Below are 71,183 nucleotides of genomic sequence, written 5' to 3' on the forward strand. Positions count from 1 at the left end.
TATCCTAAGAAATGTCTACATAGGAAATTATTGTAGAACAAGTTGAAAAAAGTTCCCAACTTTGACAAGAACTGTGAGGAGGATTTATCAATGCACGAACTTGGAGTCCTATTCTCATACGCTGTGATGAGATTTCATGATTTACCGTGAAATTGGTTGGCAATTTTATTTGTCCTTGTGGTCACGTTAAATGATTTTGGAGATATCAAGGAAACTGATGTGCCACTATTGTCCAATTTGCAAGGGCCAACTTTGCTGGAGTGTATTACAATGCTTAATGTTTGTATTGTTCGTGTTAGGTGGTAAAATTTTCCCAACAATGGAGTTGCTCTCTCAGGATAAAACGGAATAAGGGTCTTTCAACATTTTTCTTTCTACCCTCTTAGTCTTTCTTGTTTAAGGGAGAATAGAGAACATGCTTGATTGTATTATTAAGACGAAAGTAGAAGGAGAGAGTAGTGATACAGATAAAGATGCAACACCACCTCAAGAAACCAGTTCCACCAAACACTTCAATTCTTTAACAGAAATTTTGGCTCTCAGGGAGTCTCCCAACTCAGCTAACATGGGTTGGCATGTAGTTATTGTGATGAATGCACTCGAGGGTTTCTCTAGGGAGCCTCTCCAATGGGCACTTGATCATATCATTGGTTCTGGCTACACCATCACCCTTCTCGGAGTCATGCCGTATGTGCCTTTAGTCCGTAAGTAGTTATCATCGTCATCGTCATCTAAGCCTTAATTTCGATGATTTTGGTTTCTCTTTTCTTGTTCAATCCTTCTAAAGCTACACTTGCTCCTTTTTCTTTCCCCTGTTAGTATCATGCAAGCCCAAGGATGTGTGGACATATGATCTTGGGCATTTGGGTGCGATAAAAGATAGAAGTGAATGGAAAAATGACCACAAGTATCTCAAGATTCAAAAGATAATGGAACTTTGTGAACCAAAGGGGGTATATATCCATTAGTTATACTTTTTTATTATTATATACCTATTTTTATTGTATTATGTATGTATAGGTGGTTCCTCATATGAAAGTGGCAGTGGGGCATCCCTTGAGGCTAGTGATTCTAGAGCAAATCAGCAATCTTCATGCTAACTTTGTGGTGCTAAATAGGTACAAGTTCTAGCTTTTTTTTTTGGTCCAATTTTGAGTTATGTTATTACTCAAACTTTACAATTTGTGAAACTAAACCAACCCAAACTCTTTATGTACAAGTTCTGACTAGCCAAACTTCAATCCCTTAAATCCTAATCTATTGATTGTATCATGGTTACATGTATATAGATGCACATGATTTGGTGATCATATAGATTGTGTTGTGATAGGAGTCTTAGAAAGAACAGATCATTCTTTGCGGAGAGATTGCCAAGCAATGTAGTAATGATGAACAGCCAAGGAGGTGTTGACATGTTGAAATTGCAGTCCACAATTGAGCATGAAGGAGGTGATTCAATCAGCAACACCCCTCAAGAATCTCCGGCACTCTGTTGCCAACCTCATATTACTCTCTCTGAACAATTGTCTAATCACTATAAATGTCATGAAAAAGCAATGGATCTCGATGAAGATGCGACGGTATAGTTTCCATGGATGTTTCTGGATAACATTGATATTATCACACTTGGTTTGAAAATGAGAATGCAATACAATTCAGACTGTAAACATGAGTGCAAACAACACTTCTTACAATGTACAATCTTGTTTAAATTGAATAATCAATCTGTTGATTGTTGTTTTGGGCTCTATGAGAGAGACTTGAAGCTTTGTGTCTCTGACAATAAGGGTGGGGTGGCTACCAACTTGAGCTATTAAGGGTGTCAATCCCTAAGTATAAGGAACTTAATTTATATCAATAGTAGTCAAAACAAATAAGAACAAATTGAACTTAAGATTACTGACTCTTAATTTGCGACTTATTTAAGTGTTGGAAAGGATTTAAACATTGAGAATTTATGCAGAGTAAAAGACACGCAGTTATCTTGATAAAAGCAATAAATCATTCAAAAAAAAATAGCAATTAAATCATTAAGTTAATGGCACCTTGATTTAGGTAAAATAGAAATTCAAGATGGTCGATTTCAATACAATCCTAGAAAGTGGTTGAAATTGCGATTCAGCCAAAACTTTCCTATCGTGGATGTAAAATTCATGTATATTTTTGTTATACTTTGGATATATAAAGTATCTTGAATGAATTGTAGTTGAAGAATAGACAAATCAACAAGAAGAATTGGAGGTTGAAGAAGAAGAACCATTTTCCATTGATTCAAAAAGTAAGATACAACGGATACAAGAGCCAATTTAAATTTGTTTGTGATTTGACAGATCATTTACAACAATATTGAAATAATAAATAACAGTAAATAGTTATATGTTGGACCAATAGAAGATAAGCCCAATATTAAAACAATCAAAGTTGGAAAGTAATAATATAACCAAAGGCCCAATGTCTATGAGAAAGCCTTCAAGATAAAGACAACCCATAGAGCAAGGGCACGAAATCAATCGAGGCATAACCAAAGGCTTCACGAAGGAGGAGAAGACCCTCACGCTTTCAACCCCCTCCCCTCAAGTTTAACGTGTTGATCAAACAGGTTCACTTGCCTAGTAGATGTCTAAGTCGAGGAGCATAAAGAGTCTTGGTAAAAAGGTCACCTGGTTGGCCTTCTAACTTCAAGTATGTTAAGAAAATTGTGCCTGTTTGAGTCTTATTTTGATAAAACGGAGGTCAATTTTTGTGTTAAGTTCTTTCATGAAAAATTAGATTGTGTGCGATGTAGATAGCCACTTGACTATCACAAAATAATTTCATGGGATAATTGAGCTAAATCTTGATCAATGCTAAAAATCCATTGTAATTTACTTGTAGGAGATGCAATAGCTCTATATTATGCTTTAGCGGAAGACTTCGAAATTGTTGTCTGTTTCTTGGATTTCCAGGAAATAAGTGAATCTCCCAATTTTATGCAATAACCTGTGACAGATCTTCTGTTGTCTACACAAGATGTCTGGTCCACATCACATGAGGCATGAATCTGTAAATTTTTAGTGATAGAATAGAAAAGACCTTTGCAAGGAGTGCCTTTGAGATACCTAACAATTCTATGTGCTGCATGTAAGTGAGCATTTGTAAGGTTTTTCATAAATTGATTGAGGGTATTCACTGAGTAACTAATGTTAGGTCGAGTAATAGTTAGGTATATTAATCTACCAATGAGTCTTCAATATTGTAGAGGATCATCTAATGGGTTGCAATGCTTATAGACAACTTCGCATCAGTGTCACTAGGGGTATTGCTAATCTCAGCATGTACAAGATTAGTATCCATGGTTAAATCCATTGTATACTTTCTTTGGCTAAGGGATTCACCTTTCCTTGTAATTCTAGTCCCCAAGGATCCCATCAATCAAACATGGGAATCATTAACAAAAGGAAAATTTCTATTCTTGAAAAGTTGAATTCTACAAATCAAATGACACCTAGAAGTAGAATTTGAAATCGTATCTTACTTGATACATAAGAAAAAGATCACAACGGCTATAATTGGCCAAAATTGATATATTTAAATACTTTGTTGGAAAACTCAAATGTTACTTTGATGCGAAATGGTTTATTTAGTTCGTTAATAACTGATTTAATGCTTTAATTACTTGGTTACATGGCATTCGTAACAATTTTCTCAAAAATATCATATTAACTATCTTGTAACTCCTGAAAAATATCAAAATTTCCAGGAGTTCAATTTAATATTCGTAAACATACGGAGTCGAATTTAAAACTAAAACATCCTGGATTGGAGTGACAATCTCTAAGACTACAATCATATCAATTATCTACATAATGTTCGTGCTCTCACTCTCCAAGAACTATGAGAGATTTCGGGCTATATGGGACAAAATCCATCTTGGCCCATTCCATCAGGTATGGCCAAAGCTCAACAAATTACTTTGACAATCTCTAATGCTTTATGTTTGTAGGCAGGGATGCCGCCTCTATTGTCTATTATAATGGGAGACGATGTTGTTCATAGCATCAACATCACCCTAACCACAAACAAGATCCCCATAGAGGATATTCATTGTGACACCAAAGCCAGGAACATGCTTTGACAAAGTGTCATTCTTGGTGGGTTTCCAGTTACTAACAAAAATATCGTGAGCTAAAGGCTGTGATTCTTGATTGGGGTCATGCACCTCCAAATTGCAGCCGAAAAGGCTAGTGTACCATTCTACTATATGTATTTCGGATGCTTTAACAGCTTTGCCTTCAAAGCCTCCCCTGTTGCTCCATAGTTGTAGTTCCTGCGATGACATGACCAAGAAAACACATCAAGGGGTTTAATGGCATAACAAACTATCATCCAATAGTTAATTTGTATGGTATCTATTAAAATATATCCAAATTGATAAAAAGATAAATAAATTTTTGGTGGTATTAGTTAAAAGATGTTTCTCTTTTCCCACTCATAAAACAATTCTATTTAGTATAACCAAATCTATCTTATGGAAATCAACTAGGTAAAAGTGGCTTAAAGTGAGACAAAACTATAAAAACATGCAACAAAAAATTTATTAAGTAATATCACCATCAAATTTGCTTCTTCTTCACCAATCTCATGTTATAAAAATGATGTGAGACATGATAAGAAGCATAATAAACAAGGAAACTTGGATCGAAGAAAAGAAAATGCATACCAATAGATAGGCAAGGTGTAACGCCCCGACCCGGAATGCATTACTTTTGGTATCCTCTTAATCAATCTCCTAATTAATTCAATCATTAGATCACTCAAAAATTTGGACAGCACCTCCCCATAATAAGGAGGATGCCAACCTGGAGTAACACGCAGCAACTTCACAAATATATTCACAACCTAGGCAGAGCCTCCGACCATCTAACAATTCATATCATATTCAAATTCTCAATTCTAAGCAGGGCCTCAGGCCACCTAACAATCATAGCATCAATCAATTCTCACATCTAAACAGGGTCTCAGGCCACCTAACAGTCACATATAATTTCTCCACACAACAACATAGATATTCAACATCCAGCACAAATAGCAATCTAGCAAACATAAGAAGTCATCAGGACACAAAGTCCACAAACCCGGTTCAGGAGTCCCGATAGCACGGAGTACCCTCCCTACCGTCCATCCCACAGTCAAGAATGGGGATATCACACAACGTCTCAACTAAGAAATATAGATACGACCAAAATAGTAATAACATAAATAAAGTTTAGAACTATCTAGTCCTATCACTCTCCAAGGGTCCATCCATGTCACGCACCCTCCTCCTGATCCGTGACCCTGGTACCGGAACTAGACTCACCTGCGAGGAGGAAATAAGAGAAAGAAAAGGGTGAGCGAAAGGCCCAGTAGGGAATAATAAAGAGTAAGTGAATAATATAAAGCTGAAATATCAAAGAAATGCACAAATGTAACAATATGATAGCTAACATCAAGTACACCAAACACAAGTAGATAACCACACATACGAGATTCTAACTTGGCCCACCGACATCCCTACACATATCGGGACCCTGAACAGCCCAACGGCATCATCGCATGGTGTTTCAAGCGCATATGGAATCCTGATCCGGCCCACCAGCATTCCTGTAGTCATGGGAACCCTGAATAGCCCAACGACATTCCACATTTCACATCAATCACAACTAGGAGATATACGGGTCCATACCCGACATCTTCCATGCAATTACAATGCATGTCCAACATGGTTATGCAATAGGGTAAACCTACAACCTACATATATACATATACTACTACATGATGCATGTTCAAGAGTAATTCATGCTCAATGGAAGATTGAACACGTAAGGTATGCAATATAATTCAGATCATACAATAAAGATATCACAAAGTGGGGTTATTCTCCCTTAGGCACAAATTAAGGCGAGAACACATCATAATGAACAATGGGGAAGAATAAATGTTCTCAATAGGAAGACATATTCGAAGAGAATAACAAAGGGTAGATTTTCCCTACCTCGCACTCCAAAAATTAGCTATGTAAATCAATACTCAACCTTGATTTTTTTCCGGCCTCAACCAACCTATTATTCGATAAACCCATCCTCCAATCAATATACAAACAACTTCAATTGCACATATCTAACACACATTAATCCAATAAATCAATTACTCATTACCTTCTCTTACCCAAAACTTCCCAAATTCTTGAACTTCACCTACTCAAGCTTGCTACTCCAATCCACACTAGAATCTAGCAATACAACCATAAACAAGTCTAAATCAACCTATTAGATCACTAATTTCATCTAATTTAAAGAATCTCCCCCAAATCTACAAAACCCATAAAACCCTAGAATCCCAAATCACCCAATCTTTAAATACTAGCTTTTAGGTTTCAGAAAACTTACCAAGGTTGTAGAAACAAGTAGAGGGAAGAGATTCAAGCTTCCTTTAGGCCTCAAATGATGTAGGAACCCATGGATTTGAGTTTGGGTTCAAACCTTGAAAGATTAGAACAAAGAGAGGGATTTAAGAATATGTAAGCTAGAGAGAGAAGTTAGGAATCCAACTTGAAACAACTTGAAAGAGAGAAATCTTACCTTGGTTGATGATCTTAGATTGATGGGAGGAAATTTGAGAGAAAATGAGGTTTAGGGTTTGTTTTGGTCGGTTATTTTGAAAGAATCGCGAAAATGGGTGTTTAAAACAACTTCTCTGGTGAAAAATTTATGCTAAAATTTCACCTGTATCAATTTCTTCTATATCTGTCCGGACGGCTTTTAAAAGTTGTCTGGACAGCTACCCCTGTAGTCAAATTTTTGGGTTTTAAAACCACTCGTACACCCCTCAAATCATTCGGTATTAATTTCTAATGATTTTATATACATATACATACTCAACACGTGTTTGTCATACCTAATTTCTAAAAGAAATGAAATTCGGGGTATTACACAAGGCACCACAACCATAGTATTCAACACTAGGAGAGTATGGATAGGTGTATTTGTAAAAGTCATCACAGTAAGACTGGCTAGGACTCAATTCCCTATTATAGCAATGACTCCAAGCCAATGGTCCTCCAGTAGCAACTCCATAACCACCTAAACAATATCATCAACAACCATCACCACCACAATTAGTTTTTTACAAAAAAACTGCATCAAAACTTAGCCCCCAACAACACCTAATCAAATTCATCAATCTAAATTTCAAAATTCAAGTCTTTGTATACAAATCATATTTAAGCCACAACTTCAAATTCAATGCAATAAACAACACCCGGCACAAGACTATCGTAAAGGACAGGTTGAGAACATGCAAGATGACGTATACCGTAATCCAGGTTGTTTCTAGGAATTGAGATGGCATCTCTACAACTCTACCAGGAATTGACTTCAAATTCAAGGCAATGCAGTACCAAGTTCATTGAGTCATCCTATACCAATCATATTTACAAGAGATTTACTACCAACGTGACCGAGGAAGGCGAAGATCTCTTTCATCTACATCAGCTTTCCACCGGTTGTGCCGAAGCCGAGGGGTTCATAGATAGCGATGGCGGTGATGAAGGAAAAGTAGTCCTAGAAGCCGATGGCTTTAGCGATAGGGGAGTTACGCTTGGAGAAGAGGTTTTTGAATTGGTACGATTGGAAGTACTCTGAAATAGTGAGGTTACAGCAGTAAATTGAGCACTCCCTACACTCCTATCCCTTTATACACAACTTCGTCCCCTTAACTTTCTTTACCAGAAGCTTCGTAGGATCTGATGATCCTCCATTATCCATCTTCGCGATGTTCGATCCCAGCACCACCGCTATCACAGGATTGACAAAAATGCTCCTCATCGTATGGAGTCAATTGATACTCCACTGTCGGCAGTAATGAAAGGAAGGAATCAACTAATGTGTGCGAGAAGGAATCGCTAGAAGCAAAAAAGAGGAGTGTGGTTTATCGGTTCTGTAAATAAGTGGATGGCTTTGAATGTCGAACAGATTCGAGAAGAAGCCATAATTCATATGTATCGTTGCTCATGAGCGATGAATAATGTTGATCAATTGGAGTCACAAATTCCATATGAGGTTGTGCCCTTAACAAGAACTAGTAAAAGAAGCCATAATTTCTCAAATGATGATAATAAACTCATTGTGTCTACCTGGCTAAATACTAGTAAAGATTCAACTCAAGGGAATACTCAAAACTCTAACAGATATTGACAAAGAATTAATCAATTCTTCAACACCCATGGAGGTCCCCATATCCAAGCATCTCTAAAACAATGATGGAATGACATTAACAAGAAATGTCAAAAAATTTCTGAATATTTAAGTCAAAGTATAGGAAACATCCTAGCGGACAAACCGAGCAAAGAATAGTAATTTTTTCTACTTTACTATATGACTAACTTTGTATCATTGATGCTGAAATTTGAGTTTTTTATCTAAAATTTGAACATGTTTAAGTTTGTATGTTGATTTGCTGATTAGTGCTAGAAAATTTGTTCATTGTGCATATTTAAGATGAGATATTTGTGTATGTGAATTAAGAAACTATATAGTGTTGATATGCTTATCTGAAGGAACATGTGCTTCCTTCCTATGAACTTGTTTAAGTCATCCTTAAATTATTGCTTGATAGTGATTATTTTGTTATTTCTTATACAGCTAGATGATGCTAAAGGCATGTACGTTGACTTTAGAGTGTAAACCATATCTACTTGAGCATTGTTGGATTTTATTGAAGGATGAAGTCAAATGGCAAGAAACTCTCTCCAACAAGAGGCATAAGACTTCTAGTGTCTCCCTACATGACTCTCATGGGTCTCCCATTGGTGGAGATAATGATGACCTTTTCATTAATCAAGAGAGACCACTAGGCACAAAGGCCGCAATAAAAAACTTACTGCAAGTGGATCAAAGACCTCAATTTCGGATGAGATCTTGAAAGAGAAAATTGATGTCAAACATGCAAAATATGAACAGCGTGATAGAGCTCTAATGAAACAACAACAAGATCGAGAGTTATAAAAAAGGGAGATGGAGAAGAATTGGGAAATTAAAGTTATGTCCAAAGACCTTCGAGGCATGGATCCAATTTTGGTTGAGTATTGAAAGAATGCAAGGTTAGAGATATTGACCAAAAAAGGTTATAATATTTAATGTTTTCTTATTATGTGATATGATTGTCTAAGCTCTCTGTAAAGGACGCATTTGTTTTAGCTCTTTTTTATAGCTCTCTGTTACATGTTTATTGGACTAGTTGTGTTTATGTTTTATATAATGTTACATATTCCAACTATTGTGTACGTCTTTATTAAGGTTTATATTAGGTTATTGAGGTTTATGTTTTGTGTAAGGCATTGATCAATGTATAAACAACTCCTGTGAACTTATGTTTTGGCTTGATATAATGAGGTTGTGATATATGAGGTTCGGATATATTGAACTGATAGGAATAGTATGCTAAGGGCCAATATTTTATGTAATATTCAAACTCGATTTATTTATTTGAATAAAATATATTTAGCATTTAAAATGAGAAAAGACATACTGGCATCAGTGTCTTTCATTCTATATGGTATATGAATTGGTGTGTAGAGTCTGAGCTTGCACAAGGAAGATCAATTCATAAGTTCTTATCGAATATAAGTAAGCGATCACAACTAAGACGGAATTGGACAAACCGTCAGCTTGGTTGTGGTATAGTATTTTAGTATACATATCTTGATTACGGAGAGCGGCAAAGCTTGAACTTACTGTACTAGTACACTTGGAGTGTATTCATCAGGACTACTTGTAAGTCAATTTTCCCAGTCTGACTATATGGAAAATTGTACACTCACACAGACGTTATAGAATTGTTCATATTCTTAATTTATTAAAGACTATTAGTACATGTGCATTTAATATACGAGACTTTGATTTACTAAAGGGTGAGGTCTTTTTGTACAGGCCAACAAACCCTAAGTGAGTTGGGTCACCGCATTAATTGTACGATGGAAAATAATCTGTTAAAAAAATTCACGTCCAATTATGGATTGATGATACCCTCTTGAGAATGCTTATAGGATTTGAGATTGTGTCAAAACCCTACAGGTGGATTTTAATTAATCCGACACATTCAAATAAGTTAAGCGGTAAGATCAAGGAAATATTTAAAGTTGTCAATTAAATATTATATGTCAGTGGCATATTTAATTGACGGGTATCTGTAACTTAACGTGAGGAATTTATGAACAAGTATAACGAAAGGCTCAGATTTAATTTGAGATAAAACGGGGAGTACAATTATAATATTTTAGTGGAATATATTATAATTTATGAATTATAATTATGTCCATGGGTTTGGGCTGATAATTAAATTCATAGGAAACCCATGTTTTATTTTTCGTAGTTGGTCCCCACTGTAGCCCAGAAGCCCAATACTAGAAGATACAGGAAAACCAAAACGGATCAGAATTAGGAGAGGGAGAGGCTTAGGGGCTGGCCCACCTAGGGAGAAAACCCTAGGTGTGGCCAAACCCTATAAATACACACATAGTGTGTGTTTTGTTAATACAATTTTTGAGACGCTAGTTGGTCTCTCTACTCTCTAATCGTTTCCACTAGTTTTGGTTTGTGTTCTTCAGGTTCTTGGAGAAAAGAGACCACCCTCTCAATCCAAGTTTGGGAATTGGTGCATACAGTGGAAGATCCGCAGGTTTGAACTTAGTATCAAACTCGCTGACTCCATCCTTCATTTCTGATTATTAGAGATCAAATCAGAGATATCTCAAGGTATATAATCTTCTTGTAATTAATTTATATATGGTTTGTGCTATGGTGATTAGTATTTGATAAGAAATTTTTGAAACTTGTCTAGCTATCGTTTATGTCTATGAGGTCCTTATACGCTTCCGTGAGTTGCATGTTTCCAACAATTGGTATCGGAGCGGTCATAGATACGTAATCGATGCTAAACAAAATCAAAAATTTGTCAAATTTAATTTGTTAGCATAATCTATGTTTTTCGGTGTTATTGCTTACTTGTTTTTGTAGGCTGAAATTCTGGCTATCATGGTCTAGTTTTTTTTAATTCTGATTTTAGAATTGTTCACTCCGAATAAAGGAGTGAGAATTTTTGTAAATCGAATTTTTAGATTGTGAACTTCGGTTTGAAGGAGGCTAGGATTTTTTTTTTGTAAAAATAGATGAAGAAACGAAGAGACGAAGGGTACCGGCAACCTTGCTGTAGCTGCCGGCTACTGCTGCCAGCATAGGCAGCTGCTGCCAACGGCAGCAAACTGCTGCCAGCGCAGGCAGCAAGTGCTGGCAGCAGCTGCTTTGGCTGCAGCCAGCAGCTGCTGTAGCGCGTCCGACAGCCGGCGGTCACCACCGGAAGCTACCGGACAGATATGAGCGGCATGGGGTAGATCGGGCAGCGGGCCGGGCAGCAGTATTTCAAGCAGTTTCCAAACAGGGATTCCTAATCAAGTTGAGATTCGAGCTTGATTGAATTCCATGATAGCTAGGACTCTTGATTGATTTGGTTTCCTATTTTAACTATGTCTCTTATTTTAATTGCATGTATGATTGTAATTAAATGTCATGCTAGATTAGAATTCCTATTTATTTATGGATGTTATCTAAACATGGAAAATAAAATACTAATAACCCAAAAATAAAATATTAAGTGGGAGAAGGGTTACACATCACCCTACGGTCTCCATCATTGGTTTAAAGAAAAATATGTAATAATAAAATTCGGAAAGTTGAGAGATTAAATGTGACTACGGTATTATTTTGGGAAAATCCATTTTCAACTTAAGATTTTTTTCGGAACCAAGGTGTGCAATTCCGACCCATGCATTTAAGTATTCTAATTTATGATTAACAACGCAATGTCTAGAAAGTTCTGTCGAGGATTGAGGTTATTTAATTGCGCGCCATTTTTTTCGGAAAGCCCCCTTACCTGGGAACGACCTGGTTGCTAGATTTGTTAATTCGTTAAATTGAAAACCTATGGTGCTACGATAACGGTTTCACTTCATGGAGAAAATCCGTAACGAATCTCGGTTTTGGGCCGTGACACCAAAATGCGTAAATTCCGGTCAATGCATTTTTAAGATATCTCAATTCCAGGAGTTTTGGGATTACGGAAATATTTTCTAAGTTTGGATTATTGGCAAGAAAATATAATAGAGATGTAATTGAAAATATGTGTTGGCTTAGACCTTCCTCCCTATCGAAAATTTTCGATTACAGATATCTCAGATTATTAGTTTTCTTGATAGTCATAATGAGTAGTCATTTATTATAAAATTATTTCCCTATCGGAATAAATTTTATGAAGATGGTGAGATTATGATCAAGTGATGGTTATACACTTAACTATAAATTATGGAAATATTTCCCATCGAAATCAATACCATTATTTATAGGACCAAAGCAAGTTAACTAATTAAATTTACATTTGACACGGCGTGTTGTCTAGACAATGAAATTTAATGTGAACTAAATTGCATAGAATTTATTCTCCCATCGAGCTAGGAAATTTCATGCTAAAGTGTTTTGATTGTTAACGAATTATATGATTGATTTTGGGTGCAATCTTAGATAATTCGAATCATGTATGCCATAAATTAATTTCTGAATATGTCATTTTTCAGTTTTTCAAAATGTCTTCATTCAACCCATTATCTGTTATATTGAAAGACCATAAGTTGGATGGAACAAACTATGTCAACCGGAAAAGAAATTTGGATATTGTGCTCACCTCTGAAGAGTACAAAATTGTGTTGACTGAAGAATGCCCTGAATTACCTGAGGAGGGTGCCACTGATGAGCAAATCAGTGCTCACAAGAAGTGGAAGAAGCCTGATGAAATGGCTAGATGCTAGCATCAATGTCAGACGTGTTGCAAACACAACACCAGAATATGACAAGTGCCTATGACATCATTTATAGCCTAAAGGAGATGTTTGGTGATCAAGGCAGAGCCGTAAGGCAGACTGCCATGAAAACACACCTAAACACCCAGATGAAGGAAGGAGCCAATGTAAGTGAGCACACTCTTAAGATGATGAGTCTTTTGAATGAGCTCGAAATACTTGGTGCTGATATTGATGGTGAAAGCCAGATTGATATCGTACTTCAATCTCTTCCTAATAGCTATGAGAATTTTTGGCTGAACTATAACGTGAACAAAAGGCTTTATACCTTGCCGGAACTTCTCAATGAGCTTAAAGGAGCAGAAAAACTTCAACCTAGGCAAGCTAAGGTCAATCCGAATGAGAAGGGATCTTCTACCATACCGAAAGGTAAGAAGAAGAAAAAGACTCAAAAGAAGAATAAGTCAGTCGATTCCAAGGGCATTCAAGGTGGAGTGAAAAAGCCGAAAGGCAAATGTTTTCACTGTGGCCAGAAGGGACATCGAAAAAAGCAATGTCAGACATGGCTAAGCAAGAATACTCAAGGTAACTTTCTTTTATTTGTTGTCGAAACACAATTAGCGGTTGTGTCTACTGGATCTTGGTGTGTAGACACTGGAGCCACTAATCATGTTTGCAATTCGTTGCAGGGGTTCCAGGAAACTAGACGACCAAATAAAGAAAAGAGTTACGTGTTTTTGGGAGATGCGACAAAACTAAGAGTAGAAGTAGTAGACGTTTTTCATTTGAGTTTTAGTAGTGATAGGACTTTAATTTTGAACGATTGTCTTTACGTACCAGCTATAAGATGAAATTTTCTTTCAGTTCCATCTTTAGCTTTGAATGGATATTGTTTTGAGTTTGATAACTCTATTGTTATCAAGTACAACAAACGTTTTATCTGTTCTAGTACTTTGGTAGATAATCTTTACATTATAAGTCCAAGTTCTTTACAATATAAGTCCAAGTTCTGCTATATGTAATGAAATGAATAACTCAACAATTTTGCCATCTAAGAGAAAGGAACCTTCGAAACCAAATCAAACTTATCTTTGGCATCTACGCTTAGGTCATATAAATCTAAACAGGATTACTAGATTGGTACGAGATGGACCTTTGAGTTCATTAGAAGTTGAGGAACTTCCAGTCTGTGAATCATGTTTGGAAGGTAAGATGACTAAGAGGCCATTTTCGGCCAAGGGGTATAGAGCCAAAGAATGTTTGGAGTTGGTACATTCTGATGTGTGTGGTCCAATGACTATCCAAGTGAGAGGAGGTTATGAGTACTTCATCTTTTTCATAGACGATTACTCAAGGTATGGATACATTTTTCTAATGCACCGTAAGTCTGAAACTTTGAGATGTTCAAAAGCTATAAGACAGTTACGGAGAAGCGTTTAGGAAAGAGTATCAAAACACTACGATCTGATCATGGTGGTGAATACCTCTCGGGGGAGTTTATAGAATACTTAAACGCAGAGGAGATTTCATCCCAGCTGACTGCGCCAAGCACACCACAACAAAATGGTGTGGCAGAAAGGAGGAATAGGACTCTTATGGAAATGGTAAGATCGATGATGAGTTTTTCTGAGTTGCCTAATTTCTTATGGGGCTATGCCCTGGAAACAGCTGTCTACATTCTGAACTTAGTTCCTTCTAAGTCAGTACCAACTACTCCTACTGAATTATGGACAGGGCGAAAGCCCAGCTTGGCCCAAAAATGGATATGGGGTAGTCCGGCATATGTGCTGGTAGGGAACACTGAGAAGTTGGAATCAAGAACAGAAGTATGTTTTTTCATTGGATACCCTCGAGGTACCAAAGGTGGTTTGTTTTATAGTCCTAAGGATCAGAAGGTCATTGTCAGCACCAATGCCCGATTCTTAGAATAAGACTATATGATGAATCACAAACCCAAAAGTAAGATTGTTCTTGAAGAATTAAGAGGGGAAACACAATGAAACCAAACAACTCAAGAAACACCAGTTGAGGATAACGATGCAGTACCACATAACAGTAGGAGGATTATGGAATCCCAAATTGATTCTGTTCAAAGGGATTATCAGGAGATGTTGGGGAATCAACCATATCAGCGTGAAGATCTTGATACAAATCAAACAGAATCATCACACCAAAATACTCCAAAAGAACAAATAGAGCCTCATCGTAGTGTGAGGGTAACTAGATTACCTAGTCGGTATGCTCTATTGGGTGAAGTGTATGAAATGATCCCAACTGAACAAGATACTGATCCCAGTAACTACAAAGAAGCTCTCCAAGATAAAGATGCAATATCTTGGAAGAAAGCTCCTGATAAAAAAAAAAAAAAAATCTTGGAAGAAAGCTATGAAATTTGAGATGGAGTCCATGTACTCAAATCAAGTCTGGGAACTTGTAGAATCACCGAATGGTGTAAAACCCATTGGTTGCAAGTGGATCTACAAGAGAAAGAAGGGGGTGGATGGGAAGGTTGAAACCTTCAAAGCTAGGCTTGTTGTGAAAGGGTACACTTAGAAAGAAGGGATCGATTATGAGGAAACCTTTTCGCCGGTAGCAATGCTTAAATCTATCCGGATACTTTTATCCATTGCAGCATATTATGATTATGAAATATGACAAATGGATGTCAAGACAGCTTTCCTAAATGGAAGTCTTGACGAAAGCGTCTATATGGTGCAACAAGATGGATTTATAGCGAGAAACCAAGAGCACCTGTTGTGCAAGCTTAAGAGATCTATTTATGGACTCAAGCAGGCATCTAGGTCTTGGAATATAAGATTCGACCAGGCCATAAAATCCTATGGATTTGAGCAATGTCCTGATGAACCTTGTGTCTATCGGAGGAGCAATGGAAATATGGTGGTATTCTTAGTACTTTATGTAGATGATATATTACTCTTGGGAAACGATGTAGCTATATTATCTACTGTTAAAGTCTGGTTGAGTAGTCAATTTGAAATGAAAGATTTGGGAGAAGCCGACCACATTCTTGGGATCAAACTACTAAGAAATCAGAAACAAATAATGTTGGGCCTATCTTAGGGAGTCTACATTGACACCATCCTGGCAAGATTCGGCATGAAAGATTCCAAGAAAGGATTTCTTCCTTATAGATATGGAGTCACTTTATCTCGAGATTAGTATCCTAAGGATGCTAATGAGATAAAGAAAATGAGTCAAGTACCATATGCTTCGGCAGTGGGAAGCCTCATGTATGCCATGATGTGTACTAGACCGGACATATGTTATATGGTTGGTTTAGTTAGCAGATATCAGTCTAATCCAGGTATGGAACATTGGATTGCTGTAAAGCATATACTCAAGTACCTAAGGAGAACGAGAGATTATGTGCTAGTTTACAAGTCTGATGAGCTTATACCCATTGGGTATACAGATTCAGATTTTCAGTCAGACAAAGATTCTAGGAAATCAACTTCAAGGTATGTTTTCACATTGGGAGGTGGAGCCATTAGTTGGAGAAGTGTCAAGCAATCTTGCATTGTTGACTCCACTATGGAAGCTGAATATGTAGCAGCCTCTGAGGCCGCTAAAGAATCAGTGTGGCTCTGGAACTTTCTTATAGACTTGAATGTGGTGCCTCCAGCTCTGTCGCCTATTAAACTTTACTGTGATAATAGCAGAGCAGTTGCAAATTCAAAGGAACCAAGGGCTCATTCAAAAGGAAAACATATTGAACACAAATATCACTTGATACGAGAGATCGTACGGAGAGGTGATGTCGTAGTGACGAAGATAGCATCAAAGGATAACCTGGCAGATCCATTCACCAAGTGCTTACCAACAAAACAATTTGAGGGACACTTGGAGGACCTGGCAATAAGATGTGTATCGTCATAGCCTTAAGCAGAAGTGGGAGATTGATAGGAATAGTATGCTGAAAGCCAATATTTTATGTGATATTCAAACTCGATTTATTTATTTGAATAAAATATATTTAGCATTTAAAATGAGAAAAGGCATATTGGCATTAGTGTCTTTTATTCTATATGGTATATGAATTGATGTGTAGAGTCTGAGCTTGCACACAGAAGATCAATTCATAAGTTCCTGTCGAATATAAGTAAGCGGTCACAGTTAAGACTGAATTGGACAAACCGTCGGCTTGGTTGTGGTATAGTATTTCAGTATACCTATCTTGGTTATGGAGAGCGACAAAGCTTGAACTTACTATACCAGTACACTTGGAGTGTATTGATCAGGACTACTTGTGAGTCAATTTTCCCAGTCTGACTATATGGAAAATTGTACACTCACACAGACGTTATAGAATTGTTCATATTCTTAATTTATTAAAGATTATTAGTACATGTGCATTTAATGTATGAGACTTTGATTTACTAAAGGGTGAGGTCTTTTTGTACAGGCCAACAAACACTAAGTGAGTTGGGTCACCGCATTAATTGTACGATGGAAAATAATCTGTTAGTAAAATTCACGTCCAATTATGGATTGATGATACCCTCTTGAGAATGCTTATAGGATTTGAGATTGTGTCAAAACCCTGCAGGTGGATTTTAATTAATTCGACACATTCAAATAAGTTAAGCGGTAAGATCAAGGAAACATTTAAAGATGTCAATTAAATATTATATGTCAGTGGCATATTTAATTGACGGGTATCTGTAACTTAACGTGAGGAATTTATGAACAAGTATAACGAAAGGCTCAGATTTAATTTGAGATAAAACGGGGAGTGCAATTATAATATATTAGTGGAATATATTATAATTTATGAATTATAATTATGTCCATGGGTTTGGGCTGATAATTAAATTCATAGGAAGCCCATGTTTTATTTTTCCTAGTTGGTCCCCACTGTAACCCAGAAGCCCAATACTGGAAGATACAGGAAAACCAAAACAGACCTGAATTAGGAGAGGGAGAGGCTTAGGGGCCGGCCCACCTAGGGAGAAAACCCTAGGTGTGGCCAAACCCTATAAATACACACATAGTGTGTGTTTTGTTAATACAAGTTTTGGGACGCCAGTTGGTCTCTCTACTCTCTAATCGTTTCCACTAGTTTTGGTTTGTGTTCTTCAGGTTCTTGGAGAAAAGAGACCACCCTCTCAATCCAAGTTTGGGAATTGGTGCATACAGTGGAAGATTGACAGGTTTGAGCTTATATCAAACTCGCTGACTCCATCCTTCGTTCCTGATTATTAGAGATCAAATCAGAGAGATCTCAAGGTATATAATCTTCTTGTAATCAATCGATATATGGTTTGTGCTATGGTGATTAGTATTTGATAAGAAATTTTTGAAACTTGTCTAACTATCGTTTATGTCTATGAGGTCCTTATATGCTTCCGCGAGTTACATGTTTCCAACATGAACAACATCTTCTTTTTCTTTGTGTCGAGGATTTGAGACGGAAAGTAGCTTTGTTATTATATTAGCCTTTTGGGATTTAATATACACAATAGTTACCATATACAATCTCACTTACACATACACAAGTGTTTATTGCAATGCATACCAATATAAGATTCTTTTGTAAGCTAAAAGTGTGTTATGATATGTGCCTTTCTTTTTGTGATGTTACCATACAGACAATTAACAAAAGCTCTCTGGTCTCCTCGTGAATGACATTTTATTTTGTCACGTTGTCTAAAAAATCTCTTGGTGTTCCTCTAACCACTACCATGTGCAAAGCAGCAGAGAGTTATAGTTGATATTATGCAAGCTTTCATAATATCATCAAGCGTATCGACATCCCAGAATCTTACAGGACCCCAAAAGCACGTTATGATCATTCTTAGCAGCTTCTTGCATTTTAGCAATTCCTTTTTGGCCTTGTGGGCATGGAATTGTTTTCACAAATGTAGACCAGCGGGGATATATTCCATCCGCGAGATAATATATATCCCATGTTGTAGTGATGATCATTAATCATGTAATTTGCTTCAGGCGCACTTTCGTTAGCTAGTGTGCCAAATATAAGAGATTTTTGAAGCACATTGGTGTCATTTAGAGACTTTGGCAATCCAAAAAAGGCATGCCAAATCCATTGATCACGCGATGCCATAGCTTCCAAAGTAATGGTCGGTGTACGACAATGACCAATGTGCATCCTTTGCTAGGCAGTTGGGCAATTTCTCCATTGTCAGTGCATACAATCAATACTTCCAAGCATACCTAGGAAACCACTTTCCTCATTCTGTGCTAATAAACGGTGAACATCGTTCTAATCGGGTGCCCTCATGTACATTTCACTGAATACTGTAACAACTCCTCTAACAAAAGATCTTAAACTCACATTTGCAGTACTCTCGCCGATCTATATGTTCTCATCCAAAGAATTTGCTAGACTTTTATATGCGAGGATCCGAATAGCCACGGTGATCTTTTGAATAACAAATAGCCCTAGAACTTCAGTTGTATTCCGTCTCTAGGCAAAATATGCATCATTTGCTACCATAACATTTGCAATGCGGAGAAAAAGATTTCTACTCATTCGAAATCTTCTCCTGAATAGACCTTCATGGTAAACAAGATCTGACTTGAAATAGTCATTCCACAATCTGGAGTGGCTGTCAACATGATTGTGTTGAACAATTCTATAACCTAGAACGGAACCATGGTAGCCAATTCGTCTCTTCCCACTTGCTTGTTGATCATTTGCCCCTCGTGCATTAAAAAGTTGCTCCAATTCATCTTCAAACTCAGAGTCGAAGGCAATGAATTCCCTCAAAATCTCAGAACCAGCACTTTGGTGATCCATGGAGAAGTTTGTGATAAGATTTCTGTGTAAGACACAATGATTTGACACACAATAATGAATGAAAAGCTACACATATTTATAGAATAATTAAAAAATAAAAAATAATGGTAAATAAAGTTGAAATCCATTTTACATATCCATTATTGGAGTGAAATTCCATTAAAATATGCATAGAACTATTTTAGTATATGAAGACTATTTGCACTCCTGATTTAACTACATACACCTTATTCTAAATAAACCCTAACTAAAAACATAACAATTATTAGTAAACCTCAATTTCAATTTTTTTAAAAATTTTACAGACTACACCCCATGCACAACATATCACAGCAGAGAGACAATCTCAAAAACAGAGTATTCAATTTGTTCTACAATGACTTGCAATCTAACACCCAATTTACATTGAGGCATAGATAGTGGTTTATAGGCTTAGTACCTAGTGCTTTAAAGAGTTCAAATCTTATCACAAAATGTTAAAAGATGGTTTTGCCTGCCCTTCTTTTCATTGGGCCTGTTTGGGAGCGCTCTCAACTGCGGTGAGGTATTATGCGGTGTTGTGAGTTATAAAACTGTGGTGTTGCGAGGTGAATTGGAACGTAAAAAGCTATTTGGCGCATCACTTTTAAAGCTGTGATACGGTGCTATGAGGTGCGTTTGACGTATCTAAATTATGGTTATATTAGATGACTAATAATATTAATATAAAATCACATAATGTTTACATTGTACATTAATCTAAAATAAAATAATTGACCTAATTTGATTACATAGGACAATTCTACATATATTGTAAGCATTTGGGAGTGCTGTAAGGTGTGGTGAGGTGCAGTGACGTAAAAAGCTGTGGTGTTGTGAGGCGAGTTGGAACGTAAAAGCTGTTTGGCGTGTCACAAAAAACTGTGGTGCGGTGCAACTAAACGCAGTACGAACTCACTGCCAAACACCCACATTCTCTATTTTCTAGGTAAGTAGTTCAATTGGGGTACTATTAGTTTTTTAGGATTTTTGTGGTGTACTTAGCTAAGTAGGGTGCAAATATTTCTCATCATTTTAATATGCAATCTACAATTTTGCATTTCCTTGTTAGAGTTGCCCTTACTCACTCGGTCCCTCTTCCTCACCTAAACCAAACAAGTTGGATGAATATTATTTATATGTCATTTTTTACTAAATACATCCCATTTTAATCTATTTTTAAAGGATTAATGAGGGGTATTAGTAAAAAATAATGTAAATAATAAAAAATGAGTGAAAATAATGTTCCGTTGTCCTTACTGGTCACGCTTCCTCACTTAAACCCCTCCGTTTTCAATCCAAGCGAGCACAGCCCCGGCCCCCGGGTTTAACCACCACCAGCACTGAAACATAGTCCCTCTTCTTTCATTCGTCGTCGTCGAACAGCTGAGCTTTCTATGCCCAATCCGCAATAGGGCGACTCCTTTGTCGGTCTCACGGTGGCGAACATCTGCCAGACGCTAGGAAGCATAAACCCCTGCAACAATAGTGTCTTCACATCATTGTCTCTGTGTCTTCGCGTCTTCGTTTCTGCATTTGCAACTCTTTGGCTTCTTCGCCTCTCTCTCCAGTCTTCCTCCTCGTCATTCAATTCTCAAGGCCGAACCAAACCCTGATTTCTTAAAAATCAAGGTTTCTCCTTCGATTATTGGGTTATTTTTTACCAATTCCGATCGGGTATGTCATCTATTTTCTCCATGTTGGGTTTGCCATACAGAAAAATAAGCAATACAGAAAAATATGCACGATACGGATTCCGTACCTTACAATATTTCTACCAATCCCGATACACCCATGCTATACACACGGAATCCTTCAAAACCGGTACCATGCGTATACCAATTGAGGTAACAATAACTTTTTGAAAATTCATTTGAGGTGATAAAGAATTCTATGCAATTGGTTGTGTAATACAGAGATGATGCAATAGATACTATATGTATGGTTATATATGCATTTTTTTGCAAGTTTTTGTTTTCATTCTTTGATTTTCACGCTACCTCAATAATATATATTGGTATTTAGATACTATAGTCTATTGTTATATACAGACTATATTGTACAGGAGAGGAGCATTTGTTAAAGGCGAGCGAGTCTCATATTTACCACGCTAACCTCAGATCATCTTTAGTCTATATATGATTTTATATGAACGCCTCAGCTGGTCCACAGATCAAACGTATGTTAAAAACAGTGTCTTTTGCTGATCACTCCCTAGAGTTCATAATTCAGAAACATGTCTCAACCGTTTTTGTAAGAGACGGCATTAGTTCATGAAAAAACTGCACAGAGTGAGAGGTTCTGAAGTTTGAATATTTGAGGCTGTAATCTCACTGATTTTAATTGAAATTTCAGTTGTATTTCTGAATTCTTGACCCAATTTAAATTGACAGGTATGCGGATTAGGTCGAGTTGGAGTTTGTAGGGGTCAGGTTCTGAATTCTTGTTACAGTACGTCTGTGCAAGCTCAAATATCTAACCAGAACAATAGTACTATGCAATCGATTGAGGTAACAAGAATTTTTTTGCAAATCATTTGAGGTGATAAACAATTCTATGCAATTGTTTGTTTCATATAGAGATGGTGCAATAGATACTATTTGTATGCTTATATATGCATGTCTATCCAAGTTTTTGTTTTCATTCTTTGATTGAAAATTGAATACAAAATCACTATGCAGCGAAAGTTAAAATGTATTATGTTTAAGTTTGGAAATTATATTTGTTAATATGGTTAGAAAATGTGAGTGTCTTCCAGTTTGACAGATTAGAATAGGATGCTTGGATTTCATATTTTCATTTGGTAGTAGTGCAGAATGGAAACCAATCAAAGGTACGAACTGCTTCAATACCTTAAAGAAAAAAAAACATCACAAGAATACTTGAAACCGTAGACTTATTTTATTTTGAGGTTAGTTAGCCTGACGGCTCACAATCCTATTTAAACAAAAACAAGGAAACCCTAATAAAATTAAAAAAAAAATACTAATTGACTAGAATTCCTATTAACTACTAAAACTAATAGTAATTCTATACGAAATACACTTCTAATAAGAAAAGGAAATAATTAAAATTACTCTCCTAATTACTAAAGGAAACCTGGAAACTTCTCCTACATCAGTCTCATCCACTTGAAAAATAACTCGTCCTTGAGTTACAATTTGATTGAGAAGATTGTCTTCACCATGATACCCATAGGGAATTGATCCTTTAAAATCTTCTTGCCCATTGGTTGAATTTGTACTCTTCCATTCCAAAGAATCAAATATTTCGAATAATGGTGTTTGTTGAACAAACTCATGAACTATGAACTTGTCCTACATCATGTAGCCTATGGCTTATTATTTTTCCGCAAACTGTCCTTCATGCAGTGTCTAGGTTCGTGAGAGAGTGAAGAGGGCCTTGAACGACTCATCCAAGTCGTTGAATCCCTTCTTGGTTACAAATTTTGAAGACCCTTTTATATGCAGTTCCTTGGAAAAGTTTCTAAACCAGTCTGAGCCTTGGATTAAAAAAATATTAAATATGAAGACAATTATTTATGATAATCTGAATAATAACTTGCTGCAATAGGGAGAATGATAATTTTTCAGTCGTGGTTTGCTTAGTAGTCACACAACTACAATTTGTGGCCAAATCCTTTGGCCTCTGCTTCTGTGCCGATTCCTTCAAGAATGCGAGAGCTATCTATTCTGATTTAGTCTCCTAGTTAAGAGAAATTCAACCTTGAATTGTTATTGTCTCGCTGGAAAGTCGGATGCACCCAATTATGATTCATGAACACTAAACACTTTTGAAGTCTTGATAATGATATTATCATTAGCAAGGTTTGACTTGTATGTGTCACCTTACATGGTCTGATTCTGATGAACTTGGCTATTATTTTCATTTGTTGGATAGAATTTATCAGAATGGCCAAAACATAATCACTGATGTTAAGAATAACTTTTGACTGTTATCAGGGCTCTTCTTGTTTTTTATATGCATTCTTGATTAACTTGAGAAAAAATTTTTGCATAAAAGAAATTGTCTTTGAACTTGATACTGCAAATAGCAAATATTTCTTTGATATAATTGGAAAACAGAAACATGTTTCTGTTTGATATTTTACCATAATAGCTCATGGCAGGTTGATTATTTAATCGCCATATGTGACATAATTGCTTTAAGTGGTCTCCTATTCTTTTCTATCTCTCTATGCCGTTGTGTCTCTGTCCCTTCCCCCTTCCCTAAGTATCCAACTCGTTTACACGTGCATTCGTATGCTCCGTAGTAGTGCATAGTATCATTCTAAGAATGACATACTTTTTGGAGCCTTTTTGATGGGTCTTTGTTTTCTATGTGCTGCAATTCTAATGCATTTCAACTTACTTGATTTTCACATTCCATGATTAATAATCGCAATATTTTACAATCAGTATGATACTAGAGCTAGTATTCAATGCAGGATGTTGGAGGTGCAAGGAAACACCAAATTGGGGAAAATGTCTCGAGAAAGGATAAGATTCACTTTCTTGTGAACACAGTAAGGGTGCATCTTTACCATTTCTAGTAGCGCTTTTTGTTTTATTATCTTTTTTCCCCCTTTGAGTGAATGTGTGATATAACATAAAGCAAGCAGCCTCATTGTTGTCATCCATCTTTTCTCAAGTATTCAGTTACTATAAAAAAAAAATGAACGAAAAAAAGAAAAAGAGGAGAAAGGGAAAGTGTAATGCTTGTGACTTAATTACATAGGAAGTACACACAAAAAGCCCTTAGCATTAACAAAGAAGAAAACCAAAAGAATATATCAAAGCAAAGGAAACAAACTTTGCTATATATATTTTTAAATGGGGAAAACTTTATTGATGGGCAACAAGGGGACCTGTCTGAGGCAGTACAGGTAGAAGAAAAAAAACAGAAAATTAGGTACCTACATAGAATTCCTTTTCACCAAGTATATATTAACAGCTATGTTTGTTATTTTATATTATTTTATTTTCTTTTGCACTCCTTGTGCTGCAAATGCTCAGCTAAGTTTATAAAGTACCTACAAATGCAGCTACTTGATCTAAAGGATAGTAAAGAATCTGTTTATGGTGCTCTTGATGCCTGGGTAGCGTGGGAGAAAAACTTCCCTATTGCATCACTTAAGAAGGCTTTGCTTGCTTTGGAGAAGGAACAGCAGTGGCATAGGGTTGTTCAGGTATAAGCTTCCCAACCCTTCTTTCCCTCTGTGCATGCAGGTTTTTATAAAGTACAAAGATGAGAAGTTTTCTATTGAATTAAACCAATAACAGAAGGGAAAGGGTGTGTACAAGTACAATAGTGCTTATGGCCTAGGGTTCGGAATTTACTCCCGGGAACTTCTGCTTTGGGAGTCTAATTTGGATATATACTTATACTAAGAGGAATAACAATGATTGGCCCATTTATCTGTGGTCCCACATGGTCACATGCATGTTGAGACATTGAAGCTTTTCAAGTTCTTATGTATCTAGATTCCCAAATGGGAAAATATGGTGCTATAATTTTCCTTGAAGCAGTGAGAATATTATAAATTTAGAGTCTGAATTAAAAGAGTTATTTCTTTATGCCCAACGATTATTATGGTAGAGTCTGCTCAATCTGGCACAAGAGTGAACCTTGCCCAGATTTTTTGGCACTGAAATTTCAAGCTATAGGATTTTGTCTATTTAGAGGTTTAAATGGAATCAAGGTTGCAAGTTTGATGATGGAAATCTCATATTGATAGAAGATCATATGGTTAGTCTATCAGGATCAATGATTAATTACTCTTCAGAATGCTTGGCTTAGACTTGATGGAGCCAGGTTTCTTGCTGCTGCCCTATCCTTGGGTGCGGGAACGAGTAAGGTTCTGAAGGAAGCGGGAGACGAACTCCTCTATCTACTCTAGAAATGGGTTGGATCTATTGAATGAGATCCTGGAGACAGGGCGGGGAGGGGTGAGTCGATCGGATGCAGGGAAGCCTGATCATTTGAAATATGCGATATCTGGCGGGGAACAATCTGTTCAAAAAAGAAGGCTCAGTCAATGCAGCCCTATGACTGCAATGGGGCTGATTTGGAAACGTCAGAATCTTTAGCAACTCTAAAATCCTTAGAGAAACTCCTCCATTTATGTTTTCATTGGTGAGAACTGTATTGCTTTGGCTCTTTCAATAGCTACTCCGAAGGAATTACTTTAGCTTCTCTTGTTTGTACCACCTAGGTGCTTAAATAAATTTCCTTTTTCCATTGGGAAAACAATAACTGGTAGAAAACTGACAACCTCTTGATATTGGTTTATTTTTATACACTTAATGATGTCCTGATGAAAATAAGGAATAGCAAAATAGGGATTTGAACATATAGATTAGAGGGACAATAAAATCGACTCAATTGAGTTTATAGGGTTTAAACCCACAGGAAATTTTGTATTATTATTGAATAAAAATTCTCAAGTTCTCTCCCTCGTTGGAGATTACAATCCTTAAATAGAGAAACCATAGACCATATCCTAAACCATCCCTAATTGGAAACAAATACTAATAGAAAATAAAACTACTCCTGATTGACCCCTAAAAGATACTACTTGTTTAACAAGCAATAGACTCCCTAAAATATCATAATAAAATACTAATAAATACTTAATTTCGTTTTTCTAACTAACCTCAAATTACAATAATGCCCTCACTTCTAAAACTTAAATAAAAGCCTATATAATATTGTCCTATCAATAATACTAACTCAAATAATTGATAAATAAGGCCTAAATCTAATTGAAAAGACCTAGATTTCCAAATAGACCATGATTCAAAATCCTATGAGACACAGGCGAGTCAAAGATCATGGGATTTTGAAGTATGGTCTATTTGGAAGTCTGGTCCTTTTCAATTAGATTTAGGTTTGATTTTACGTTTTATCATTTATTATAATTATTAGGTCACTTTTTATTAGGTTTATATATATTAGGTGCAAGACTACTATCATAATTTTGGGGGGTAATTAGAAAAACAAAAATAATTATTTATTAGTATCTTACAATCATAGTGCCAAGTCACTTAATGATGTTGAGTTGAGATGGATGAGTGATAAAGTCTGTTGTCAAATCCTAATTGCATCACTGGGTCATCTCACATCTGGTAATGTATTAGTGTAGGGTGTTAGGAAGTAGGAACTATTACTTCTTGAGATGGACAATTGAGGCTGGGCATTGATGTACTTTAGCTGTGATTGGTCTATTCTTGGGAGAAAAGTTTGTCATGAGTACCATTTTTATATATATTTTTAAAGATTCGTGTTAGAATTTCAATGAAAATTTCCTCTAGTTTTTACTACCTGTTGTCCTCATTTAGTGCCTTTTATAAGTTTATGATACTTATTTTAATGATAAGAATCAACTCTCTGATGATGAATCTTTATCAACTCAAATGCGACTATCTTTTCCTTCCGTTTTCATTCTTTAAAGTATAAACGTTACTACTTTATATTTCATTCACTTATCTCGTCTAGGTTATTAAATGGATGCTAAGCAAGGGGCAGGGAACTACCATGGGAACGTATGAGCAATTAATACGTGCTTTAGATATGGATCACAGAGCAGAAGAGGCCCACATGTTTTGGGAAAAGAAAATTGGCATGGATCTACATTCAGTGCCTTGGCAGTTGTGCAAGCTCATGATATCTGTTTACTACCGGAATAACATGCTACAGAATCTTATAAAGGTATGCTATTCAGCCCTTTTTTTTTTGACACATCTGTTAGGTTAGTACTTTTGTCAATCATCTATTGCACATATTTGTAACAACATTTCATTTTTTGGGACCCATTTGTTGGTCTGTAATTAGATAAAGCTATAGATTTTGGTGGTCAGCTTCTTGAAAACTTTTGTAATTCTTATCAAAATGTGCACTGGATAAGTTCTCAATTTTGAGTTTCTTGCAATTAAATTTAGTTGCACTGGGGTAGTTCCACTGTACTTCTTGGTGTGAAATTCTGTAAAAAAATTGAATGAGTCGCATATTAATTTTCAAGACTAGCTCAGTAAACTTTAATCATTGCATACAAATTGAGTCAAGTGTACCCATCTTTTGTGGTTATCGGACTGTAATAGGTTCCAGGATGTTTTAGTAATAATTACCGCATTGCTCATGGTTGATTCCTGAGGCACATCTCTGGAGCTGCACTATGTGTTATTTTGAACCTATGCCTTAGCATAAAGTACAACTTACTGATGATAGTAAGTTGTACTTTTTGGGGCTAATGGAGGTGGAAAACATTGACTATAGTGTTAATTTACTTATGAAAAATTATATGTTCTCACCATTCAAAAATTTGGAACATCTGTAAAGCTTATATTTTTAGGTAAACATGTTAGATATAGCCATGAGGGCCAGGCTTCTTGTCGTATATTTTATAAAATTGTTATTATTATTTGATTTTCTTCCCTCATAATTCTTGCCTCTTCAAACTTTTGTTGTATGTATTGAATGATGAATGTTTATTAAATCTTCCTGTTTAGAGAAGTTTCAAAACATGTTATCAAATGTTGGCAGAACTTTATGCCTTTTCATATCTGTTTGAGAAAATGAAGACATGTTATCTTGCTTGGAACAGGAAAAAATTTTCTTTATGTAAATCACTCGAGCATTATAACATTCTAAACTGATAAGAAATTACGATGCAATTTTTCCTTATGATTTTTATTGAACTAGAATAGAAAGCTTACACAGAGTCACAGACATATGTTAATCAATGAGTAGCCTGTTGGAAAATGCCTTTTTTAGTTTTTATAGTTGGGATCCATTGTTGTTCTTGTGCACCCTGATTTTTCTTTGGTAATGATATTTTTTTTCCAGTTAACAAAGATCATATCACGTTTCATTTTTCTTTTATGTGTACACCTCAAAAGTTATCTGAAGGAACTTTCAAAGTGATCTCTTCCTTATCTTTTCAACTAGAAAATTGGATTCCTCTTCTGGTTTCACTGTACTAATTCTCTTATACTATGGTCTTTGTCCTCATATTCTTCAATCGGACTGAAAGTATTCTGTTATCTTTTCATTTGACGATACCTTTGCTTAATTGCTTTTGCTATATTTCAGAAATTATACTTTATAAAGGACTTCCTAGCTTGCCTTCAACACTTAAATATTGATACTCAGTAGATATTAGAAGAAAAACTTGCTGCACTTGTAGCTTGCCAATCACATTTCCTTGCTTTGTCGATAACTATATGCTGCCTAAGCTGTCTTGCTGCTGCACATATTGGATGCAGAACAATAATTTTCAGCCAATTTAAAATAAAATAAAGCCCTGTGGATACGTGATGAGTAGAATTTACTTCTCTCTATTTCATATGCATCTCTTCTTATTGATATATTCTTGTCTTTTTATTTTCTGAAGAACCTCAGGTCCAAAAATGTTAGACAGTCATTTATTTCACTTAGTTCAATTTGTTACACTGTGGGTATATTTTTCAACAGTAATGGTTTAGTCATGAGCAAATAATGACAAAGGAAACTATGAAATCGTTGCATACTTTCATAAGCTTCAGTGACTCTAGGCTTTTGATGCAATCAGCTTGTGATGTCCATGTGCATTTTTGGTGACAGTATGATTGCAGCTTGTCAACAATTTTATTGGTCAATGCCATGTATTATATTTGTTCTTATAAACTAATAATTTGCATCAACATATTCTTATTATATTGGCGTAACCAATGTATTTATTATACTTGTATGTGGAATCTGCAGCTTTTTAAGGGCCTTGAAGCTTTTGATCGTAAACCTCCAGAAAAATCAATTGTGCAGAAAGTGGCAGATGCATATGAGGTGTTGGGCATGCTTGATGAGAAAGAGAGGGTGTTAGTGAAGTACGACGATCTTTTCATAGAAACAGCGAAAGGAAGCCCCAAGAAATCTAGAATTGCATCTAAGAGAAAGAATAAATCAGGTGAGCCATTTTAGTCATGGTTAGTATATGTATGTAACTTTTAATATCAACTGTAGTATTTATCAAGATTTTCAAATAGCTGTGCAGGGTGTTGAATTTTTTTAACAACCAGAAATCAGTATCATTTTCTCTTGAATTTGCGCATTTACAGCAAAAGAAAGAAAAAGAGGAAAAATTTTGAGGAGTATAGGTATTGCATGAAACTGGGAACTCTATTTCTGCATAAGAATTTAATTTGTTAAAGTTAATTTAACTGAATAAGGGAAAGGTTCTCATCATTCCTGGTGGTGATGATGAAAGTAATGATAGGATGTTCATGTTAGATATGTTGTGCCATGGTAGTTATAGTTTTTGTCTGGTGAAAGTGTGGTAGACATGGTATTGCAGTGGTGATTAGGTTCTGGACATATTTGCATATATGCTTGTAAAAGTACACGAGGAATGAAACATTTCCTCGGCAGTTAATTTTGTTTGTGATTTCAGTGGACAGAAAAGACGTGTCAACCTTGAACAATGTCAGTAGCGCTGCTAGTGGTGTACCATGATGCAAGGATTATAGAACGAAACATGAGCAGCAAAGAAAGAAGCAGCCATGCTTAAAAAAGTGCTGAAGATTTTTTGTATGGAAAATTAATCTTGACTGGTCAGGAACATCTTCAATGGATTTTGAATATTTCTTGTGGCAACGCTATTCCATGTTTCACCTGTTCAACATATCATGCATTGGCCCAACCTTTGTTGAGCATTTAAAATTAGTCACGAGTAAGTGCTGAAATGTTCCATGAGTGTCCCAGAAAATATGCTTGTTTTCTCAGTATCATGAGCTTTCTTTTTCTCTTGCAAAATTTCTATTCGTACGTGGTGTTTAGACTTTCAAATCTGTAGATGGAAATTAAAATCATGTAATGTCCTCACTCGGAGTGTTTTTTTTTTTTTTTTTGGCTCTGGTTATGTCTTCCCTGGGAGCCTGACAATGTAAATGATGCACTATGAAGCTTTTTGATATCCTTTCATGTCACTTTCTTAGTATTTTTGGCGCAAGTCAAATTACAAACAGGGGTCGACATTCTTTGATTTCCTTAAGTATTCTACAGCTCACAGTTGGTCTCTGATGGGAGCATAGATGGTGTCATTGACGATTGCAGATGTTATGCAACTCCTTTTGTGGACTGGTTTGGCACAAAGGCTAAACAGGGCCCGCCTCTATTGGCCAAATTGGTCACTTTCGGAAGAATGACCAGAAGCATTCCTAACATCCATCAAATGTGCTTCATTGGTGGGCTTGATAGCGGATTTGACCCTCGAGATATTTTTTTGGGCTTAGGCTCGGCCTGTAGTGTTAGGCCTTTTTTGTCTCTCCAATTTGTTTACATATATTTAGCATAAGAGAGATTTTTTGGAAATTAAATTTTTATATTTGGCATTTTGAGGTTTTATGTTCGGTGAGAAAATTGTGAATGATATTAAATTTGATAAATCTTAGAGAGTATTTGGATTGATAAAATATGTTTTTAATTTATAAATAATTTAATTAGTCATTCATTTCTTTCCAATAACCCCATTTTGAGAGGAAGTATTTTGATCAAAGTTTGATAAAAGTTTAATGGAATTTTTCCTCAATTTCCTTTAAATCTTTTCCGTTAATTTTTACTCAATTATCCAAACAAGAGAATTGTAAGGAAACTCTTTTTCCCTTCTCTCCAAATCCCTCAATCCTTCATAATACTGATTGGTTCAACTATTTGGCTAGTCCGATCTGATAGGGATATAAATATAATACTCGAAAATCTAGACAAAATGATTACTAATTAATTTTATTAAATAAGTTATTGTTTGTGAAGTTTTCGTTATGCAGTCGGCATCAAGGAAGACGTCCCCAGCATATTCTCCTTCTACACCCCAAAGATTAATTCTCGACATTCCTGCTCATGGCCCCATGAATTAACATATTCGGGTGGATGAGACCTGCTGTAAATTATGGATATATTTTGATTGGGATTACGTGTCTAACGGTATTTTTTTTGTCCCAAATAAAAATCAAATTGAACATGAAAAAGATATGAAAATTGTGAACCATTGAATATAGACTCGAAACATCCTATGTCTATTTTGTGATGAATTTAGTTTTTGTTGGAACAAAAAAATACCGTTAGAATCATAAACACGATCAAAACTCATTTATAATTTTATTTTATTTTTAAAAAAAAAATCTTTATTGGTTTATATTTATTAAAGTGGTGTCTGTCGTAAAACAAATTATAACAGACCCCCGACACCCTATTGGAACCTCCTCCTAGACCTCCTCAAGTTTGGCAAATAGCGGCCCCATGCAATATGTAAATAACCATGGTCTGAGGTAAGACTTGAAAAATAGTGCACATTATATTGGGCTATCCAAATAAACCGAGCCTCATTACCCAAAGTTCGATCCGGCCTTTCTTTAATGAACTCATTTGCATTGGATCGCTTATTACTCCAGGTATGTTTAACACCACGAAAACCCAAATCCCACAAGTTTGTATCCCTCAACATACTATTGAACTCCTCCATCAGTTGAGCATTCACTGGCAAACCTCCCACCTTCTCATCTAGAGAAGAAATTGAGTTAAAATCACCGACACAAATCCAAGGAACAATAGCTGGTGCAGCAAAATATCGTAGTAGATTCCAAGCGGCTTGACACTGGGAAGCGATCGGAGGGCCATAAAAACCAATGATAAACCACTCCTTCTAAAAACATTTGTCATGAATCTGCATATGAATGTGGTGATTAGAAAATAGTGTTGGATCTCCAAGTTAAAATTTGATTTCCATAAAACCAAAATTCCTCCACTAGTGCCATAAGCCACCACAGCAAGACCATTATCAACTTGTAACTTATATTTAAGAAAATCAACTTTGCTTGAAATTAATTTTGTTTCCATCAGAAAACACAAATGGGAGCTTTACATTTCTCAAGTTTTTGCTACTCGCTAATTGTCCGGTGGTTCCCAAGTCCTTGATAATTCCAAAATAAAAGACTCATTCGGCTCGGCGGGGTTGGTGAATAGCCACTGCCTCGGTATCAATGACAGGGACACCACCCAAAATTTGGGATTTACGTTATTTTAGGGAAGCCGAATTTTGCACGGCAACATGAGTATCGCCACCTCGTTTCCTCACAACCTCCATAGACATAATGATATCAAAAACTTGGTTTTGACGGGCATGCACTCTTGCACGCGATTTCTAGCTTGAAGAATGGCTGGATTGAGTAATGTCAGTAGTTTTAGAATTTGGCCTTTCAATTTCTTGCACAATTGGAGTAGCAGTCACACATTTCACTCCATCCTTGGTTGCTGGATCCATGCATTTACCAATAGAGACATTTCTTGCCACAACTGGACCACCCAAACTGTCACCAGTTACACTCGACAAATCCAACTTATGGGTAGTTACATTTGATTGCATAACCGCACCTATTCCAATAACCGCCAATTCATCACATCCTTGATCAAGTATCGGGGGCGCTATCTCTGCAGTGGTAAGAGTGGAATTATGTCGTGGAGGGCCTGAAGTTTTTGATCTGAGGTTTGAGTCAGCCCGTAAACATGGGCCATATTGTTCAACGAGTGTAGTCTAATGCTTATCGTCTTCGGTTACCCAGTCATGTTCTCACCTCCGATGTCTTCAATGTTAAGCATCTTATACCCTATGTGCCTGATTCTTCAGACGCAGATGCCCGTCATTCGAGGATGAATTTCCCCTTACTTGGGGGGATGATGTAGACCAAATTGCTGCAAGCTTCATGGACACACCACTCTGTAACTTGAATAGTAATCTTAGCTTGTGTTGTTGTTAGTTTGGGCCTTAGCCTATTTAGTTTACTCTTGTTGTTGTTTTGGGTCTGCTGTCCTAAATGGTGTTGTTTGTTAAGCCCATAGCCCGTTAGGAAACCCTTTTTGGTTCGTTGTTTGCGTTGTATTCGGGTAGAGAAGAAATAGAAGAGACAAGTTCTCCCCAATTTAGTTTTCTCATTCTTGGTATTCAGTTGAATCAACAAGAAGTGAGGTGTCTTTATGCTAGTCCTATCTTTCATTCTTGGTATTCCGTAGGAATCAATAGGATCTAAGGGCTTGGTCTACATCACATAGTATCAACGTCCTCCACCCTTCCTATAGATCCTCCAATCACCGCCCCAAACTTAGAATTTATTGCCAGTAATGGCAAATTATGAATTTGCACCCAAAATAGCTCTTCTGTGCATTTTATCTCATGTATTGGCACAGTACCATCAAATTCTTGCACAGCAAAAAGACATCGAACAAATAACCGCGACCAGCCAAGTAGCACTATGTCCTTATCTTGCTTGATCGCGAATGTAATTGCAAACACATTATCAGTAATTTCCAAGAACAATGGAAGCACCGAGACCTTCCATATGTCCTTGAAGTTCTTGCACATTGCCTCCTTTGAGATAGAACTATCCAATAAAAGATGTCCAATTAGACTCACTTCCATCTTACTTTGGAGATACTTCAAGTGACTATCATCACAAATGAGGATTGCTTCCTCTTGTTCCATCAACGAAAAACTCTTCCACTGGGACACAACGTCTTCCATAACTCAAAAACTAACACAATCTCTTCCGTTTGAATACGGAAAGAATGACTTGGCTTCCTACACAAAGTTTTCAATGAGTCTCAAGTTATTTGTCTGGCTGATTTTGATATCTCTTCAGCAACATCCACATCCAAGCAAGGCTCAAAAATAATACATCTTGCTTTATTAGGAACTTGGCTACATCTTGGCTTTTGGTCATTTTTCTTCATGTACTTTACCTAGTCTTCTATTTAACAGGCTTATTGTTTTGTTTAGGCTTGAAATATTCTACCTAGTTTTTTATTGTTGTTTGAGTTTTGGGGGCGTGTCCCCATTTCTGATACTCTCTTAGGCCCATCCTCTGAGATGCCCTACTTTGTTGTTTTTGCTTTTGTTTGATTATATTGTGGCTTATTAACAAAAAAAAAAAAAAAAAAGAATGACTTAGTCTTTCTCCTCTAGTTAGTATCAGGAGAAAACTACACATGAGTATGGTTATGTATTGTTCATTATTATTAGGTAATAAGTATACAATTATACAAACATATAATAAGCAAAAGTAAACTTTTCAAACATTATAGTTTAAATATACAAACATATATATATACACTCACTAAAAAGATATATATAAATATATACTTATAAACATATATAAGTAGTACTTTTTTTCAAAAAAAAATTGGGGGCCCTTCCTCCGCCCTTGTTTCTAATTGTGTTGTTATTGAAAATTGCCCCTATTTAAAAAACATCAATGATTGATTTGGCGTCAAAGTGAAGTGGATTAACGGATAAAATTACAATCATTGCTTCCATATTCTATACCATAAAATTGCTAGAAATGGGCGCGAGTCCCATGTTGTTTTTCTACTCTCGCGCGTTTCGTATGATGGCATGTTAATATGGCCCGTCCGATCACTTTTGATGCTTTTTCATCCTGTGGCTCCGGTTGATTGAGATGGGTTCAGGTATGATGGATCTTTTATCTCCAAGTTCACACGCATCTTCTTCTCATTAACTTTCATCGAAAGCATCTCACTGCGGTACATGCATTTGTTCTCTTTCATCGAAAGCTGGAATCTGCGATTCATGCACCGGTGATGCTGAATGCGTAATGGATACATGCGATTTTGCCTCACTGGGTGATTTTGCTGCTCTCACCGAGTGATGGGCGTGGTTTCCGGTTGTTCTTGCTACTTTTTCAGTTTCTGGTTTTTGTTTCTTAGAAAATGATTCTGTTTCTGGTTGCTCTTCTGTGCCACCTCCCTCCCCATCACTGCCTGAGTTTTTCTTCACGATCAGTTCCCCTGCTTCGCGTGAGTTTTTCTGCACGAACGGCAGGTGCGCACCTTCTAATGCTATGCAGCGGTAAAGAAGTCATCAAAGGAGGAGAGGAATCGAGCTCAATGACTCATTATGTGTTCTGGTTGTTTACTCTGCTGCTTGGTTTCTTAACAATTCAAGGAAATGATTAGGATAAAACCCATGAAAGTTTGTTACTGTGATTTGGAGTAATTGAGAAGTTGTTGATTTTTTTTCCCAATCATTGCTTTTGAGGATGTGAAGTCATGTATTGGAGTTTCTACTTTTTTTTTTGGTCCCTGTGATTTTAGCATGCAACGGTGGCTGATTTGTAAGAAGCAATTCATCGGCCAAGTAAGTGAATGATTTACTCTTGAACCTCATGGATTCATTGGGATGTCTGTACCACTTGATCTTTTATCTATGTTTGCTTTGCATTCTCCAACTCTTTAATGGTGCTTATGTTAATTGCTTTCATCGAATTGCATTAGCTTTAGCCCTCAACCTTTCATGCTTTTTTTCTTGCCAAAAATGAGTTCTGGAATGCATTTTTTAATTTCAAACTAAATTCTTTCGTTTTTTTGGATATTAGCAGATTATGGCCTTATATTAGTTATATACATTCATTTGTAATATGTGTTCCATAGTTACTAAGCTTTTGTGATTTTATTTGGAAATTATAAAGCATACAAAGTGGAGTAGAGGGAGACCTTCCTCCCATTTAAGAGATTTGGGGTTGGGATGGGGAAAGATGAGTGAGTTTTTTTTTTTTTTTTTTTTGAGAAGAAAGATGAGTGAGTTTGGGATGTCATGACATTTTCATTATTATATTTCTGATGCAGAGTTATAAGGATTTATGTTTCTAATCACATATTGCATGAACCAAAAAGATGCAATAACCGAGAGGAAGTTGGACCGAGAGGAAGTTGGACCGAGGAAGGACGACACAAAACTTTTCCGCATTGCTGTATTGTTATATTTGGGTTCATCATTCTTTGTTCAACACATTTTTTTTTTCTTACGTATTTGATCGTTCTTTCAAAATTGTAAACCCCAGTCATCCGCGCGTTGTGTGGGGTTATGACCTAGTATTATATGCTTTACAATACCTCTCACAAGTGTTAGTGTTAGTGTTAGTCTTACACGTGGATCATATATCGAACTTACCATTATTTTATACAACTTTCTTACGTCAATATTATAACTAACTAAAATCAAATTTTAGGATAAGATAAAACTGCCAAACTATTATCTCTCTATGGATAACACAATTCATACGTGTCAATCCAATCCACGCAAGTCTTTTCCGCATCTACTTTCTTGTCATTTCCATTTTTTCTAATATAAAAAGAATTTCAAATAATTGTTATTTTTATTATTTTATATCATAAAAGCTTTGTATTATTTTATTGTTTTACTAAAATAATTAGGAAAACAGAATTCAGGTTTCTACGTTAATTACCTTAGTACCCTCGATCATTTTTTCACCGTTGATAATACTCCATATAACATCACCCGCACATGTTTTTACGTTCTATTTCTGCAAATCAGAGTTTTAGGCATTCGCCTCGTCTTTACAATCACTCACCGAAATCTCTCTCGGAGAAATCAAACAATCAAAGTCCAAAGCAACTCCTCCTGGTAATCCATGTCCCCCCCAATCTCTCTCCCTCCTTCCCTTCCTCTCTCTTCCCCACAATCTATATCTGTATGGGTAACTATATTTGTATGAATTTGGTGTGATTGTGAATGTAATAAGAGAGTCGATATTGATATTGAAATGTGATGTGAAATCGGCGGTAATCTGTTTTATTGTCAGGCGACGGATCCGGTGGTGGAGGTGAGGGCTCCGGACAGTTTGGTGGGTCTGGAGTGCTTGTTTAACATAGTGAGGGCTCTTGGGATGGGATCTTGCCTGTCCATAGGCGGCCGCAGCGCCGCACACGGAAATGGTTACGTTCCGGCACCGTTGCCTCCCTCTTCCTCTGTGGGCAAGCGAAAGTCCTTTTCGAGGAAGAGACCTTCCTCGTCTTCTTTCCCCCTCTCGGAGATGGAGATGTCGTTGCATAGAATCCCTGAAAGAATCTTCTTAAATGGTTCCACGGAAGTCGCTTCTCTCTTCTCAAAGCAAGGCAAGAAAGGGATCAATCAGGATGCAATGATTGTTTGGCAGGTTGATTTTATTTTTTTCCCTTTTTAGATTTATGATATCAATTTTTTATACCGTTTTCCTCTCTTATATTTTTAATGTGACTTTTGAATTGATTTTCATTAATTTGTGTGACTGATGTGCTTGCTTGCTTCCTTTTCAACTTGAAGATATTGGCATTTCTCGTATTTGTAGAGATTAGTACTATTTTATGAATACGGTGATGTGTGATCTGGAGTGGTGAGATGCTAAGGGACAATTTCCTGAAAAAACAAATTATAGCTCAAATGAGAATAATGTGTGCAAAATAAGGAAAGATAGGACAGGGAACAAGCATATTCAATTTAAGGTAGCCATAGCTCCAATTGACGATGATATGAGATAAATTTTCTAAGGAATGACCAATTGAGCATGCACAGGGTAAAGCTATGAGTGGGTCAGCTGGAAAAGTTGAGAAAATTCAAGTAACAAATGCTTAGAAAAGAAGAGGGCGCCCAAAAACACATGGATAGAATTAATAAATAAGGATGTGACATATGAGCAAGAAAACGATTATTATGGAGTGTAGCTTATATATGTCAATTTGATTTGGATATGGATGAGGCAGGATTAACTGTACAAGGACAAGCACATGATGATACGTTTTTTTTATGGGATGAGTTTACTTGGTGTGTGCTTTCTCAGATGGCATTATTTAAGTTGATGAAAGCGTATTGAAAATCAGATGGAGATTGGAATTTGGAAGCATAGCACGTATATTATCAGAAAATATTTATGACTAATTTAAACATAGTATTTTGTTGCTCACTTCCTTGATAAATAATCTGCTGGAATCATGCAACTCATTCTTTTTGTTCCTTGCCTCTACTGGGTTGGTGCTGTTTGGATTCTACTGTTTTTTACATATGATTCTTCAGAGATGTTGAAGAGTATGTCACCATGTGTTGCCCTATTCAAGTAATCATAATTTTACATTTACTTTCTTTCTTCCATAATAAATAACTATTTTATAGTTATTTTCGGTCAGGTTTGGGATAAGGAATCAATTGATATATGGATATGAAATGATAACTAGAGAGTTTTGTGTTAGATAAGATTGGATGGCAACAGAGAATCTACATGGTCCATTTCTAATAGTTCTTTTATTTAAGATTTATGAACCTAGGTTTTTGAGATTAAGGCTTGTCGTTTTTGGCATTTTCTTAGAAGAGAGTTCTGTTTTTTGTTTGGACATGAATAACAATTTGAACTTATTTTTGGGTCTTTATATTACTTGTAAAGACTGAACATGAATGCGATATTGTCTAAATGTAATACTTGAAACAAAATTGCTGAAAGAAAAATATATATTTCCCTCCAGAATTTTTGCTCAAGGAAAGACACTATATTTTGTGGTGTGTTTGATGGCCATGGTCCAAATGGCCATATGGTTGCAAAGAAAGTGAGAGACTGCCTTCCTTTAAAGTTGAATGCCCAGATGGAGCTAAATAGCCTCGGCGAGGATGGTTTCAACAACAGCAGTAGTGCAATGGATCACAGGAAGTTTGAAGAGACTTCATTCACATCAGTTTATGAGAAAACAAAAACATATTTAGAGAGTGTGCACAAGGAAAACCAGACTGATATTTTGCTGAGACTGAAAGATTCATTTTTGAAAGCTTTCAAGGTTATGGACAAGGAACTAAAGTTCCATCCCAATGCTGAATGCTTATGTAGTGGGACAACGGCTGTGACTGCCCTCAAGAAGGTATTTGTTGATATGTTCCATCGAACTCCATGTCTTCTTTGATGTATTTTTTTTTATGTTGTGTAATCTTTTGCTCTTTGATTATAGGGGCAGGATCTGGTTATAGGAAATGTTGGAGACTCAAGAGCTGTATTGGGCACTAGAGACCAAGATGGCTGTCTCATTCCAGTTCAATTGACAGTTGACCTAAAACCGAATCTTCCAAGTCTCTCTCTCTCCCTCTCTCTTTCTCTCCCTCTGTGTGTATGTGTGTGCATGCTCGCACGTGCAGGCATGCCTCTGTGTGCAAATTCACAACTCTGTGATTTCCTATTATTTGTATTTTCAGAGTCAAATTGCCCCACAATGTTGGTTTTTGCCTCTCAAAATTTATGTATTTTCATGTCCTTATTGATCAAGCATTTTTCGAGGAAGTGTAAAATCATGTTAAATGCGAAGATACATCAACAATAGTGGTAAAAAATGCTGGGAATAGGCGACAAACACCTTCGTATATGTAATCTGGTTATGTAAGGATGAACAATAGGAAAACTGTATTTATCTGCAGGTGAGTCTATATCAGTATGCTTCTGTTTCTATTTGATGTTTGCTTTGTTGATGCTGCTCTTTATTCAAGTAGTTTAGAAAACAAATTGGTGTGATGAGCTCCAATACTCTGATAAAATGAAATTTTGTCATGCGTTACTAAGAAAGTTATGGCTACATATTGCTTTTGATATGCCCACACAATAGGAATATGAATGAATAGTGAACTTGTATTTTAATATTAGGTAGCTCTTGGTGGTCTTCCATTATATGGTTCTCCTATCTTTTCAGAGTACTAATATTGTTACTGCTGTGCATCTATTTTGTTGCGAGTGAGTGAGCGATTCTACCGTGGGTGTTTTGACATGGAATGAAAGATAGGAGTCTCGAATTATGATTATAATTTTTATTGACACAGGGGAATCAGAGAGGATCATGCTGTGCAAAGGACGGGTTTTTGCTCTTCCAAGTGAACCTAATGTTGCTCGAATTTGGCTGCCTAATAGTGACTCCCCTGGCCTTGCCATGTCCCGCGCGTTTGGTGACTTTTGCCTTAAAGACTATGGTCTGATTTCTATCCCTGATGTTTCATATCGTCGAATCACTGAGAAGGACGAATTTGTGATATTGGCTACAGATGGGGTAAGACATTGACTACAAATTTCATATACATGCATCCGTTCATTTGTGCATATGCAAGGAGCCAAGGAACTACATTGCTTTCTATGCTTAGTCAAAATATTGAAGTTTCGATTTCAGTGTTTATTATATATAAATCTATTTTCATGTCTCTTCTTTGATCGTTAATCTATAATATATTAATATATTCTTAATTATTTTCTCAGAAGACCCAACCATGTTGTTAACTATTTTATTTTCTCTGCAATTACTTGTAAGATGATGAGTATAGTTTATTTTCTTTTAATAATGAAGATAATTAGTACAATCTCTTATCTCTACTTGTAAGATAATGAGTACAATTTCATGTCTGCTTGTGTAGCTTCATGATCCCTTTCTTTCTTTACAACTGTCATTGTTAACTGGTTGTAGTGAGTTATTAGAATCCTCTATCTCATATACTGTTGCTATTGAATTTCAAAATTACATGGATGAAGTTAAAAATATGCTGCTGGATTGATGTCACATGTAGTAGTAGGTACTTAGTTGCATGTTAGTTGGTTGTTGGCTCAGAACTTTCTGTTCTTTGCCAGGTCTGGGATGTCCTCTCAAATGAAGAAGTCGTTGACATAGTGGCATCAGCTCCACGTTCCATTGCAGCTCGGGCTGTGGTTGAGTCGGCTGTTCGAATGTGGAGGTTCAAGCACCCAACAGCTAAGGTTGATGATTGTGCTGTAGTTTGCCTCTTCCTTGGCTCAAGGTCGGATGAGTCCTCTACTTCTTGTTCTATGAGCAAGGAGTTGGCAATCGAATCATCAGCACAAGTTAGTGGTGGCAAGAAAGAAGATGATACTGTTCATGGATCCTTCAAGAAACTACGTGAAAATAATGGAGGATAGCATTTGTTAAGCAACTTGAATAACAGCTGGCATATTCCGCTTGTTAAGCCACACCCCTGTGTACATATTCAAGCTTCAGCTTTGATCTTGTTGGATGAATTGAGCAGCTTCCCAAATAAATCTCAAGTATTAAACAGAGAGGGTAATTTCTTAATTTTTTTTTTCTATTTTCAATATTGTGTTACTTGATTAGGGTTTAGGTCGTGAATACTTTTACGAAAAGTGCCACATGATATTTGCGGGGTGGTGATGTGCAGATTGGTTGTTCAAATGGGGCTGTCTTTCCTTTTTTGGTTGGAGAGGCAGACAAAGTCAATTTGTTTGTTCTGGTCAAGTTTCCCCTTCACTTCTGACTATCTTGATTCGAGGATTTTTGTTGATGAACATTTGAATTATGTAATTTACAATCAACATGATTTGTCCTGCACATTGATGTTTATATATCTATGCGCATTGATGTCTGTGTGCTTTCACCGGCATTTTTGGTCCTGTAACCGTAGAGTTTTATTTATGGTTATTCAACCTGGTCAGTTCGCTTTCTTTCTCCAATTCACCATCACTATGTTTGGTTAGGTTAGCTATGTTGGTGGTGCATTTGTCTTGTGGGTGACTAAATCAACGTACCTTTTGTGCCGATTCATTAATGGATACGGAGGAGCTTTATTTTTTAAACCAATTGTGGTCGGAAAAATAATTTAAAAATCATAAATTAGAAGTTTGCAAGATTTTTAATTTAGTGGTGTACTCTTTTACTTAATTTTAAAATCAAATTCATCAAGAAAAATATATAATGAATTTTGAAAAAAAAAATTATATATTCTAAATCAGTGTGAAAAACTTTTTCAAACAAGATCATTCGTTGATATATTCGAGATGAAAAAATTACACATAAATTTAATTTATCTGCATTTGTAATGAATTTATCTGCACTAAAATGAATTTATATGTAATGCATATAAATTTTATTTATCTACACTGTACGTAAATTTGAGTTATTTGTACTAATAGACACTAACATCAGAAACACTACACTAACTTTGAGCCTAGATTTGACTTTAAATGTTCAAATGTTCAAAAATATATTAGGCACAATTATATGGGTTTTTGAATATTCTTTTCAAAGTCACAAAAATTGTCTCAATCGAAACTCAAACGAGTAAGATATGACTGTCTGAACATATTGATGTAAAGATACAACTCCGTTGTGCAAATTTTGAGCCTCAATTTGACCTTTAAAATGATCGAATCTCTAAAATGATATCAAACAAAATCTATGTGTTTTTTAGTGTTCTTTCCAACGCCACAAAAATCATCACAATCGAAGATAAAATGAGTGAGTTATGACTGTCTGAACATACTAATGTTGAACACATTGATGTAAAAAACACAGCTCCGAAGCACAAATTTTGAGTCTTGATTTGTGCTTTAAAATGTTTGAATCTTCAAACTTGTATTAGATATAATCTTATGGGTTTTTGAATCCTCTTTCCAACGTTTGAATCTTCAATCTTGTATTAGATATAATTTTATGGGTTTTTGAATCCTCTTTCCAACGCCACAAAAATAGTCTCAATCAGAGCTCAAACAAGTGAGTTATGACTGTCAAATCACACTGATATCAAAAAAATATTTAATTATTAAAATTTAGAAATAAAACAAAGGTTGAGGGTAGTATGGTCAATAAAAAAAGTTATTTCAAATAATTTGTTCTCAATGGAATAAATTTTATGCACTTATGGACTTTATGGGTTGAAAAAAATTAGAGTGGATATATTGAAATAAATTTTTGATTTAAGTGACGTTTTGCTAATTAACCCTTTTTAAAAAATGTTTTACTTACAAAAATTGAAAAAAAATATTTTTCATTAATAGTCATGTTCCACCTCTAATTAAGCAAGCTTTGAAAGTGTTGGTTATCTTCTGCTCTGGACAGAAGATCTCACTATTCTTGTTGTTGGGAACTTGAGTTTTGTGGATATGGATGTTGGATTTGCAAGTGTGCCAAGGCTTGCTATCAGCCCAAAGGATTTGATAGGATGGTTTGTTGTAGTATTCTGCACCGAATCTGACCTCTGCACCAAACCGATTGTGTGTAGTTAGAGAACACAAGCTCCTGACTCGAGGTTTGCCTTTCAGGAAAAGGACTTAAAATGCCTGGAGTGTCAATCTAGAGAAAAGCAAGAAAACATAATACTTTCACCGAAATGAAAAGAGCTTCTATTGGAATTAAATGAAAAATAACGCATTGCTCGAATGCATCAGGATTTTCATTGAAAAGGGATACATCCTGGGATGTAGGCGTGCTTTACAAGCTTAAACTAAAACATAGCCGCAGAGGCTGGAAAGATGAATCTAAGTACTAGTTGGTGCAGAGCCATGCTAAATAAAAAGATAAGTGGTCAGAGTCATGCCTAAGAAAGCAATAAAGGATTGAAGACGATGTATCTGTGTTTGACGGGGGGTGCCTTGTTGTTTCTTCTTCTTCTTCTTTTATAGTGCCAAGTGATGGACACTTCTTCTGTTCTTATTCAAGTATTTGTCATGGGACATCATGAGAATCGTGGTAAAACCACTCTCTTACTGCTTAATGACGTGACTAGGTTAGTGGGCTTCATAACCGTAACCTTCTTCTAAAAATAGGGATGATGGGCTATCTTAGACTAGTATATAGGTTTCATGGTCGAAAATATGAGAACATTGCTGATGACACTTATTTCGTTGTTGCTTCTGCACGAAAGATCGTTTAAAAATATAAACTTCTAAGTTTGTTCAAGACGAATGTGGTTTTAGCCTCGTGGAGTCGTGCTTTAGCTTTAACATGTTTGAGAGAAAACTGGGAGGTTCAGCTAATAGACTTCCGTTTCTTCAAGACTCTCCTTGATGTAATCCTACAAAAATCTCGATAGTTATCCAACAGACCACGTTTGAAAGGAATTTATCCGTTAAATCCAAGACTCCTTAAATTGTAGACTATTGGACAATAAATCTTGGACAACCTTGATTTCTGGGAACTAATCCTTAAATTTCATGCCAGCAACCAATTAGAAACCTACAAAATGAACACAAACTAGTGTAAAATTCCTCCTTGCTTCCGCCACATGTCACTAGGAGATTGACCGCTTTTGTGCATTGTGGGTCCTGCCTTGCTACGTGTCAGCTGACTTGTAGGATTTGATTTTGGTACACCCTTCAAACTTTCCTCTTAGAACAAGAGAAGGGTTTGAATTTTTGATCCTCCCATTAAATGCGCAACTATCGTGATTTTGAACCTCAATCTTACCCAATCAGTTGAGCTGGCACGCTTTCATTGTTGGTGTTTTACTTCCACACAAATTCTGACAGAAGCAAAACTTTTTATTGCCCCTTTGTCTTTTCATCTTCTTTTTCTCCACAAACTCTTCTCTTCCAAAACCTTCCTCCGTACTTTTCTTCATGGCCACTTGTAATACCCCGTTCTAATAAAAAGGAAAGAAAATATAGAATAATAAAAATAAAATGAATGAAGGAGACTTAGTTGTGGAAAATAATAAAAGTTGTGGGTGAAATTAGAATGTCATAAGGGCTCAAAGAATATTTAAATTAAAGTTAAGGTCAAATAAGTAATTGAACAAAAAAAAAGTAATAAAAAGTAATTTGACCAGCTGCTTCCGACGACATTCCAGTGAGTTTTCCGGCTGGCAAGGTACTCTCCTCTCTAAGACCACACACATGCTTCAATTTCTTACAAGAAAATAGAAGATTAAGGTAATTTTTGAACTTAGGCTTGTGGGTATAAGTGGGTTTTGAGGATTTTGATTCTTTGGGAGTTTTCTTTGTTCAATTGCTCAAATTAGACTCTAATCATATTGTATTACTAGATTCAAGTGTGGGTTTTGAATCAACTCTAGAGAAGAGTTTGATTTCTTGAATTGAAGACACTAACAAGCTTCAAGGTAAGTGTTATTAATTTTAATTGTTCTATTTAAGGTTGGGTTGACATGAGAAATAATATATGGTGGGATTAGATTGTTTAACCTTTGAATTTAAGGTAGAATGTGGATTTCTAAGAAATGGGTTGAATTTTAAAGTATGGAATGTGAGACTTGAGTGATTGGTGAATATGGAAATTTAATGAAGTTTATTTTATTGAATAGGTTAGTGAATTTATGTGGAGTATACGTTGCGTTTGTGGTAATAATTTGCAATTCGCTTTGAGGTAGGGAAATTCCACCCTTTGCTATTCTCTTCGAATATGTCCTTCTATTAAGAATGTTTATCTTTTGTCATTGTTCATTATGATTCGCGTTCTCGCCTTAATTGTCCCTAAGGGAGAACAACCCCATTGTGTTTACTTTGTTGTATGACTTGAGTTTTATTGCATACCCTACATGTTCAGTCTTTTATTGAGCATGGATTATTCTTGAACATGCATCATGTAGTAGTATATATTTGTAGGTTGTATGTATACTTTATTGTTTAACCATGTTGGACATGCATTGTAGTTGCACGGTTGATGTCGGGTATGGACCCGTACATCTCCCAAGTTTGATTGATGTGAAATGTGGAATGCCGGTGGACTGTTCAGGGTTCCTAAGAATATGGAAACGCCAATGGGCCGAGTCAGGATTTCACATGTACTCGAAGCACCATGCGATGATGTCGTTGGGCTGTTTAGGGTCCCGATATGTATAGGAATGTCGGTGGGCCAAGTTAGGATCTCATATGGTGTGGTTATCTACTTGGGTTTGGTGTGCATGATGTTAGCTATCATATTGTTGCATTTGTGCCTTTCTTTAATATTTCAGCCTTACGTTATTCACTTACTCTTTATTATTCCCTACTAGGCCTTTCGCTCACGTTTTTCTTTCTCCTATTCCCTCCTCGCAGGTGAGTCTAGTTCCGGTACCATGGTCGCGGATCAGGAGGAGGGTTCGTGACATGGATGGACCCCTGGAGAGTGATAGGACTAGATGGTTCTAAACTTTGATTATATTATTACTATTTTGTCGTACCTATTTTCTTAGTTGAGACATATGGTGTGATATCCCTTTTCGATGGTGGGATGGATGGTTGGGAGGGTGCTCCGTGTGATCGGGACTCCTGAACCGGGTTTGTGGACTTTGTGTCTTGACGATTTCCTGTGTTGGCAGGATTGCTACTTGTGTTAGTTGTTGATTATACATGTTTTTTGTGTGGAGAAATTATATGTGATTGTTAGGTGGCCTCAGACCCTACTTAGAGTTGAAAATTGATTGATGATATGATTTGTTAGGTGGCCTGAGGCCCTGCTTAGACTTGAGAATTTAACTATGATATGAATTGTTAGATGGCCGGAGGCCCTGCCTAGGTTGTGAATATATTTGTGATGTTGCTACGCGTTTACTCCTGGTTGGTATCCTCTGTAATAGGGGAGGTGCTGCCAAAATTTTCGGTGACTTAATGATTGAATTAATTAGGATATTGATTAAGAGGATACCAAAAGTAACGCATTCTGGGTCGGGGCGTTACACCACTACTGAAACTTCGTCTCCTTCTTCCAGCCCAAGTTTTGAGGTCTAAAAAATCATTACCCAAGAAGAAATCCCCATAAATGCTCATCATTTCCTATTGGTTCCAACCCCTGCTTTTGGATCTGAAAGGTTTGGTCTTGCCACTTCTTTCCCTAGTTCTTATCCAAAATCTTTGAACTCTTTTGACCCTCTTTGCCGGTACGAGCTTCATTTCAACCATGTCCATGCATGGGCTACCTATTTTAAAACTTCTCAAATCCGTCCTTGGACAACGGAGGATCCACGATATGGAACCTGACTGGGTCATCTATACCCTCATCTGAAACATATGTGGAAAAGAATGGGTATCCATGATTTCCTCCTGATTAGTGAACAAAAAGTCCATGTTGACAAAACCCTCTTGTGTGCCGCTACCCAATTCTGGGAAATGGGGACAACTCTTCCATTTTAGGGCTGGATTTATGAGTCCCACTCTCCAAGATCTTACTTTTATTCTGGGAACTAGATTTGATGGTCTAAAGCCCAACAATGCTATTGAGCCTCCTGAGAAGGCCTCCTTCTCCTACCCAAAAGTGAAAGACATCTCATACCCCTATTGGCTGAAAAATTTTATAGAAGATAAATGTTAAGCCCCGATCCGCGGAGCATGAAGAAAATGACGAATACACACAAACCACATGCACCAAACACAACCACTTGCATCTCACGTGTTACATCCCAAATCAACCTAAAATTTTTTCAAAAAATTCGGCAGTATCTCCCCATAAATTGGGGAAACCAACCTGTAAACAGATCACACACAAAGAAAAAACACTTCTAATACCATCAAAATCAACCGACCCGTAGGTCCACCGTCAAACACATACCCCGTCATCATCATCCAACACACAGTAGTCACGGCCCATCACTCCCGGCCAACAAAACAACACCATACATCAATCCAGCCATAACCATAGTACATCAATGTACTTAAACAACTAAAACTTGCCAACATCACACACACACACACACGCATATATATATCCACACACACGTGTCAAATAAACATAAAAGTCCAGGCCACCTCCATCACGCGTCCTCCTACTGATCTGCAGCCTATGCATTAGATCCTATCTCACCTTTGGGGAGAAAAATAGATAGGGTTAGCAGAAGGCTCAGTAGGGACGAAACACAAGAGCACAAGTAAAGAATAATAAGGTTGGAGAAGAAACAACGTTTAATTAATGCAACAAAATGCAATGCAAACTAATGCACCCGATCAATCCAACCGAGCCTCCATATCCGCCTCCAATGACACCCAAGCCGACGAGACCAGATTCCCGCCCTGTGGTGATAAGCCGACGAGAATCCACCGCACTACCTCTCTCTTTAGCATCCAATCAATACCAACATCAAATACCAGTCATCCAACATCGTAAATCACAAACCACTAGAGAGAAGGTTGGCACACATGTGGTTGTAACCACTCACTGCTGGCCCCACAGTGATATCTCAGCCTGCCACGCTTGGCCTAGCATCAAATAACTAGCCAGTGTGCAGTAGTAAATAACGCTACGGGAATCCTATGGACTAGGACCATCACAAGGCTCCTATCCATCATCCTTACACATGCCCAAGTAACATCCAACACTTAACATGAGCCCGGGACCACCCTCGGAACCCACCATGCATCTAATGTAAATTCTTACAATTCATGTTATTCGTGCAACACATATATATAAAAACATTCATTCGTCGTGATGCATGAAGATTTACATAATGCCCGATTTATGACCAAGCATTCCAAGGTTATATAATCACCAAACTAAATCACATATAATATGTCATTGACAAGTAGGTAAAGAAACAATGGTAAGCCCTCAAGGCTTGTTTCCTCTCGAAAAAGATTGAGACGAAAATCAAAACTTACCATTTAAGCAATTCGGTGGCTTGAAAATATTTCGAAATAAAATGGTAAGAAATCCCTACCTCAAAATGGACTTGAAATTCTCACCAACAAGCAACGTATGTTCCACGCCAATTCACAAACATATTTAATGAAATAAACTCCACTTAGTTCCCATATTCATCAACCCATTCAAATCCCACATTCCATACTCCATAATATCCTCATTTCCACTAAATTTATATTCTACCTTAAGTCTCTAAGGTTAAACAATTAAAATCATACCACAATATTAAACACAACCTTAATTAAAACAATTGGAGTCAAGAATCCTTACCTTGAAGATTGGTAATTCCACCAAATCAAGATAACAAAGGATTCTCTTGAATTGGTTCAAAAACCTGACTTGAACCTAGAAATATAACAAAATTAGAACCAAATTTGAAGTTATTGAACAAAGAAACTCTCATTGAGCCAAAAACCCCAAAACCCATTTAACTCTCGAACCCCAAAACCAAAACTTTACCTCAATCCAACTCTTTTCTTGTAGAAAATCAAAGCATGTGTGTGTGTCCATCTAAGAATGACCCTTGTAGACCGGAGCTTCGCCTGAGAGTCGTCGAAAATAGCTGCCGTGCGTGGGTGGTTGGAGCAAACAAAGAAAAGTGTTTAACTTTTCTCTTTTTAAAATACTCGCGTGAGGGCTGTGATGCGCCCTCGCTTTTAACTTTTTGTCCCAAAAATCATTTCCTATATTCTTTAAATCCTCCCAATAATTCTTTTTACCCTACAATTTTATTCTTTTTATAACTAAAGCCAATTTATTCATTTTATTTTTATTATTCTATATTTTATTTATTTTTATTTGGTTTGGCTCTGTTTGGGACCTAGGGAGTGGGTCAGTATGCATGTGTGAGTGTCTTTGTTGTGTTGTGGTTTGATTATATATGGTTCTCCAGGCAACATCACGACCTCTGCTGATCCGATATGTTTTCTTTAATCCCGTAAATCCTCGAATCCCATTTGTATTGGCGGAAAGTTGCGTCTTCTGTGCTACAAATGGACACACGTAGGACTATTCGTTCCCGTGATGGGAGACGTGGGGGAGAGCATGGACGCGTGTCTTTCGAGGACCCAATAGTCAGGGGATTATCGGGGATCGGAACAGTCGAGTCCACTAAGCTGGACACACATTTATTTCCAGAGTTGAGTGTGATAGATCCTCCAGTGTACGAGGAGGATTTAGGCCAGAAGTTCGGAGATGAGCCGACACTCGTGCATGAGATAGGTGAGGAGATCCCAACACCTACTCAGCCTGCAATAGCAGCGCAATTTGCTCCACTGTTGGTAGCGTAGGAACAGTCCATGAGGAGAATGTCAGAGATGATCGGGGTAGTTACTCGACTAGTGCAGACTCAGACTGCACTAACACCAGAGGTCAGCAGTAAGGGACAGACTTTAGGGGTACGGGGAGACGAGTAGGGTGTGAAGAGACCTAGACGAGAGTTGACAGAGTTGGATCAGCTACGAAAAACTGATCCACCCACTTTTACAGGTGATGTGGATGTGGCACGTGCATATGAGTGGATTCGACAGATGTCACGTCGATTTGAGACTCTGGGGATTCTAGATGAGAGATGTGTATTACTGGCTTCATATTATCTGAGGGGGACAGCTTATGATTGGTAGGATTCATTAGATCACAGGAGAGAGACATTGACGTGGTTATCATTTGATGAGTTGTTCATGCAACATTTTGTGTCGTAGTCTTATCGTATGGATAGAACCTGTGAGTTCTTGACATGTCAGTAGACTCCGGATATGACTGTGAGTCAGTATGAGAGGAAGTTTGAGGAGCTATACAAATTTTGTAGGAGGTATGCGCCAGATGAGAAGAGCAAGGCAGAGCAGTTCAGATAGGGATTGCTTCCTGCTATAGCTACACATTCAGTGGGATTGAGGTTGCAGACTTATGCTGATATGGTGGAGATGGCCTTACAGTATGAGATGAGTTTCAGGGAGTCTCAGAGGTATTGGGATACGTATAGAGGTCGAACAACATCTGTGGCAGGTACTTCTTCTTGAGGAGGTCAGAAGAGACAAAGGACCGATGGGCAGAGACAGGAGGGACAGAGTGGAGGTCGACGTAGAGACCAGAGGCCACGAGGTGGTAGAGATACACATCAGGGGCAGAGGATTTGTTATCAATGTGGATGTCCTGGACATTTGAGAGCACAGTGTACAGTTCAGGGGATGGAGTGTTTTCGGTGTCGTAGGGTTGGCCACCGGATGGCAAATTGTCCTCAGCTTGAGCGAGGAGGACAGCAGGATCAGTACTTGCCAGCACCACCAGCTCGTCCGGCCCTCCATGCACCCCCTACTACATCTACACCATCAGGGAGGGGACGACCACCAGCTAAGCAGTCGCAGCAGCAGCAGCAGTCACAGCAGTAACATCCTTTGACTCAGGGATGAGCATTTGCTCTTACTCACCAGATAGCACCAGAGCATCAGAACTTTGTTGGGGTACGTTCCTTGTTTCTAATTGTTGGGCTAGAGTGTTATTTGATTCGGGTGCTACTAGTTCCTTTATCACTCCTTCATTTGCATTGGCTTTGGGGTTAGAGGTGAGACCGATGTGGTGATATCGATTTTACCGCTAATTTGTACGCTCTTGACTTCCAAGATTTTGATGTAATCTTGGGAGTAGATTGGTTGACAGAGCAAAAAGCAGTTTTAGACTTTTGGGAGAGGAGGATTACTTTAAGTGCGCCTGATAGGGTGGTGATTCAATTGAGGGGATCCAGGGGTGTTCCTTGTCCATATTTTTTGGACAACCCCTCCTACGCCGATTGTTCAGTGGTGAGTTTGACTACTTCTACACCTAGTGGCAAGGTGATTGCCCCGACGCTTGTAGTTGAGGAGTTCATGGATATTTTTCCTGAGGATTTGCTAGGTCTACCTCCGTGAAGGGAGATAGAGTTTGTCATTGATTTGCTTCAAGATACGAAGCCAATTTCGATTGCTCCGTATTGGATGGCTCCAGCATAGTTACGGGAATTGAAGATACAGTTAGAGGATTTGGAGAAGAAGAAATTTATCAGACTGAGTGTTTCATCGTGGGGATCACTGGTGTTATTTGTGAAGAAGAAAGAGGCACGTTGTGTATGTGCATTGATTATCGACAGTTGAATCGGGTGACTGTGAAGAATAAGTATCCGTTGTCAAGAATCAATGACTTGTTTGATTAGTTTAGAGGAGCACGATAATTTTCAAAGATTGATTTGCGATCGAGCTATCATTAGTTGAGGATTCGGGAGGAGGATGTTTCAAAAACAGCATTTAGAACTCGATATGGATACTATGAGTTGTTGGTGATGCCATTTGGGCTCACAAATGCCCCGGCAACGTTCATGGACTTGATGCAGCTGGTTCTTCACCTATTTCTGGATCGTTTTGTGATTGTATCATAGATGACATTTTGATTTATTCACCTACCGTAGAGGAGTATGAGCAGCATTTAAGAATAGTATTGCAGACTTTGAGAGAACATCGGTTGTATGCAAAATTGAGCAAGTGTGAATTCTGGGTGACAGAGGTGAAGTTCTTGGGCCATGTGATTACTCAGGAGAGAGTGGCAGTTGATGCATCCAAAGTAGAGACGGTAGTGAAGTGGGAGCAGCCTAAGAATGTTACGGAGATACGAAGTTTCTTGGGGCTATCAGGTGTTGATAGTTCCGGAGAGAGATGTGGGATATCAGGTGTATTGCGATGCGTCCAAAGTTGGACTAGGATATGTATTGATGTAGCATGGAAGAGTTGTAATGTATGGCTCGTGATTATTGAAGACACACAAACATAATTTCTCAGTGCATGACCTAGAGTTGGCAGCGGTAGTATTTGCATTGAAGCAGTGGAGATATTACTTGTATGGAGGGAGATTTGAGGTGTTCTCAGATCGTAAGAGCCTCAAATATCTCTTCACGCAAAACGAGTTGAATCAGAGGCAACGAAGGTGGATGGAGTACTTGGAGGATTATGATTTCTCATTGAATTATCATCCAGGGAAGACGAATGTAGTTGCGGATGCCTGGAGTAGGAAGAACGAGTTACGAGGTTGGCGATGCGAGAGTGGGAGATGTTGGAGACGGTTGACAATTTTGGGTTGGAGCTACAGGAGTAGGGTAGCCATATGTCCTTGGGGAGCATTGTTTCTCGTCTTGTATTGATCCAGAGAGTAATAGATGCTCAAATTGGAGATGCTACATTTGATACTTTTGAAGAGGAGAGTGGTTGGATTAGGGCACGGATGGAGGAGTACGATGTGCAGGTAGATTGATAGTACTCGAGGATGAAGAGCTACATGAGGAGATTTTGAGAGAGGCGCATCATTCGAGATTTGCTATGCATCCAGGGGGTACCAAGATGTATAGAGATTTGCAGAGACAATTTTGGTAGAGAGGTATGAAGGCCGATGTGACAAGGTATATTACGAAGTGCCTTATCTGTCAGCAGGTGAAGGCGGAGCATCAGAAACCGGTAGGATTATTACAGCCACTTTCAGTGGCAGAGCGGAAATGGGAACATATCACGATTGATTTTTTGATGGCATTGTCAAGATCTACTCGTGGGCATGATGCAATATGGGTGATTGTGGATAGATTGACGAAATTGGCACATTTTCTTCCGGTTAGCAAAATGGACATGTTGGAGTCTTTGAGCCGATTATACATTCATGAGATTGTAAGGTTGCATGGAGTGCCACTTTGTATACTATCGGATAGAGATACACAATTTACTAGTAGGTTTTGGGAGAGCTTGCAGGAGGCATTGAGAACAAAACTATGTTTCTCTACTACGTTTCATCCGTAGAGTGATGGTCAGAGTGAGAGGACTATTCAGATATTGGAAGATATGCTTCGGGCATGCATTATGGATTTCGGGGGTAGTTGGAGGATCATATGCCTTTGGTGGAGTTTGTATACAACAACTCCTACCAAAGTAGCATTGAAATGGCGCCATATGAAGCTTTGTATGGGAGACCTTGTAGATCACCATTGTGTTGGGCGGAGGTTGGAGAAACAACATTATCAAGTCCGGATTTGGAGAAAGAGACGCAAGAGAAGGTGGAGGGAATACGAAAGCATTTACTTACGACTCAAAGTAGGCAAAAGTCCTACGCCGACCAAAGAAGAAGACCATTGGAGTTTGTGGTGGGTGGTAACGTATTCTTGAAGGTGAGTCCGCGTAGGGGAATTTAGAGATTTAGCAAGCAAGGGAAGCTAGCTCCGCGGTATATTGGACCGTTTGAGATTTTAGAGCGGATTGGACCGGTGGCATATCGGTTGGCTATTCGCCACGATTGTCCAAGGTTCATAACGTGTTTCATGTGTCAGTGTTGAGGAAATATGAACCGGATCCATCACATGTGTTGGATTGGTCCGCTTTAGAGGTGGAAGAAGATGGAACGTATATTCTACAACCGTTGCGAATCTTGGATAGACGGGAAAATGTTACGAGATCGAGTGTAATTTCATTAGTAAAAGTGTTATGGTTGCATCACAGGACGGAGGAAGCGACGTGGGAGTTGGAGTCCAAGATGTGGGAAAAGTATCCCAATTTGTTCATATCCATGGGTACGTACCTGAATTTCGAGGGCGAAATTTTTATAGGGAGAGGAGGATGTAATACCCCGTCTCAAAATAAAATAAAAAATATAGAATAATAAAAATAAAATGAATAAATTGGCTTTAGTTATAAAAAGAATAAAATTGTAGGGTAAAAAGAATTATTGGGAGGATTTAAAGAATATAAGAAATGATTTTTGGGGCAAAAAGTTAAAAGAGAAAAAAAAATAAATAATTGAGTTTCTTTTTTTTTTTTTAAATAAAACATAAATGGGTGAGGGCGCATCACAACCCTCACCCGAGTATTCTAAAAAAAGAAAAGTTAAACACTTTTCTTTGTTTGCTCCAACCATCCACCCACGACAGCCATTTCCGGCGACTCTCCAGCGAAGCTCCGGCCGACAAGGGTCATTCTTAGGTGGACACACACACATACTTTGATTTTCTACAAGAAAAGAGTTGGATTGAGGTAAAGTTTTGGTTTTGGGGTTTGAGAGTTAAATGAGTTTTGGGGTTTTTGGCTCAATGAGAATTTCTTTGTTCAATAACTTCAAATTTGGTTCTAATTTTGTTATATTTCTAGGTTCAAGTGAGGTTTTTGAACCAATTCAAGAGAGTCCTTTGTTATCTTGATTTGGTGGAATTACCAAGCTTCAAGGTAAGGATTCTTGACTTCAATTGTTTTAATTAAGGTTGTGTTAGGATGAAAAATAATATTGTGGTATGATTTTAATTGTTTAACCTTAGAGACTTAAGGTAGAATATAAATTTAGTGGAAATGAGGATATTATGGAGTATGGAATGGGGGATTTGAATGGTTGATGAATATGGGAACTAAGTGGAGTTTATTTCATTAAATAGGTTTGTGAATTGGCGTGGAGCATACATTGCTTGTTGGTGAGAATTTCGAGTCCATTTTGAGGTAAGGATTTCTTACCCTTTTATTTCAAAATATTTTCAGGCCACCGAATTGCTTAAATGGTAAGTTTTGGTTTTCGTCTCAATCTTTTTCGAGAGCAAACAAGCCTTGAGGGCTTACCATTGTTTCTTTACCTACTTGTCAATGACATATTATATGTGTTTTAGTTTGGTGATTATATAACCTTGGAATGCTTGGTCATAAATCGAGCATTACGTAAATCTTCATGTATCACGACGAATGAATGTTTTTATATATATATGTGTTGCACGAATGACATGAATTGTAAGAATTTACATTAGATCCATGGTGGGTTCCGAGGGTGGTCCCGGGCTCACGTTAGGTGTTGGATGTTACTTGGGCACGTGCGTGGATGATGGATAGGAGCCTTGTGATGGTCCTAGTCCATAGGATTCCCGTAGCGATATTTATTACTGCACGCTAGCTAGTTATTTGATGCTAGGCCAGGCGTGGCAGGCTGAAATATCACTGTGGGGCCAGCAGTGAGTGGTTGCGACCACATGTGTGCCAACTTTCTCTCTAGTGGTTTGTGATTTATGATGTTGGATGACTGGTATTTGATGTTGGTATTGATTGGATGCTAGAGAGAGAAGTAGTGCACTGGATTCTCGTCGGCTTGTCGCCATAGGGTCGGAAACTAATTTGTCGGCTTGGGTGTCATTGGAGGAGGATATGGAGGTTCGGTTGGGTTGATCGGGTGCATTAGTTTGCATTGCCTTTTGTTGCATTGATTAAACGTTGTTTCTTCTCCAACCTTATTATTCTTTACTTATGCTCTTGTGTTTCGTCCCTATTGAGCCTTCTGCTCACCCTATCTATTTTTCTCCCCACAGGTGAGACAGGATCTAGTACACAGGCTGCGGATCAGCTGGAGGACACGTGACGGAGGTGGCCTGGACTTTTGTGTTTATTTGACACGTGTGTGTGGACATATATATATATGTATGGTGTGATGTTGGCATGTTTTAGTTGTTTAAGTACATTGATGTACTATGGTTATGGCTGGATTGATGTATGATGTTGTTTTGTTGGCCGGGAGTGATGGGCCGTGACTACTGTGTGTTGGATGATGATGATAGGGAATGTGTTTGACGGTGGACCTACGGGTCGGTTGATTTTGATGGTATTAGAAGTGTTTTTTCTTTGTGTGTGATATGTTTACAGGTTGGTTTCCCCAATTTATGGGGAGATGCTGCCGAAATTATTGAAAAAAATTTAGGTTGATTTGGGATGTAACACGTGAGATGCACGTGGTTGTGGTTGGTGCATGTGGTTTGTATGTATTTGTCGTGTTCTTCATGCTCCGAGGATCGGGGCATGACAATAAGGGCCTCCTTCACCAGACTCGCTCTTTGTTAGGCTCATAATGTAGTGTACTCCTTCGCTCCTATGGTTCTGGCATTGGTGTACCGTGCTATGCGATCATTCATCGAGTTTGGCTTTGAAAGTTGCCCTGGCCCCTTTAGATTATGCAGTTATTGTTTTGGGTAGACTTCAAGCCAAATTGCCCTGAAGAAAATCCTGCTTTTTCAGACCTAGACTACTTTGGTCTACAATTCAAAGGAGTATAGCCTCTGGACCATAGCTTGAAGGATTGCTTTTCCTACTTCTACCGGGACTTCTCCCAGATTGCTAGCTTTGCTTGGTTTCCCTTTGATCGAAGGTAGGCTCCAAATTGGCTGAATACTGATCCTTGTGACATAGAGCTTGCTGATGATGCTGAAAATATTGTGCCACTTTGGATCAATTTTATGTATTCAAGAGATCTCCCATACTACTTTAGCAAATCCCCTCACAACAACAAATATGGGGTGGAGTATTACAATACTGCTCAACTGGCCCAACAGTTTGGACTCATCTAGATAGTTCCTCTACCACCATACATTTTAGAAAACAAATCTTTTTCTGGTAGGAGTGTGTACTCATTAGCATATACTCTGTATCTACTTCAATCCTGTCTTTAGCAAGAATTTCTGCATTCATTGAATGTCACCAAACCACTCGAGAGTTCACTTATTGGTGGACAGGATATGTGAATCAGAAATTATCCCATCATTTAGAAGAACTCCTAGCCATTGTGGCTCGTGATCTAGGGTTGAATGGCTTTGGTGACTCTGGTAAGATTTAGAAATTTGCTGCTACTGCATTCTATCTGCTGCAAGCACTAAATGTTGATGTTATTTGCAGGTTCTGTTCAGGCCTCCTCTAAGGAAAATGACAGTCCTGAAGTGGATTCTGCCGTGTCGACAAGAACTCCAGCAACTTTCCAAAAGTTTGGAAAGACCGTTGCTGTCAGGTCTTTGGCAAAAGTTCTGGTGTTGGACAGCGGCTAATATACTCGAAAAGAACTCTTCCCTCCACTAGTCTGCCAAAGGTGTATACCATCCCTGACTCTCTTGAAAATGTAGCTCTTCTATTTTAAGTAAATCATTATGCAAATTACTAACCTCGAGAGTACTCCCTTTGTTTTTTTTTTTTTGCAGATTGATTATGACTCCCCTTCTTCTCAAGCACCTCTACCTCCAAAGAAAAAGAAAAGCACTCCATCTGTTACTCCTCGTAGGGCTGTTGACATCTAGGAATTTTGGGGAAGTTGGTCAGTCGGACTCCAATCTTGGTTCCTCGAACTCTAGTTGTTGGGGCTTAAAGTTCTTCTGGCCCAGAACCACTCTCTGATGACAAGATCATTGCAACAAAGAAGCTCCCGAAGATTCTTAGCGGCACTGAGCTTGAGACTTGTATGAACCATTCAAGGTTCAACAATCTGATGATTGCAATAGAAAAAACTCTCCAGGCTTCTGACTTGTCTGACTTTGTCTGTGGAAAGCTTCTGAAATTTTCAAAAGATCTCCTCATTCTTATCTCTGACTTCAGCAACAATAGGGTTCACCTTTCAGAATTGAAGAAGAGAAATGGGAGGAGCTTGATGCTAAATTTCATAATCAGGGCAGTGAGCTGCAATCTTCTTTGGTTGCTGAGGAAGAGGAGTGAAGGACCATTAAAGAACTAAAACGAAGAATTATCACCCTTCAGGCCGAAGTGAGGCTACATGAAGAGACTCTGACTGGTATTTCTTAGAAAAATGTTGTCACTCTTAAGGATTCTTAGGATGTGTATGCTCAGGTATCCAAGATGGATGATCATGCAGCCACTATAGCTAATGAAAAGTCCTTCATTGAGGTGAATATTGTAGCTACCATTGCCAAATGGGACCAGCTAAAGGATATATATGCTAAGTTGAATATCCCTTCTGAAGAAGCTTCTCTTTCGATTGCTATTGTGCCGATTGACGTGTCGTTGGCTGATGATGAAGCTGCTAAGGATGCCTCTGGAAGTGATGCTTGATAACCCTTAATCCTAATGAATTTATTACTTCTTCCCCCTGTTTCTGTTTTCCCTAGGTTTCCATTGAGGTTCACTTGAAAGCTCCTTGTAACTTACTGAATTTTGATTATTTTTTTTTTGGACTTTTTTGGTGGTGTATTTTGAATGGATTGGGTAGAATGGATGAGGTTTTATTCTGTGTAAAAATATTTTTTGACTTTTTTCATAGGGTAGAAGGTTAGCACAAAATAGACTTATCCATACCTTCCTATAGAGTATGGTAATACCTTTTGAGATACTTCCCATTTATAGGATGCTTGTGTTGAGTCCCATCCAGATCTTGTAAATAGTAAACACCTCCTTTCTTCACTTCTGTCACCTGATAGGGTCCTTCCCAGGATTGTGACCATTTTCCATATGTTGAGTCTCTTTGACCAATAGGGAGAATGACTTTCTAGACCAAGTATGCAACAACAAATGTCTTTTCTAGTACTCTCCTGTTGTAAGCCTTCATAACATTCTGCTTCAAAACTTGAAGATGATCATAGGCAGAAAGTCTGATTTCATCAAGGCTATCTAATTCGTCATGGCCTGATAGTAATCTGCATGAGATAATTGATTCTGCAAAGCTACCCTTGTTGATTTGATTGTCATCTCCATAGGAAGAACTACATCCTGCCCATAAGTCGGCATAAATGGTGTAGCTCCTGTTGCTGTCCTTTTTGATGTTATGTAGGCCCAAAGAGCTTCTAAAAGAGCCTCATGTCAAGCTCTTGGTCTATTCTCCACCATTCTCTCGATAACGTTTTTCAACACTTTGTCAATAGACTTTGCTTAGCCCATCCCCTGAATGACCATAGTTTCACAATTGCTTGCATGGTAGTAGCTAGTACATGTTGAATATGTCGTGTATCTGACAAGGCTGATGTCCCTTGAAGTATTGAATACAATCTGTCAGGATAAAAGGCCAATAGTATCCATACCTTCTGATGATCCACTGTGTAGCAAATAACTACACTCCGTATGTATGTCAGTACGGTTCCAGAAGATTGGCAGCTCAAAGACAAAAGAGCTTTATCTAGAAGTAGTTTATCTGACAGTTCAAACAGTTCATGGTTACAATTAGGCTAGAGCAGTTCAATAGGAGGTTACCAGAGGTGGTTAAATTGTCTTAGGAACTGGCATAATTGTATCCACTGACAAACTTGCAAGACCTATAAATACATATCATTCCCACATTTTTAAGGGGATTATTGGACACTCTACTCTAATAAAAGATCAGACATGCTGGTATTTTCTTAAAGCTTTCTATTTATACATATTCTATACTTCGATGCAAATCTAGCATCGACAATTGGCACCGTCTGTGGGAAACGAAGAGTTCTTTAATATAAGCCATGTCTCAAGATCCGGAAGTGTCAAGATAGGAAGAACTGCTTCATCCAGATGAGGATAAGGCTCAATACAATCATGATGAAATAGAAGGGCAAATTCCAAATGAATTGGAATTAGAAGAAGCCCTCTTAAAGGCAAAAGAGGACTTGCTAGAGAGACAAGAGCATGCTCAAGCTCTAAGGGAAAGACTCCAAACCATGAGGAGAAAAAGGAAGTGTTTGGCTAGTGAAATCCAGAGTGTTGTCCATGGTGTCAGGGATGCAGACCCAAAGCGTGTTCAGGAGCATGACAGCGATAGCATTGGGAGGTCCCACCGGAGGAGGGGACTAGTTATGGAGAGGAGAAGGCGCATTCCATCTCCAAGGGGTGCGAGGAACAAATCCCCACAGCCGTCTAGGAGGATAAGGGGCCAAAGCCCTTTCCCAGGAATTAGAATGAAGAAAGACACTGAGGAGGTCCTATGGAGCGCTCAGAAGAAGGCCGAACAAAGCCTCAGAAAAATGATTTCCATACCCTTTGTGCGGGCTCTGTGACTGGAAGATCCACCAAACAAGTTCTCACCTCTGGATTTGTAGTCTATGACGGGAAAACAGATCATGTAGCACATATTTCAGCCTACAATCATAAGATGACTCTATGGGCAGGCAGGTCAGGACGGACTCATGTGCAAAATGTTTCCGTCTAGCCTCGGGACTACAGCCATGAAATGGTTCCACCAACTTCCAAAGAACTTAGTTTCGTCTTGGAAGGAGTTAGCACGGATCTTCGTAGCAAGGTTCATAGCAAATAGTCGAGACCCAGCAACATTGGATACGCTGTTTGCTTTACATTGGATACGCCGCCAGGTATTCAGATACCTACGCGGATATAGAAGATTGTGATGAAAGGACCGCAGTGGCTACTTTTTGCCTCGGGCTCCCTCGTGATTATAAATTGTGAGAAAGTTTGACGATGGCTCCACCCAAAAGCATGGCTACGCTCTAAGACAGGATTAAGCAATACGTCAAACTAGAAGAGGACAAGAAGGGGGATCAGCAGTATATTTCCCAAAAAAGGACCCAATAGAAGGATAATAGAAAGTTTGAAAAGAATAGCGGACAAGGAAAAGAATCAAAGAAGGACCCAAAGCCCAGTTCTTATGAGGCAGTAAAAACAATATTTAAAGACCCAATTTTCTGAATTCTGCCTCAGATCACGAACAAGCCGTATTTTCAGCGTCCAAATAAGATGTCAGGGGATCCGTCCACTCGAAACCAGTCCAAATGGTGTTCCTATCATAGAGACAAAGGCCACAGGATGGAAGACTGTAGAGAGTTCAAATGACACTTGGAAGAATTGGTACGGTAAGGGCATCTTAAGGAGTTCATTGACAAAGAAAAAGACCGCTGCCGAAAAGAAGGCAGAGCTCCAACCAAAGGAACGAGGAGAACCTTTGCACTACGTAGTTAATTTTATTGATGCAATGGTGCCGGACGCACAACTTAGTGGCAAAATGAGGCGGATGGAGTATAGGAAGGCCCGACATCAGCAAGAGCTGATGCAGATGGATTTTAATCACAAGTTAGGAACCAAGAGGCCGAGGGAGACAACTACAATCACTTTTACAAAGGAAGATGCAACAATGGTGATCTTCCTGCATAATGACGCTCTTGTGATCTCTCTACAAATTAGAGCAGCGATAGTGAAGCGAATGATGGTAGACCAGGGTAGCTCCACAAAGATCATGTATTATTAACTCTTCCAAAAGTTAGGGAAAACTCATGCAGACTCGATTCATGTTCCAACACATCTGGTAGGACTTAATGCAACCCCAGTTTGGCCACTTGGAAGGATAAGAGTGCCAGCCATGGTAGGTCCAAGAACAGTTGAGGTGGATTTCCTTGTCATGGATCTGCCCTCGACGTATAATGCAATCATGGGCAGGACCTGGCTTCATTTGATGGAGGTTGTTCCCTCCTCCTATCATCAGATACTCAAATTCCCCTACAGGGACAAGGTGGCGGAAATAAGAGAAGACCAGACTGCCTCAAAAGAGTGTTTTATGGCAAAAGCAAAACTAGTAGAAAGAATAATGATGATGGAGGAAGAGGCTCTAGTCCTAGAGGAAGTTGGAAAGGAGCCTGCCACTAAGTAGTGAAAGAACTTGAGAAGGTGCAAGTTATAGCCGAGAGTTTTGACAAATACTTCTTGGTGGGACTGGCTTGCCCACACCAGAGAAGAAATTCCTAATTGGGATGCTAAGGAGAAATGTGGGGGTGTTTGCATGGACCCTCTATGAGATGTCAGGGGTGGATCCGGAGTTGGCAGTCCATAGATTGAATGTTAAACCAAGTTTCAGACCTGTGATTCAAAAGGGTAGAAGGTCGGCTGTTCAACACACGGAGGCCGTAGTTCAAGAAGTGGAAAACCTGTTGGAAGTTATGTCCATAAGGAAGGTCTAGTATCCCGAATGGCTCTCGAACACAGTGGTGGTCCGAATAAAAGATGGAAAATGGAGGATTTGCGTTGATTTCACCGATTTGAACAAAGCTTGTCCAAAAGATTTGTTCCCGCTTCTTAAAATCTATCACTTGGTGGATGCGACATAAGGAACGGTAAGGATGAGCATCCTAGACGCTTATAGGGGGTACCATCAAATCCCGATATATTCATCTGATCAGGAGAAGACATCGTTCATCACTCCCAAAGGTATATTTTGTTACCAAGTAATGTCTTTTGGCCTAAAGAACGTAGGTGCCACATTCGAGAGGATGGTGACAAAGATCTTTGGACCTCTAATTGGCAAGACTATGGAGATTTACATAGATGACATGGTGGTAAAGAGCAAATTTGAGCGGGACCATCTAATGCATCTTCAGGAGGTGTTTGATGTCTTAAGGGGAAACAATTTGAAGCTGAATGCTAGCAAATGCCTTTTCAGAGTTAGTACGGGTAAATTCCTAGGCCATCTTGTTACACAACGAGGAATTGAAGCCGACCCAACGTAGATCTAGGCTATTCAATGTTTGGAAAGACCCACCAAGGTGAAGGAGATACAGAAACTGAGCGGCATAGAGACAGCACTAAATAGGCTCATCAGTATTTCCTTAGATAGATTCAAGCCTTTCTTTCAACTACTTAAGTCGGGGAGAGCTTTCCAATAAGATAAGGAATGTGAGGTGGCCTTTCTTGGGTTTAAAAGTTACTTGCAGAAACCCCAACTGTTGTCCACTCCTAAGGAAGAAGACACGCTTCAACTATATAGCAATGTCAAACGATGCAGTCAGCACTATGATCTTGAGAGAAGAAAGGAAGATCCAACACCAAATCTACTACGTAAGTTAGACAATGCTGGATGCTGAGACAAGGCACTCGCCCCTAGAGAAACTCTTCTTGGCATTGGTAATAGCTTCTAGGAAGTTGAACCATTATTTCCAGGCATATCCGGTGGAAGTGGTGACAGAATATCTACTGAAGCCATTGTTAGGAAAAGCAGACATGTCTGGAAGGGTTGCCAAGTGGTTAGTTGAATTGGCCCAATATGATTTGCAGTTCGTCCAAAGGATAGCCATTAAAGCTCAGGTCCTAGTCGATTTTATTGTAGAATTCACCACAAAGCAACAGCCTGAGAAAGCCAACCATACATGGAAGGTACAAGTAACTCCTGCACGTCTTTGGAAAATACAGGTTGATGGTTCTTCAACAAGACGAGGGTCTGGAGCAAGAATTATGCTCATAGCACCGGAAGGAGAAGTGTCAGAAGTGGCTATACGATTAAGGTTCCCAACAACAAATAATGAAGTAGGTATGAGGGCTTGTTTCAAGGAGTCCAGAATGCTCTAAGGATCGGGGCAAAAGAGTTGGTGATCTATTCAGACTCTCAATTGGTAGTCAATCGACTCACTGGTCTCTACAATGCCAGAATGGCAACCATGGCAGTCTACAGTGGAAAAAACCAAAGAGTTGCTCGATCGATTTCAAGATTATAAGGTAATACAAATTCCAAGGGAATAGAATGACCACGCAAATGCTTTAGCTACCCTTGCCTCAGCCGGCCAACTGGGGGTGAAGAGGGTTATCCATGTACAAGCGTTTGAACGACCAAGCATAGATGAGTTGCCAGAAGAGATACGATGCGTAGAAGAGCAAGCGCCAAGTTGGATGGATTTGATCATTGCTTACTTGAGGGATGACATTCTTCCCAAAGATAAGAAAGAAGCCAGAAAGTTGCCAATCAAAGCAGCGCGCTTCTAGTTGTCTCATAACCAAATGCTCTATAAGAAGTCTTTCTCATGTCCTTACTTACTATCTGTTCATCCAGGTAGGGTGGAGGACATGTTGTTTAAGATTTATGAAGGTTCTTGCGAAGCACATACAGTAAGAAGGATGCTTGCATTTAGAGCAATCACCCAAGGCTTCTGGTGGCCGTACATGCAGAACGATGCTTTGCAGTATATGAAAAAATGTGATAAGTGTTAGAAATTCACACCAATCCCCTACCAATCGATTGTAGATCTTTGTCCTCTTACAAGTCCTTAGCCTTTTGCCCAGTAGGGGTTGAATATTGTTGGACCGCTTCCTCGAGCTATTGGCAATAGAAGGTTCTTGATTACCGCAATTGACTATTTCATAAAATGGATCGAGTCAAAGCCTCTCGTAACAATCCGAGACATATAAACAAGGAAGTTCGTTTGGGAAAATATCATAACCAGGTTTGGAATCCCTCATGCCTTGATCAGAGATAACAGAACTTAGTTTTCTAATGCCAAATTTAAAGAATTTTATGGAGGATATGGGATAAAGAATCTCTATTCCACCCCTACCTACCCACAGTGCAATGGTCAGGCAGAGGCGTCCAACGAGATCATCTTAGATGGGATTAAGAACAGGTTGGAGTCTTCCAAAGGAAGATGGGTAGAAGAACTCCCGTCAGTATTGTGGGCATAGCGAACCACTCCTAGCAGGTCTACGGGAGAATCCCCATTTGTGTTGGCTTATGGAGCAGAGGTTGGCATTCCCTTAGAAATAGACCTTTCAACTCTCCGAACGCAGATGTTTGAGGAAGGCAACAATGATATGACAATGGAGAGGAACCTGGATTTACTGCAGGAAAGAAGAGATCAGGCTATGGTGTGTCTGGCTGCCTACCAACAAGTGTTGTCCCGATCCTATAATAAAAATGTTAAGACAAGAAGCTTTGAAGTTGGGGACTTCGTCTTGCGAAAAGTCTTATCCCAGACTAAGGATCCTACCGATAGAAACTAGGTCCGAACTGGGAAGGACCTTTCCAAGTCATAGCACGGGTCAGCCAAGGAGCCTACAAGCTAGTTAGACAAGATGGCAGAAGTGTCCGTGGAACTTGGAATATCTCCAACCTAAGAAGATTCTATGTGTAACTCCGATTATGGCTATCTTAAGCCTTCGACAACATATCATCAATAAAAGAATAAGTTTTCTCTTCCTCTAATTGTGCATTTTGCTACTTATTCAAGCTAACTTATGAAACTTACAAAAATTTTAAGATTTAGCCGTGCAATTTAATCCTTACTCAGGCTTCAACTTATCAAAGATATTGATTCTTGGCTCCAAGACAAATAAGCTAAAAGAGTCTTAGTCAAAAAATAAATCGGAGTGGTTTTCACTAAGAAGCGATTGGAAAGGAGGCCAGAAGTTACTTCAAAAATGCTGCTTAACCGTTTCAACAATAACTTCACACGTCTCGATTGCTAACCCATAACAGCTCAACCATCTTGTCACTTCTGCCTATAAATGGACATGAGAAAGGTACAGAATGACGAAATAAAAAGAAAGAAACAACAATTGTTATCAACAATGAGTTCTTCTTCACGTCCCGCTAATGTCCAACCTAAGAAAAGGTCTAAGGTAGAGGACGAGGATGAAGATCAGATCGATCTCGAACATCCAACAGGTGTCCCCCTTAAAAAGAAGGCTAAGTTGGAATAGCAGGATGAGGATATGATCGTCCTCGAACAACCAGCGAACAAATAACCTAAGCAAGTGATTGAAAAAGAAGATGAAGACGATGATGAAGAATTGAAAGTTATCGAGTCATTCCTAACTAAGAGTGCAGAAGACTAAGTGGAAGATTTGAAGGAAAAACTAAGTATCTAAAGGGGGAATTCCAGAATGTTAACAATTGCAACAAGAAGCTTATAAGCGCTCTACGAATTGTTATGCACTCACTCACCCAGATATATGACATGGCCTGGGTGGCGACAATGGCTCAAGACCCATAAAGGCTTCGGATGTCTCTCTTATACCTCTCAACCCATGTTAAATTTGTTCTAGACAGGGCGGGGGTAGCTTTAGCAATATGGTCCATCTGAAATTTAATCTGTAGTCTTTTTCCCTTTATGCAATAACTAAGGTTTTTATGAGTAAATACCTGTAGGTACAGATAAAAACGACGTCTCATGCAAGATTTCAGCCAAAGAGGTTTGGTTCCAAGAAAAAGATAAATGAATTTTAGCCAAAGAGGCTTTATTCCAAGAAAAAGACAAATGAGCTTCCAAGAAAAAGAAAGAAAGTCTTAGCCAAAGAGGTTTAATTAAAAAAAATTTAAGCGGCCAATGAGGCTTTATTTCAAGAAAAAGACTAAGAAAAGTCTAAGCCAAAAAGTCTTTAGTCCCAGGAGCATTGGTGTTCGGCCCAATGCTATCTTCACAAAGTTTCTTTAGGCTTGGGTGAGGATAGTTGGGGGCAGGCCATTGGAAGAAGTCCTCCAACCACGCTTCATGATCTGGAGGAATCTTGAGTGCGAGAAGTGTACAACCACGCCAAAGTCCAAATGTTCATTGGATTCAATAGCAAGAGTTTCTGTATATTTCTTGCAGCACTAGGCTATACTTTCCTCAACCGCCTTCATCTTCTCTGCCTCAGCTCTGGACAATTGGTTTTTGGTTTTGGAAAGCTCGCTCTGGGTCTTCTCTATCTCTTTGTTGGCTTTAACAAGCTTCTTTTCAAGAATGGATTTGTCTTGCACGATCTTCTCTAAATCAGCTTACATAGTCTTCGACTTAGCCAAAGAAGAGCCGACGAATGGGGTTGAGGATCCTCTGATAGGTCGAGGAGATCCAAATTCGTTTGCCCAGGGACTAAATTTAGTCTTAGAGAGATCGGGGATGGACATATCCCTCAGAGATCCAGAAGACCCGCTCATGGAAAGAACCTCTACAATCATACGAAATAAATGGTACGTATATTAGTACATATAAAAAAACTAACTAACTAAATAAAGCAAAGGAAATCAAACCTTGGCGTAAGGGGAGGGAGTGTTCATTGGAAGTATCCTGAAGGTCATCAGTATCCTGGCCCTCTTCACTCTCATCCTCGGGAGGAGCAACTGTTGCCAAAGAGTGCTTCCTCTTACGCTTCTGTTGTCGCTGCCAGGCTGGGGGTACCTTGAAATACTCACATGATTCTTCAATGGACACGCCAGGGGGGAGAGGAGCAAAGCCATGATAAGAAGGCTTACAACCAAAAAGCACTAGCGCAGATCTCTAAAACTTACCACCAAGCCTGGAGCTAGCATAAGAGCCATCAAGGACCCTCTGCACAGCCTCATTAAGTTCATCCGAGAGCGTGGGAATACGACCTAAAACAAACAAAAAATTAGCAAAAATACATATACATATATATGTATACACCACAAGAAATGAAAGATCAAAATAAAGGCATACCTAGGGGCTCCCCTTTACGAGAAATAAAGTCGCTCCAGTGACCAGAGATGAGCATATAATCCACGTCTTTATTGGAGTTTGAAAGACAATGAATTAATATAGCGTCACACTTCGATAACAAGTAATACTTGCCATCTGAACTCTTCTTCTTGAGGATTGAGTAGCAACAGAGAAGGTCAATGGCTGTGAGTTTTTTCTTCAAGAAAGAGTTCATTTGCATCACACCCCCGATGATCCGATAAGCATTCGGAGCTAACTCCGAAGGATGAAGATCCGTATAGATGAAGAACTCTTGAAAGAGGTTTGGCATGGATAAAGCTAAACCAGTTTCTACTTCTTTGGCTAATCACTTCAGGTTGTCCAATTCATAAGGTCCTCAATCAGAAGAGGAAATTGCATACATGTCACAGGTTGCATAAGCTAATGCAGTTGAAAGTTTAAAGTATGCTATGGTGTGCACCAGGCCAGATTTGGTGCAGGTTGTTAGTATGGTTAGTAGGTTTATGGCTAATCCAGGGAAAAAACATTAGCAAGTTGTGAAGTTGATTCTCCGATATTTGAGAGGTATGACTGATTATGGGATTTGTTTTGGTACAACTGATGAGCATATTACAGGGTTTGTAGACGCGGACTATGCAGGTGATTTGGATGGTAGAAAGTCTATTTCGAGATATGTATTTACACTAGCTAGTGGTCCTATCAGTTGGAGGTCTACTATGTAGAGTATGGTTGCCTTGTCTACAATAGAGGTAGAATACATGGTATTGACAGAGGGTGCGAATGAAGCATTATGGTTGAAAGGGTTGTTTGCAAAAACTGGTTTTACGGGTTAGTCTCCTTCTCTATTTTGTGACAGTCAGAGTGATATTGACTTATCAAAGAATCATGTGTACCATGCCCACACAAAGCACATAGCAGTGAGGTATCACAAGATTAGGGAGTTAGTGTCTTCAGGTGAGATTTTGTTGAAACAGGTGCATACATCGGAGAATGCAGCGAATATGTTGACAAAGGTGCTACCATTAGAGAAGTTCAAACATGGTTTGGACTTGCTCCAACTTTTACAGTGTTGATCGCAAGGAGGTTGGCGCTTTAGGTGGAGATGCTCAAGGGTGAGCAAGTCTTCGAAGGGAGTGAATATTAGCCAAGGTGGAGATTATTAAATAATGGCTCATATTAGAAGCTTTATTTTACCTAAAGGCTCTGAGAAAAGGGGAGCGTAGCGTACCAATCGAGCAGTTGCTTGACCTATGCTCAATAGTTGCTCGACCCCAACTGCCCAACAGTCGTTCAACAGATGCTCGAACCTAGACTGGTCTGGAATGGGCAGCAGCTAGAGCTTGACAGATACTCAATAGGCGTTCAACAGATGCTCGACAGGATTAACAACAATCTTGTTGGTATTACTGATGTGGGTTGGTTATTTTTGTATGGGGGGGGTAAAATTGTATTTTTGGGTACCTAAGTAGATGGTATATAAGGGTTACAAGCCCTACCCGAATGTAACTAAGGAATTTCCTATATTGAAAAGCAGCCGCAAAAACCCCGAGGACGTAGGCACATTGCCGAACCTTGTAAATCCTGTGTCCTTCTTCTCTTACTCTTTTTGACTGCTTCTTGATAGTGCTCTATAATCTATGATCGCTTGTGAGGGAACCTAGTTTTCAACAATAATGACATTCTTGAATAGTGACTTCAATGAGGAGATCTATATGAAATAAAGTCAAACGAACAACCGGAAGAATTTAAAGTCAAAGGACAAGATAATAAAGTCCGTAGACTTATCAAGTCATTGTATGGACTTATACAAGCTCCTAAGCAATGACATGAAAAATTCAATCAAATGATAATTCGAAATGACTTTTGGATTAATGAGTGCAACAAATGCGTGTACTCAAAAACTAATTTAAGTGGTTGTGTACTCGTATGTCTATATTTCGATGACATGTTGATTATTGGAACTAACATTGAACTTATTAAACTAACCAAAAAGATACTCGAGAAAAATTTCGACATGAAAGATTTTGGTGTTGTTAACGCTATTCTAGGCATCAAAATTCTGAGACATTTAGATGGCGTAGGTTTAACACAATCTCATAACATTGCGAAAGTGATGGAAATGTTTAAAGGTTTCGGCATTAGAGATGTTAATTGGCAGTATCATGTACACCATGAATCGTTGACATCAATGCTCAAGAAAGATAACTTTGCTTGGAATGACGATGCTACAGGGTGTTTGAAGAGCTGAAGACGGCCATGACCCAACCTCCAGTGTTAGCATTGCCCAACTTCGAGAAGTCATTTGATTTGTATACAAATGCAAGCAGAGAAGGGATTGGGGCTCTATTGGTGCAAGATAAGATACCTTTGTTACAAAAATTATGTGTATATACCAGGCATGCCAGGGCTGCGAGGAGAGATACTTGACCATTTTCACAATAGCAAAGAAGGAGGACATTCTGGTTGGCTGAAGACATATGTGAAAATTAATAACTTTTTCTACTGGAAAGGACTGAAGCTAGACATAAAGAACTATGTGGTAGCACGTGACACCTACCAAAAGGTGAAGTATGACTATAAGGCACTTATAGGGCTACTGCAACCACTTCCTATACTTAAAAGGGTTTGGGAAGACCTGTCCATCGATTTTATAGGGGAGCTACCAATCAACCAAGGGTATAGAGCAATTTCAGTGGTGGTAGATAGGTTGAGCAAGGGAGTACACTTCATTCTACTACAGCACCCTTTTACGACGAGTGGCGTGGCCAAGCTTTTGTGGAGAATGTGGTGAAACTTCATGACTTTCCAAGGAGTATTGTGACATACAGAGGTAAGTTGAAGACGAGTTCCTCTTACCATCCTCAGATGGATGGGCAAACAAAGGAAGCGAACAAAGCTTTGGAGCAATATCTCAAGCACTACTGTCGTGAGGAACAAGCAAGGTGGAAGGAATATATTCCTTGGGTAGAGTACTAGTATAATACAATGTATCACCATGCCTTCAAGACAAGCCCACATATCACTATGCCTTCAAGATAAGCCCATTTGAGGTGACGTATGGGTGATGTATCTCCTGTTGGCTTAAGCTTACCCCATTGTTCGAGGTCTGTGGCATGGGAATTTTAGGCATTAAAGGCATAAGAAGCTACGATCCATTCATTTCATTAGAAGTTCTAGTTTGACTAATGGGGCTCCTTTGCTTGAATTGAACAGACATGAATTCCGAGACGTAGAACCTCTCTCTGATACATTTTTCGTGGACCTCCTGCCTGAGCCTGGATTTTAGTTACTATAGCCATAGGCACACGTCCAGTGGCCATATTGGTTTTCTGATAGGCATCCATTTTGATTATCTTCACAACTCTTGGTACATCATCTTTCAACATGGCCGATCCTTCCTTAATAGAAGCAAAATCCATAGA

The 71,183-nt window shown here is 38.2% G+C and overlaps 4 protein-coding genes, 1 long non-coding RNA gene and 2 pseudogenes across 7 annotated transcripts; 6 read left to right on the plus strand and 1 right to left on the minus strand.

The window, feature by feature from the left end:
• Positions 1 to 2,893: 2,893 nt before the first annotated feature.
• Positions 2,894 to 7,844, minus strand: LOC120005973 (annotated as a pseudogene).
• A 192-nt stretch (positions 7,845 to 8,036) lies between these two features.
• LOC120005974 lies at positions 8,037 to 13,571 on the plus strand. Its single transcript, XM_038855851.1, has 5 exons — positions 8,037 to 8,078; positions 8,661 to 8,698; positions 8,861 to 9,016; positions 13,146 to 13,450; positions 13,555 to 13,571. Exons 1-5 carry the CDS (start codon positions 8,037 to 8,039, stop codon positions 13,569 to 13,571), a joined length of 558 nt encoding a protein of 185 aa, XP_038711779.1.
• A 506-nt stretch (positions 13,572 to 14,077) lies between these two features.
• Positions 14,078 to 14,841, plus strand: LOC120005203 (annotated as a pseudogene).
• A 6,080-nt stretch (positions 14,842 to 20,921) lies between these two features.
• Positions 20,922 to 30,359, plus strand: LOC120005423 (pentatricopeptide repeat-containing protein At4g18975, chloroplastic). Of its 2 annotated transcripts, none has more exons than XM_038855050.1 (7): positions 20,922 to 21,511; positions 22,058 to 22,174; positions 24,112 to 24,189; positions 24,709 to 24,852; positions 27,162 to 27,374; positions 29,406 to 29,604; positions 30,066 to 30,359. In XM_038855050.1, exons 1-7 carry the CDS (start codon positions 21,344 to 21,346, stop codon positions 30,125 to 30,127), a joined length of 981 nt encoding a protein of 326 aa, XP_038710978.1. In that variant the 5' UTR covers positions 20,922 to 21,343; the 3' UTR covers positions 30,128 to 30,359. The 2 variants fall into 2 exon arrangements, with proteins under 2 accessions (XP_038710978.1, XP_038710977.1); XM_038855049.1 differs by having other exon boundaries at positions 20,923 to 21,511; positions 30,088 to 30,359.
• A 4,838-nt stretch (positions 30,360 to 35,197) lies between these two features.
• LOC120005422 (probable protein phosphatase 2C 33) lies at positions 35,198 to 41,895 on the plus strand. Of its 2 annotated transcripts, none has more exons than XM_038855048.1 (6): positions 35,198 to 35,596; positions 37,304 to 37,657; positions 38,994 to 39,380; positions 39,468 to 39,585; positions 40,324 to 40,547; positions 41,117 to 41,895. In XM_038855048.1, exons 2-6 carry the CDS (start codon positions 37,388 to 37,390, stop codon positions 41,420 to 41,422), a joined length of 1,305 nt encoding a protein of 434 aa, XP_038710976.1. In that variant the 5' UTR covers positions 35,198 to 35,596; positions 37,304 to 37,387; the 3' UTR covers positions 41,423 to 41,895. The 2 variants fall into 2 exon arrangements, with proteins under 2 accessions (XP_038710976.1, XP_038710975.1); XM_038855047.1 differs by lacking the exon at positions 35,198 to 35,596 and adding an exon at positions 36,982 to 37,125.
• A 3,187-nt stretch (positions 41,896 to 45,082) lies between these two features.
• On the plus strand, positions 45,083 to 46,505 carry LOC120005425. The gene is made up of 3 exons (XR_005469810.1): positions 45,083 to 45,166; positions 45,280 to 45,354; positions 46,289 to 46,505. It is a non-coding gene; the product is annotated as an uncharacterized LOC120005425 (long non-coding RNA).
• Positions 46,506 to 64,695: 18,190 nt separating this feature from the next.
• LOC120005975 lies at positions 64,696 to 65,326 on the plus strand. The gene is made up of 3 exons (XM_038855852.1): positions 64,696 to 64,773; positions 64,895 to 64,950; positions 65,026 to 65,326. Exons 1-3 carry the CDS (start codon positions 64,696 to 64,698, stop codon positions 65,324 to 65,326), a joined length of 435 nt encoding a protein of 144 aa, XP_038711780.1.
• The last annotated feature ends 5,857 nt before the right edge of the window (positions 65,327 to 71,183 follow it).

The sequence above is a fragment of the Tripterygium wilfordii genome, chromosome 9, assembly GCF_013401445.1.
Source record: "Tripterygium wilfordii isolate XIE 37 chromosome 9, ASM1340144v1, whole genome shotgun sequence".
NCBI classification, from domain to species: domain Eukaryota; kingdom Viridiplantae; phylum Streptophyta; class Magnoliopsida; order Celastrales; family Celastraceae; genus Tripterygium; species Tripterygium wilfordii.

Coding starts and splice junctions, on each gene's coding strand:
- LOC120005974 (XM_038855851.1), top strand. CDS start 8,037: ATGAATAATGTTGATCAATTGGAGTCACAAATTCCATATGAG. Junction 8,079..8,660: donor AGTCACAAATTCCATATGAG/GTTGTGCCCTTA, acceptor TTTCTTATACAG/CTAGATGATGCTAAAGGCAT. Junction 9,017..13,145: donor AAACAACAACAAGATCGAGA/GTTATAAAAAAG, acceptor TCTTCCTAATAG/CTATGAGAATTTTTGGCTGA.
- LOC120005423 (XM_038855050.1), top strand. CDS start 21,344: ATGTCATCTATTTTCTCCATGTTGGGTTTGCCATACAGAAAAATAAGC. Junction 24,190..24,708: donor TTCACTTTCTTGTGAACACA/GTAAGGGTGCAT, acceptor CTACAAATGCAG/CTACTTGATCTAAAGGATAG. Junction 29,605..30,065: donor TAAGAGAAAGAATAAATCAG/GTGAGCCATTTT, acceptor TTTCCTCGGCAG/TTAATTTTGTTTGTGATTTC.
- LOC120005422 (XM_038855047.1), top strand. CDS start 37,006: ATGTTTTTACGTTCTATTTCTGCAAATCAGAGTTTTAGGCATTCGCCT. Junction 37,658..38,993: donor ATGCAATGATTGTTTGGCAG/GTTGATTTTATT, acceptor ATTTCCCTCCAG/AATTTTTGCTCAAGGAAAGA. Junction 40,548..41,116: donor TGATATTGGCTACAGATGGG/GTAAGACATTGA, acceptor GTTCTTTGCCAG/GTCTGGGATGTCCTCTCAAA.
- LOC120005975 (XM_038855852.1), top strand. CDS start 64,696: ATGGATCGAGTCAAAGCCTCTCGTAACAATCCGAGACATATAAACAAG. Junction 64,774..64,894: donor TGGGAAAATATCATAACCAG/GTTTGGAATCCC, acceptor ACCTACCCACAG/TGCAATGGTCAGGCAGAGGC. Junction 64,951..65,025: donor TTAGATGGGATTAAGAACAG/GTTGGAGTCTTC, acceptor CACTCCTAGCAG/GTCTACGGGAGAATCCCCAT.